The sequence below is a fragment of the Nicotiana sylvestris genome, chromosome 10 (genome assembly GCF_000393655.2).
Source record: "Nicotiana sylvestris chromosome 10, ASM39365v2, whole genome shotgun sequence".
NCBI lineage: Eukaryota > Viridiplantae > Streptophyta > Magnoliopsida > Solanales > Solanaceae > Nicotiana > Nicotiana sylvestris.
This window is the reverse complement of record NC_091066.1, coordinates 154,293,515-154,365,603: the sequence shown is the minus strand read 5'-3', so window position 1 is coordinate 154,365,603 and position 72,089 is coordinate 154,293,515. Positions and strand designations below refer to the sequence as shown.

At 39.8% G+C, this 72,089-nt stretch overlaps 2 protein-coding genes across 7 annotated transcripts in view; both read left to right on the top strand.

The window, feature by feature from the left end:
- Positions 1 to 1,269, top strand: part of LOC104245491 (putative late blight resistance protein homolog R1B-16) — a 12,030-nt gene extending 10,761 nt beyond the window's left edge. The window contains exons 5-6 of one of the 4 annotated variants that reach the window (XR_715747.2): positions 201 to 450; positions 546 to 1,269. Coding sequence is in view for 2 of the 4 variants with exons in the window: in XM_009801106.2 (XP_009799408.1) it covers positions 201 to 318 (118 nt within the window). In the remaining 2 variants the exon portion in view is untranslated. Of the gene's footprint in view, positions 1 to 94 lie in introns of all 4 variants that reach the window. The other 3 variants (XR_011403088.1, XM_009801106.2, XM_009801109.2) reach the window with 3 other exon arrangements.
- Positions 1,270 to 54,801: 53,532 nt separating this feature from the next.
- LOC104224618 (ubiquinone biosynthesis protein COQ4 homolog, mitochondrial-like) lies at positions 54,802 to 63,790 on the top strand. 3 transcript variants are annotated; one of them, XM_070160320.1, is made up of 3 exons: positions 54,802 to 55,004; positions 55,415 to 55,609; positions 55,813 to 56,218. In XM_070160320.1, exons 1-3 carry the CDS (start codon positions 54,894 to 54,896, stop codon positions 55,837 to 55,839), a joined length of 333 nt encoding a protein of 110 aa, XP_070016421.1. In that variant the 5' UTR covers positions 54,802 to 54,893; the 3' UTR covers positions 55,840 to 56,218. The 3 variants fall into 3 exon arrangements, with proteins under 3 accessions (XP_070016421.1, XP_009774603.1, XP_070016420.1); XM_009776301.2 differs by having other exon boundaries at positions 54,803 to 55,004; positions 55,722 to 56,218; XM_070160319.1 differs by lacking the exon at positions 55,813 to 56,218 and adding an exon at positions 63,333 to 63,790 and having other exon boundaries at positions 54,812 to 55,004.
- The last annotated feature ends 8,299 nt before the right edge of the window (positions 63,791 to 72,089 follow it).

Genomic DNA, 72,089 nt, shown 5'->3' with positions numbered 1-72,089 from the left:
AACTGGTTTCGTGTCTTCATTGTGTGATAACTTGTTTGCACCCTTCTGATGACGTAATCTCTGTTTCAAATTGAGCACCACGCTATTGCATCAGGTACATTCCCTGATGCAATATCTTTTGAAGATGATGTAATTAATTTGAGATTGGGTATGGTAAGCTTAAAATATCTGCAAGTGACTGGTAAACCAGCTATCATCAGGTGCCATGTCCCAGAATTCAAAATGTTCAGTCGTTTAACGAAATTACAATGGCTTTCCTTTGTTCACTTACCTGGAGGTGAAGAGTTCCAGACGCTTGTGTCAAAGTATCCAATTTAGTAAAGCCGAGGTGCTTGGTTGATGAACCACAAGGTGATCAAGACGCATTATATTTGGCTTCCAGGTTTAGACTCTCTGCATCAACTCGAATCACTCGAGCTCTGCTGAGGTGCTTGGTTGATGAACCACAAGGTGATCAGAGATGCATTTGGCTTCCAGGTTTAAGACTCTCTACATCGACTTAAATCAAATCGTCTACCATGGAATGATGTTTCAGTTATTGGTAGGTTAATCAAACTTGGAAGTGCTCAAGTTGAAGTCCCATGCATTTGAGGAAGAACAATGGGGTGTTGGAGATGGAGAGTTCCAAAAATTGAAAGTCTTGGAATTTGAGGATATGGACATTCCACAATGGAACGCTTCTGATGTGTCATTTCCCAACCTCCAAAGATTGGTTTTCGATATACAGTCAGAACCTTTCTACAACAACATCCTCATATGACGGCCATTCACCATAAAAGTCATATTTTTCTTGGAACCAATTTTTATATTATGTTATAATATATGTTTCCTATAACAACAATTTACTATAGCAGCCAAAAAATATCGGAACAAACGAGGTTGTTATAGGGAAGATTGATTGTAGTATAAAGAGGGACATTCCCTCCAATCTTGGTTACCATTATTGTGTTGGTGCAATGGCAGCCACTCTGTGATGGACTCATTAGAAGACACCAAGGAAATTCAAGTTCAGGCGATGGGAAATCTTGAATTTAAGCTTATTATCAAAGTCTATAGACGAGGAGCCAATGTGTCATAGTGAAGGAGAACTCGGGCAGATTCAGCATGTTGATTCTGTATTCTTCATGTTCTTTTCTTGATCATATCCACGTTTTCTCATTTGAAATTGTTGTACTATATATTTACCAAATGTTAGGGAATAATTATGGGTTTTTCTCAAATTTGTTATGACATAGAGGCAATGAATCAATTACTTCTTCAAACTCAAAACCCCTTTAACCTCTCTGTTTTCATAATACAAACATCTTTAAGGCAATAAGAACAGAACTAGGCATAATTTTAATGCATTTGCTTAGTGCTCAATTATGGACCTATAGATGTTGATTCTTTAATTTGGGATTATTAAAGCATTTTCCATAATTTTTGAAAGATCATCTGCCAAGATGAAGGTGAACGAGTTATCAAATATAAAGGAATTGATACACAGTAGTTGTCCCAATTCTTAAAGTCAACTGCCAACTTTCGTTGTTTTTACATACTTTTAATTGATGAAATAACGGTTAATAAACGCTTCTGATCTTTGATCATGTTATGTTACGAAACAATAAAAGAATGAAGAAGAGTATTGCAGAGAAAAGTAGAGAGAATTCTTATTGATTAGGATCAATTATAATGGAATAGAAGAAGAAGAGTATTGCAGAGAAAAGTAGAGAATTCTTATTGATTAGGGTTCAATTATAGTGGAATAGAATCCCTCTACTTATAGGGGAAAAGTAATTTAGCCACCAAGTAACAAACCTTAAAATATCTCTAAAATATAGACATTCACCTTAAATAGAATTCTATTTATAACATCCCCCATTGAATGTCTATTCAACAGATAATGTGTCTCGTTAAAATCTTAACTAAAATAAAATCCAGTGGAAAAAAATTCTAGTTAAGGAAAAAGAGTACATATATCTAACAAATACTCCTTTTGGTTGCCTCCTTACAAATTTTGCAAGGAAAACCCAGTGGGACAAAACCTTGTAAGGGAAAAAGAGTACAATGCGTATTAACTCCCCCTGATGAGACAATCTGTTAGCGAAAACGTAAAAGAAAGAACACAAGATTTAACGTGGTTCAGATCAAAATAATCCTACGTCCACCAGAGAATAGTTGTCTTTTTAATATTAACAAAGGAAGGGGAGAGTTCCCAATTACACTTAAGAGAATTTCTCTCTTAACTCTCTACTCACTACAATGTGTTGTATTGTTTTTGGGATGATTTCTACAAGTGAAGGAGTGCATCTATTTATAGAGGTAAAGACCTCCTCTTGATGTCATGGGTGACATCAAAGGAGGAAGCTTCCTCCTAGCATCCACACCAACACTTTCCACCAACTCTTCCAATTGGCATGCCATTGTTGACTAAACATAAACCAACATTTTCAGCATGCCATTGTTGACTAAACATAAACCAACATTTTCAATCTCCACCTTGGTTTGCGTTTCGAGCGTGTGAACAACTCTGGCCAAAACTTCTAAGCTTACTGGGCAACCCCGTTGTAAGAAACAAGAAGAATCAAACCATTGTTGAACATACCACCTCCACCTAGCAACTGTTCTCTTCGGAGTTGCATCAGTTGATGCACACCCCCGCCAAGTCCTTGCAGTGTGCAAACTTAGCGAGCGGGACTATCTTGGTCAACATGTCTGCAGCATTATCGTCTGTGATAACCTTCACGACCTTGATAGTTCCCTCATCAATAACATCTCGAATAAAATGAAATCTGACATCAATGTGTTTAGTGCGCTCATGAAATCTCTGATTTTTCATTAGATGAATAGCACTCTGACTATCACATCTAAGAGTTGATTCCAGCTGAACCAAACTCAATTCCGCTACTAAACTTTTCAACCAGATAGCTTCCTTTACCGCCTCCGCTGCTGCCATGTATTCTGCTTCTGTCGTAGACAAAGCGACAATCGACTGCAAAGTCGACTTCCAACTGACGGCACTGCCAACGAGGGTAAAGATGTATCCAGTTGTGGACCTTCTTCTGTCAAGATCTCCTGCATAGTCAGAATCCACATAACCGAGAATTGAAATACCTGTACCACTTTTTCGAAAGGTAAGACCAACACCAGAAGCTCCTTTGAGATATCTCAATATCCACTTGACAGCTTCCCAATGCCTCTTTCCTGGGTTGGACATGTATCTACTTACCACACTTACAGATTGAGCAATATCTGGACGTGTGCATACCATAGCATACATAATACTACCAACTGCACTGGCATAAGGAATCTTTGACATATGCTCCACCTCATCCTCGGACTGAGGCATTTGTGACTCTGAAAGTTTAAAATGAGGAGCTAATGGTGTACTTACAGGCTTGCACGTTTGCATATTGAATCTCTCGAGAACCCTTTCAATATACCTCTTCTGAGAAAGATGTACAACATCGTCTTCTCTTGAAATCTCCATACCAAGGATTTTCTTTGCAGCTCCTAAATCCTTCATGTCAAATTCCTTACTCAACAGTTTCTTCAAAGCATTTATCTCTGTAATGTTGTTAGCAGCAATAAGCATATCATCAACATACAACAGTAAATAAATCATTGAGTTACCAGACATCTTCTTGTGATACACACAACTATCAAATGCACTCCTTGAGAATTCATGTGTAGTCATGAATGCATCAAACCTCTTGTACCACTGTCTAGGGGATTGCTTCAAACCATACAAAGACTTCTTTAGTTGGCATACGTGATCTTCTTTTCCCTCAGCTAGGAAACCTTCAGGTTGATCCATATAGATTGTCTCTTCTAGATCACCGTGTAAGAAAGCAGTTTTGACATCAAGCTGTTGAAGCTCCAAGTCAAATTGTGCAACCAATGCTAGTAGCACGCGAATTGAGCTATGCTTCACGACCGGAGAGAAAATCTCATTGTAGTCAATTCCCTCCTTTTGGCTGAAACCTTTTGCAACCAATCTCGCCTTGAACCTAGCATCTTCCACTTCAGGAATTCCCTCTTTCTTTCGGTAGACCCACTTGCATCCAACTGTCCTCTTCCCCTTTTGTCTTTTCACTAAGACCCATGTCTGATTCTTGTGAAGAGACTCCATCTCTTCAGTCATGGCTAACCGCCATTGTGCGGCATCCTTGCAAGAAGTTGCTTCAATATACGAGGAGGGCTCCAGATCTTTAATCTCTTCTTGTGCAGCTACGAACGCATATGCAATCAAGTTTGCTTGATTTATAAGGCGTTCCGGTTCTCGTGTCTGCCTCTTCTCCCTCCCCTTCGCAATTGTGTATGGTTCATTGACAGCAAGTTCTTCAAGGCCTACATCTTCTGACTCATCTTTAACCTGAGTCTCTTGATCCTTTTCCTTGGCAAGCTCCACCGGAAGCTCCACCTGCTCGTTGTTCTTGTTTCCTGAAAACTCCACGGAAACTTTACGGGGATCAAGTATAGAGGATTCATCGAAGGTGACATCTCTACTAACTATAAATTTGAGTAAAGACAAACACCAAAGTTTGTACCCTTTTACTCCATCCACATACCCTACGAATATGGCCTTCTTAGCCCTTGGTTCAAGCTTTCCTTCATTAACGTGATAATAAGCTGGACACCCAAATACTCGTAAGTATGAATAGTTAGAGGGTTCACCTGACCATACCTCATTCGGAGTCTTAAAGTCAATTGCCGATGCTGGAGATCGATTGACAATATGAGCAGCAGTGTGAACTGCTTCAGCCCAAAATACTTTGGACATTTTGGCTTGTAGGAGCATACAACGAGCCTTTTCAAGAAGAGTTCTGTTCATTCTCTCGGCAACTCCATTCTGCTGTGGGGTATGCCTGACAGTCCTATGTCTTGAGATCCCATGAACCTTGCAGAATTCATTAAACTCTTCATTGCAAAACTCCAAGCCATTGTCTGTGCGAAGATACTTGATTTTCCGCTCCATTTGATTTTCAACCAAAATCTTCCACTCTTTAAATGCTTCAAAAGCATCACTTTTTGCCTTCAAAAAATACACCCAAACCTTTCGTGAGAAATCATCAATAAAAATGAGAAGATACCTCTTTCCGCCCTTCGATGGAAGTTTAGAAGGACCCCATAAATCTGAATGGATGTAGTCTAGCACTCCTCTTGTCTTGTGTTTGCCAGTGCTGAAGCTGACCTTCTTCTGCTTCCCTAGAACGCAGTGCTCACAGAAGTCAAGCGTGCTGATCTTCTCACCTTCCAAAAGTTTACGATTGCTCAACATCTCCAGTCCACGTGCGCTCATATGACCCAGTCTCATGTGCCATAGTCTTGCCTTGTCATCATTAGATAACTGCACTGTAGATGCATTTGCAGAGCCAACAATGGTGCTTCCGGCCAATGTGTAAAGGCCGTTCTCCAGCTTGCCTTTCAGCATGACTAAAGAACCTTTAGTCACCTTCATAGTTCCTGCTTCGCTCATGTACCTGTAGCCTTGTTCATCCAGAGTACCCAAGGAGATCAAATTCTTCTTCAGATCAGGAACATGACGGACTTGTGTAATAGTCCTCACGATTCCATCATGGCAGCGAACCCGAACTGAGCCAATGCCAACTATTGCACAAGTTGCATTATTGCCCATTACTACGGTTCCTCCACTTTTCTCGTAGCTGCTAAACCAGTCTTTTCGGAACGTCATATGCAGAGTACAAGCAGAGTCTAACACCCATTTGTTTTCATAACTACTATTATTATTACACGATGTTGTTAGTACATAATCATTATCAAAATTATGTACCTGTTCAACTGTAGATGCACTCGCCTTTTCCTTGGACTTTGACATTGGGCAATCTCGTTCAAAGTGCCCCTTCTTGCCACAACCCCAACACTCTGTATTCTTCTTGTTCACACGAGACTTTGATCTGTGCTTTGATTTGGTCTTTCCCTGTTGGCTAGTCCGGCCTCTTACAAAGAGGCCACTTGCCTGGTCATCTCTATCTCCTTCAATGTGCCTCCGCACATCACTAGAGTTAAGTGCCTGCCGCACTTGCTCAAGCTTGATAGGCTCCTTGCTATACATCATTGAATTCTCAATATCACGATATCCTGAAGTCAATGAAAATAGCAAAGCACATGCAAGCGTCTCCTCCTCCCTTTTAATTCCTGCAATCTGTAAGTCCATGACAAGTTTATTAAACGCATCTAAATGATCTTGTAACGAAGTACCTGACCCCATCTTAAATGTGTGAAGACGCCGTTGTAACAACATTCTTGTTGTCACTGATCGGTCTTGGTATAGCCCTTCTAGCTTTTCCCACAACTGTTTGGCCGTCTCTTCGGTACCCGTACTCACTTCACAAAGCACGTTAGGTGCAAGGGATAGTTGGATTGCACTCAATGCATCCCCTTCAATCTTCTCCTTGTCGGGAGCTGATATATCCGTAGGATACTTTCCGTCAATAGCATGGATTGAACCTTCCCTCCGCAGTAACGCCATCATCTGGATCTTCCAGATATTGAAGTTGTTGCGTCCATTGAATCTATCAATTTCAAACTTCATGGAACTCATATTTGCTTGTTCTTTCTCCTTGGATCGTTAAAGAATCCTGTCGCTCTGATACCAATTGTTAGCGGAAACGTAAAAGAAAGAACACAAGATTTAACGTGGTTCGGATCAAAATAATCCTACGTCCACCAGAGAACAATTGCCCTTTTAATATTAACAAAGGAAGGGGAGATTTCCCAATTACACTTAAGAGAATTTCTCTCTTAACTCTCTACTCACTACAATGTATTGTATTATTTTGGGATGATTTCTACAAGTGAAGGAGTGCATCTATTTATAGAGGTAAAGACCTCCTCTTGATGTCATTGGTGACATCAAACTACCTCCTCTTGATGTCATGGGTGACATCAAAGGAGGAAGCTTCCTCCTAGCATCCACACCAACTCTTTCCACCAACTCTTCCAATTGGCATGCCATTGTTGACTAAACATAAACCAACATTTTCAGCATGCCATTGTTAACTAAACATAAACCAACATTTTCAATCTCCACCTTGGTTTGCGTTTCGAGCGTGTGAACAACTCTGGCCAAAACTTCTAAGCTTACTGGGCAACCCCGTTGTAAGAAACAAGAAGAATCAAACCATTGTTGAACATACCACCTCCACCTAGCAACTGTTCTCTTCGGAGTTGCATCAGTTGATGCACACCCCCGCCAAGTCCTTGCAGTGTGCAAACTTAGCGAGCGGGACTATCTTGGTCAACATGTCTGCAGCATTATCGTCTGTGATAACCTTCACGACCTTGATAGTTCCCTCATCAATAACATCTCGAATAAAATGAAATCTGACATCAATGTGTTTAGTGCGCTCATGAAATCTCTGATTTTTCATTAGATGAATAGCACTCTGACTATCACATCTAAGAGTTGATTCCAGCTGAACCAAACTCAATTCCGCTACTAAACTTTTCAACCAGATAGCTTCCTTTACCGCCTCCGCTGCTGCCATGTATTCTGCTTCTGTCGTAGACAAAGCGACAATCGACTGCAAAGTCGACTTCCAACTGACGGCACTGCCAACGAGGGTAAAGATGTATCCAGTTGTGGACCTTCTTCTGTCAAGATCTCCTGCATAGTCAGAATCCACATAACCGAGAATTGAAATACCCCTAATTTTTAAGATTTTAAAATTAGTTTATTGTCTATTTCAGCAGTACAAAATCCAGTAATTGCTCTCAAAATTATCATTTTTTGTGAATAATTTATTTCCATTCTCATATTTACACCAAAATATAATTAAGGGGATTTTTGAATATTTTTACAAATTTATTGAGTATTTTTAAGGCTAAACTGCATATAATTGCAATTATAACCTATTTTGCGATTAACAATATTTTATAATTATAAATCATTTTCAGTATTTTTATATTAATATTTATATATTATTAATTAGTTCAGTGCTTTTAATTTGTTTTTAAAGTTATGTTAACTATTTTATATAAAATAAAAGGGGAAAATTGGCTATTTAACACATAGTCCATTATTATTTCAATTTTAGCCCCAATTTAACCCCACCCCCATCAGATTTAATGTAACGACCCGACCGGTCGTTTTAAGCTCTAGCGCATCGTTCAGCAGTTGGAAGTCATGAACAACTTCATTTTAGGTATATTGACTTGTACGTATGGTCAAAATTGAATTTCAAGAAATTCGAGTCAAATTGGAAAGAAACTTTTCATTGCGTCAACCTTAAATTGAAGAAAATGGCTAAGATTAGAATTTTGTGTAAACGACCACGCAATTGGGATCTGAAAGTTTCAGCATGTTCGAATGATGATTTCGGACTTGGGCGTATGTCCGGATTTGGTTTTGGATAACCCGTGAGCATTTCGGCGTGTATTGTGGAAGTTAGTATTTTAGAAGAATTTCATAAACTTGGGTTGGAAGGCATTTCAGAGTTATAGATGTCCGTTTGGGATTCCGAGTCTGGGAATAGCTCTGTATGGTGATTCTGGAGTTGGGAGCGCAATCAGAAGTGAATTCGGATGTCCGGAGGTCATTTTGAAGTCATTTGGCTAAATATAGGAATTTGAAGGTTTTTGAGAAAATTCGATCGGAAGTGAAAATTTTGATATCGGGGTCGGAATGCGATTCTGAAAGTTGTTGCAAGTCCGTAATATCATATGTGACTTGTGTGCAAAATTTGAAGTCATTCGGACTAGTTTTGGTAAGGTTTGAGATACTTAGTCTCTCTTAAGGAAGCATATATTGGAAAAGTCAACCGGATATTGACTTATGTGTTAGAGGGCTCGAAATACAAATTTTATGGTTCGGATAGCTTCGTTAGGTGATTTGGGACTTAGGAGTGTGTCACACCTCCTTTTTCCGCGCCCGCGGGGGCGCAGGGGGAGTTTTTTCCAATTAAAGGACAATCGAAACGGGATTGGTTTAATTATTTCAGAGTCGCCACTTGGGAGATTTAGGGTGTCCCAAGTCACCAATTTTAATCCCGAATCGAGGAAAATAATGACTCTATATTACAGTCTGCGTACCAGAAATCCGGATAAGGAATTCTGTTAACCCGGGAGAAGGTGTTAGGCATTCCCGAGTTCCGTGGTTCTAGCACGGTCGCTTAACTATCATATTCGGCTTGATTATCTGATTTTATACAAGTGTGAACTTATGTGCAAAATTTAACTTTTAACCGCTTTTATCATTTTACTGTTTTTATCAGGAATTGCAACGTTGTGAAAATGTATCTCGAACCGCGTTACAATCAATGTACCCGTGGTCGTCGACACACTTTGACTCCGTTGAGATTTGGATTTGGGTCACATCAATGCGCACCCGAGTTTAAGGAAATTAAATTATTAAAGACGCGCCTAAAGCGACTAGCGTATTTATTTTGGGTAAGACCGTGGAATTTTACTAAACGGTCCATCCCGAAGTCCAAATAATTTTTAAAGCAAATATTTACTGAGGGCCCCGTAATTTGTATTTTTATTCGGCGAGGCTCATCTCGTTCTTTATTTTTAATGAATTTGCAACGTCATGGACATGCATCTCGAACCACGTCACAGTCAATGTACCCGTGATTAGAAACACATTTCGACTCCGTTGAGAATTGGATTTGGGTCGCATAAATGCGCACCCGAGTTTAAGAAGGTAAGGTTTATTAAGGCGCGTCCTAAAGAGTCTATCGTATTGTTATTTTAGGAGGGTTGTGAGATTTGCTAAACAACCCGTCCTGGAACCTAAATGCTTCGATAATATACATTTAAACAAGGGCCCCGCATTTGCACGTTTTGTTTATTTTCATCGAGGCTCATCTCGTTCTTATTTTAAAAGGATATCCTATAGCAACTACGTTTCTTATCGCGTTTGTCCTTATCAATTGAAAACAGTAGATAGTCCTAATTAATTACATGCTTGCAAGTTGTTTGTAACAACATTCAGAAATGCCTAAAATCAGAAATGAGGCTGTCCGAACAAGTAATCACAGGCAATAGGCAATACAATTCAGTTCCTAATGGGACTCAAATACGATCACAGCAGAAATAAGCAATACGAATCAAGTTGTTACCATTAACGATTGAAACTAATTGACGACATATATCGACTCGACTATATTAATCGTAACACATAACAATCAATCGTTCATACAAACAACACGTATAGAGTCCCGAATGACTTCAGACAAATTTGTTCAAACACTGGGAACTTATATGAATTAAACTCGTTTGACGACTAATCTAATTGATGAGCATGTATATCACAGGGTATATTCAGAACACAAACAGAAGACAATTGACCAAATAAAAAGGCCTTTGACATAGATGGAAGAAATCCGAATGGAAAATAACAAAAGAAAATAACCAAACATACACAACGAAACATGCTGACAACTTAACTAGCAGTTGAATAAAACAAAAAGGAAAAGAAAACTTACCAAAAAATGTCCAAACAAAACTGAACCAAATCTGACTCAACATTGACCCTTTGAGGCCGAACAAACTTTAATCAGGGTGTTCTCACATGAGAACACCTTGATTAAGGTCTATTAGACCTCAAACCCCCGTTAAGGCTAGCCGGATTCCCCATGTGCATGTGTTCTAAAGTCTGGATTTTCAGATCTGGATTTTTGGGAGTTGTGGGTAGATTCGGACCAAACCAAGCTTGGTTTGGTCACGAGGAAGGTCAGGGGGGTGTCTGGTATGAAGATGGGGTGGTTTGGCATAGATCCGGGTTCGACTCAAATCTTCAAATGAAGATTCGAGACGAACGAAAGTGATTCGAGGCTAGGGAGTAACAGATCCATGTTCAGGAGAGTGAGGGGGTCTTAGGGTGTTCGGGAGGTGGCCACCGGCGTTCATGCCGCCGGGTTTTGGTGGAAGGGGAACTAAGACGGCTTGCTAGGGTTTGGGGGTTTCAGGCTGGGGAAGGAGACGAGTGAGGGGTGGGGTTCGGATAGGGGGTGCGGGGTAAAGGGCTGAGTTTATATATGGGGAGGTTGATCGGATCTGAGCCGTTAGATCAGATGATCTCAACGACTTGGATCTGATGGTGAAAAATGAGTCGGGGTCGTTTGGTAGTTAAACGGGGTCGTTTGGTTTAAGTGAGGGGTTGGATCGGATTGGTTCCTGGGTCGGGTTTTGAAACGGGTTACTGAAAGGGGTCCTGAGCCGTTAGATCGTCCTGGACAGACGGCTCAGATCAAACGCCTTTATACGGCGTCGTTTGGGAGGTTTGCCTGAGGCCTGGTTCGGACTGGGTCTGAATGCTGGTTTTGGGCCCCTTTTTTTTGTTTCAATTTCTGGGCCCAAACCGATTTTAATCCCTTTTTTTTTGTTTTCTAATTTCATTTTCTTTTAAAAAAAAAAAATAACAAATAATAAAAATAATGAAATTAAAACTAAATAACAAGGCAACAAAATATTTAAGTAAATAGACCTAGAACGAACGATGCACATATATATGTTTTGAATTTTCTTTTAATGACACACATTTTTGTATTTTGTTTGATAATGATTAAATGCAAAATGGACAGACCCTCAAAAGACTAACAATACATGTCATGAAAAATTTGTACCGCGGGGTCACTTGTCACTATTTTTTATATTTTGTTTTCCTTTTGGAGTGATTGCTCGTGAAGCAAAAATCACGTGCTTACAGCTGCCCCTCTTTGCACGAAGACACGAAGGGTTTTCGCGCAAAGATAAGCGAGCGATTTTTGCCCGTCCGAATACTCCGTGTGAAGCATTTTTGAAAAAGATTTGACCGAACCTTTGCTTCAGAGGTTTCCTACATATCCTGGGCTGAAACAGGAATCAGGTCAATGTAGTTCGGGAAATTTTGGTAGCTGGGACTACCGTGTGACTGTATTGCTTGCTGCTGTTGTGCGCTGTTGCATGCTGCTGTAGGATGCTACCGCTCAATCGATCTCCCTGTTACATTGCTTTAAAAAGGAAAAACAAGAAGCTAAGCTAGACTGAGGATCATGAAATCTTGTCCATCTTCAACTTGTTCTTGCTGCCTTGCTTTCTTGTCGGCTAACGCTTTCCTCTGATGCCTTTATCTTGTGACTTTGGTAGAGGACGTCGGTCCTTCGCTGACGTTTGAATGCCAGTTTTCATCACTTTGCTTGATCCGCTGGGAACAATGCCCTCTTCTTCAAACCTTTCAATTGTTTCTTTGGTGGTATGGCTTTTCATCAAAATTGTTATGTTGGGCATGCTATAACGTTCCCAAACTGTTTCTTTTGAGACGCGTTCCTTCTTCCTTTTGAATTGCGCGCTTGCCTCCGCAGTTGTCTGCTTCTTGGTGCTGGGGATTTTATTGTTTCCTATTCGGGGATCTCTGTTGTACCCTTCCGTCTTCAGGTGGGGTGACTGATTCCAAAATCTAGAACTTAAATGTATTCCCGCATTATACTGGTGGGCGACCTAGAACTTAAAAGTATTCCCGCATTATACTGGTGGGCGACCTAGAACTTAAATGTATTCCCGCATTATACTGGTGGGCGACCTAGAACTTAAATGTATTCCCGCATTATACTGGTGGGCGACCTAGAACTTAAATGTATTCCCGCATTATACTGGTGGGCGACCTAGAACTTAAATGTATTCCCGCATTATACTGGTGGGCGACCTAGAACTTAAAAGTATTCCCGCATTATACTGGTGGGCGACCTAGAACTTAAAAGTATTCCCGCATTATACTGGTGGGCGACCTAGAACTTAAATGTATTCCCGCATTATACTGGTGGGCGACCTAGAACTTAAATGTATTCCCGCATTATACTGGTGGGCGACCTAGAACTTAAATGTATTCCCGCATTATACTGGTGGGCGACCTAGAACTTAAAAGTATTCCCGCATTATACTGGTGGGCGACCTAGAACTTAAATGTATTCCCGCATTATACTGGTGGGCGACCTAGAACTTAAATGTATTCCCGCATTATACTGGTGGGCGACCTAGAACTTAAAAGTATTCCCGCATTATACTGGTGGGCGACCTAGAACTTAAATGTATTCCCGCATTATACTGGTGGGCGACCTAGAACTTAAAAGTATTCCCGCATTATACTGGTGGGCGACCTAGAACTTAAATGTATTCCCGCATTATACTGGTGGGCGACCTAGAACTTAAATGTATTCCCGCATTATACTGGTGGGCGACCTAGAACTTAAATGTATTCCCGCATTATACTGGTGGGCGACCTAGAACTTAAATGTATTCCCGCATTATACTGGTGGGCGACCTAGAACTTAAATGTATTCCCGCATTATACTGGTGGGCGACCTAGAACTTAAATGTATTCCCGCATTATACTGGTGGGCGACCTAGAACTTAAAAGTATTCCCGCATTATACTGGTGGGCGACCTAGAACTTAAAAGTATTCCCGCATTATACTGGTGGGCGACCTAGAACTTAAAAGTATTCCCGCATTATACTGGTGGGCGACCTAGAACTTAAATGTATTCCCGCATTATACTGGTGGGCGACCTAGAACTTAAATGTATTCCCGCATTATACTGGTGGGCGACCTAGAACTTAAATGCATTCCCGCATTATACTGGTGGGCGACCTAGAACTTAAAAGTATTCCCGCATTATACTGGTGCCCTGGCGTTGCATCCCGCTGCCATCATCAATCCTTTGTTTTCCTGCAGCAGACAAAGGGATTTAATTAGTTTTTATCGTGGTGGTAGAGGGTGCCTTTCTGGCGGATGATTTTTCCTTTCTTCTCTTTTCTTGCTCTATGTCCCATAATTGATTAGTGGGCAGAGTTGCCTGCTGGGGGTCTCTAGCCTGCTGGGGATTGGCTCTCAATTAATCCCCTTTTCTGCTTTCTCTTTAAACACGTGCTGTGGGAGTCTGCTTTTAACTCCCGACACCACTCCCTTTAGGAGCTTACTTCCTCCAAAATTGTCCGAGCACGAATCCCTGCATTGCCTGGGACCGGCCTTTAAGACTGTTTGTATTATCCTGCATTGGATGAATTCCCCTTCGGTTCCTGGTAGTAAGCTTTGAAAAATCCTTTCAAGACACATTTTAGGAAAAGAAATAAAAGATATGGAAAGGAGAAAATCTTTCTGAACCAATATTTTTTGTGGGAGGAGACAATCAAAAGAACTTATCTGGAGGACACAACTGGTCCCTGTGATCATGGCGTGCACCATAGATTCCCGACCCAGTCTATTTGTATCAATCGATTTGCCGGATGGTCTGACTTGCTGGGGATGATAAATGACTGTCCATGCTGTTGCAAATGTGGTAGCTTTTGTTGACTCGTCTTGTCGCCTCATAGTGCCCTTCGAGGGGTTTTCACTAATGAGACTCTCTCTTTTCTCTCATCTCCCGGCGCCTTATGGTGCCTGTGAAGGTTTTCACCGATAAGACTCTCTCATTTCATATCCCTCATCTTACATCGCCTCTCGGTGCCTGTGAAGGTTTTCACCGATAAGACTCTCTCATTTTATTTCTTTCGAGGATTCGGGGTGTTGTAGATACGACCCTCTCTTCTGGGGATTCTTTTGACTATCAACTCATTCCCAGTCTTACGATCCTCTTCTTTGCTGGGGATTGGTGTATTATTCTCGGTCTTATTCGCCTGACTCGACATCTCTTGAACATTGATCGGGAGGTCTTTTGGACGTTGATGTTGGTTTTGGTGCGGAGTTAAAGAAAGGTTATGAAAAATGAAAATAATTTGATGGGTGGTGCGCTACAACTTTTGGAATCAAATCTTTGTTGGAACTTAAAACATAACCTCTGCCCCAGTTTTCTTGCTTGGGGAATTTATTTTTTTACACTTATGTTGCGTTATGTGCGTTACGCACGCTGTGCCTATTATGCACACTATTATGCATCCTACATTTACTATGATGCATACTATGACCGAGCCGTGAGGCGCCTACGTATCCTCTTTGAGGAATCAGGTCAAACGTAGTTCCCACGATTTTGTATTTCTTTATGATTTTATCTTCTTTTTTTTTTCTTTTTTTTTCTTTTTTTTTCATTTTCTTTCTCTTTTCTTTTTCTTTTTCTTTTCTTTTCTCTTTTTTTCATATCTTTCCCATTAGTGATTCCAAAAGAGGGGTATGAAAGAATAACTTAAGGCTCAAAGGGGGAAGCAAGGGTTAAACAGTGTTTGGATAGAAGAAAGAATTGCCTCCGTCATCTCATTATCCAACAAATGCCAAATACAAACAAATAAACCAAAAATTGCCATAATTAAAGAAATTACGCATAATATCTCTTGACTGCATCTGAATTGATAGCCATGTCGACACATCTACCCTCGACATCTGTCAAACACAGAGCGCCGTTGGACAATACTCTGGTCACGATATAAGGCCCTTGCCAATTTGGGGCGAATTTGCCTTTTGCCTCGACCTGATGTGGGAGGATCTTCTTCAATACCAGCTGCCCTACTTCAAACTTCCTGGGGCGCACCTTCTTATTATACGCTCTTGCCATTCTTCTCTGGTACAGCTGACCATGGCACACTGCTGCCAATCTTTTCTCATCTATCAGGCTCAACTGTTCCAATCGAGCTTTGACCCATTCATCATCATTAATCCCGGCTTCAGCGACAATTCGGAGGGACGGAATTTCGACCTCCGCTGGTATCACGGCCTCAGTTCCATACACCAACAAATAAGGAGTTGTGCCTATGGAAGTCCGGACGGTAGTGCGGTACCCCAACAAGGCAAAGGGTAATTTCTCGTGCCATTGTCTGGACCCTTCCACCATTTTTCGCAGTATCTTCTTGATATTCTTATTGGCCGCTTCGACTGCTCCATTCGCCTTGGGACGATATGGGGTGGAATTGCGGTGTGTAATCTTGAATTGTTGGCATACCTCTCTCATCAAGCTGCTATTAAGATTCGCACCGTTATCCGTGATGATCACTTTTGGGATCCCAAATCTGCAGATGATATGGGAGTGAACAAAGTCCACCACTGCCTTCTTGGTTACTGATTTGAAGGTTTTAGCCTCAACCCATTTGGTGAAGTAATCAATGGTCACTAGAATGAACCTGTGACCGTTGGACGCTGCTGGCTCGATGGGCCCAATGACATCCATGCCCCATGCCACAAACGGCCAGGGTGCTGACATCGCATGTAACTCTGTTGGTGGAGAATGAATCAAATCTCCATGTATCTGGCACTGATGGCATTTCCTTACAAAAGTGATACAGTCGCGTTCCATGGTGAGCCAATAACACCCTGTTCGAAGGATCTTTCTTGCCAATACATATCCGCTCATGTGCGGTCCGCAGACTCCCGCATGTACCTCTGCCATAACCGTCGTTGCTTGACTGGCATCTATGCATCTCAACAATCCCAAATCCGGGGTTCTTTTGTACAATACTCCTCCACTGAGGAAACAACCATTTGACAAACGCCGAAGGGCTCTTTTTTGGTCTCCAGAGGCATGTTCTGGATATATCCCCATTCTGAGGTATTCCTGGATATCATGAAACCAGGGTTCGCCATCTGCTTCTTCTTCTACGGCATTGCAGTAGGCGTGCTGATCACGGACCTGGATGTGTAGAGGATCAACATACATTTTGTCATGGTGGTGCAGCATTGATGCTAAGGTGGCCAAGGCATCTGCAACCTCATTGTGAACTCTCGGGATGTGTTTGAACTTCACCGATCGAAATTGCTTGCTCAGATCATGCAAGCATTGTCGGTATGGTATGAGCTTTAGATCTCGTGTTTCCCATTCACCCTGAATTTGATGTACCAAGAGGTCCGAGTCTCCCAAGACCAAGACGTCTTGGACATCCATGTCAGCAGCCAAGCGCAGACCCAGAATGCAAGCCTCATACTCGGCCATATTGTTGGTGCAATAGAAGCGTAGTTGAGCTGTAACAGGATAATGCCGTCCTGTTTCAGAAATGAGTACTGCTCCTATCCCAACCCCTTTTGCGTTTGCAGCTCCATCGAAGAAAAGCTTCCAACCCGGTTCCTCAGGTAATTCCAAATCATTCGTATGCATCACCTCTTCGTCAGGAAAATACGTTCTTAAGGGCTCGTATTTTTCATCAACGGGATTCTCTGCCAAATGGTCTGCCAGTGCCTGGGCTTTCATGGCCATCCTCGTTACGTAGATGATATCAAATTCTGTGAGCAGAATTTGCCATTTTGCCAACCTTCCCGTGGGCATAGGTTTCTGAAAGATATACTTCAATGGGTCCAAACGGGATATGAGATAAGTAGTATACGAAGACAGGTAGTGCTTCAATTTCTGAGCTACCCAAGTTAGGGCGCAACACGTTTTCTCGAGTTGAGTGTACTTGACCTCATGCACTGTGAATTTCTTGCTAAGATAGTAGATGGCCTGCTCCTTCCTTCCTGTGTCGTCATGTTGCCCCAATACACAACCAAATGAATTTTCCAAGACCGTCAGGTAAAGAATTAGGGGCTTCCCGGGCTTAGGCGGGACCAATACGGGTGGATTAGACAGATACCCTTTGATTTGGTCGAAAGCCTCCTGACACTCTTGCCGTCCAACCTACTGCAGCATCCTTTCTCAGCAGCCGAAATATGGGCTCACAAGTTGCTGTGAGTTGAGCGATGAACCGGCTGATGTAATTGAGTCTACCCAGCAAACTCATTACCTCTGTTTTGTTCCTTGGCGGTGGCAAATCTCGGATGGATTCAATTTTGGATGGGTCTAACTCAATCCCCCGTCGACTGACGATGAATCCCAGCAACTTTCCTGATGGGACCCCGAATGCGCATTTGGCCGGGTTAAGCTTGATATCATACCTCCGGAGTCTTTGGAAAAATCTCCTTAGGTCTGCTACATGGTCCTCCTGACGCCAAGATTTGATGATCACGTCATCGACGTACACCTCTATTTCTTTGTGTATCATGTCATGAAACACAGCAGTCATTGCTCGCATGTACGTTGCCCCGGCGTTCTTTAACCCGAACGGCATTACCCGATAGCAGTAGGTTCCCCATGGCATAATAAACGCTGTCTTCTCAGCATCCTCTTCGTCCATTAGGATCTGATGATAACCCGCATAACAATCCACAAAGGATCCGATCTCGCGCCCAGCGCAATTGTCGATCAGGATATGAATGTTAGGTAGCGGAAAATTGTCCTTGGGACTTGCTTTGTTGAGGTTGCGGTAGTCGACGCACACCCTGATTTTTCCATCCTTCTTTGGGACAGGTACCACATTGGCCAACCACTCGGGATACCGAGTGACCCGAATGACCTTCGATTGCAACTGCTTGATCACTTCTTCTTTAATCTTTACACTCATTTCTGTTTTAAATTTTCTTAGTTTTTGCTTGACCGAAGGGTATGCCGGGTCAGTGGGTAATTTGTGAACCACTAGATTGGTGCTTAATCCAGGCATATCATCATATGACCATGCAAAAACATCTTTAAATTCCATGAGGGTTTTGATCAATTCTTCTCTGACATTCGGCTCAATGTGGATGCTAATTTTGGTCTCTTGGACGTTGTCAGCGTCTCATAGATTCACAGCCTCAGTGTCATTTAGGTTAGGCTTGGGTTTCTCTTCAAATTGGCATAGTTCCCGGTTTATCTCTTCGAAGGCTTCACCTTCATCACATTCGGATTCATCATCGCAAACGACCTCTTGCATCATTGAGTCAGATTCAGATTGATTTATTAGACTAGGTCGAAGATCCGTTGTGCATGCCATGTCATTAGAACCAGTAAAAAGAGAACTGTTCAGAAAGAAAAGAACAAAACAAGAAATTAAAATAGGACAAAAGAAAAGAACTTTATTAAATTTGCGGGATAAAAAGGGTTCACACTTTTACAAAACGAAAGTAAAATTGGGATTACACCCTTGAATAATCCGATCAAACAAACAAACAAACAAAACATTAATCAAAGCCTACTACCAAGACTCCCCTCGGACAGGAAGAGGAGTAACCGTCCAATTGTTGGTCTTGGCCTCAGGCCCCACAAATTGTATCTCTGCTCTGCTGGAACCTTCTCCAGCTTCCACCATACTGACATCCGCGAATAGCCTCTCAAAACTCTGATTCAGGTCTTCATTTATACCGATCAAAGGTCCTCGAATCTTTGGGATCGCTGACCCCTTGGCACTTGCTTTAACAAAAGACCTTGAGAGGCGTGGCACTGGTTTAGGCAGAAACCAGACCCTCTTCTTCATTTTTCGCGCTTGCTTCCTGTCTGCTGCGGTTGGTTTGAACCCCAACCCGAAAGTTTCCAGATTCTTAGGAAGGGAGACAGGTTGGACTATCCCTTGAAGTTCAACTCCCAGGCCTTTTCCCGGCACAAATCCATTACCCAGCATTTCTGATATCATCATGACTGTTGCGGCAGCTACCCTAGGGTGCGGGATGATTTCTCCTTCAGAAATTTTGTTGGCCGACCCTGTATCGAGAATCTGGTAGACCCAAGGACCTTTGTCATCAGTGGTCTCTATGAAAGGCACAATGGTTCCGCCCATGGTGCATGTCGTATCCTCGCCGTGCAACACGACCTCTTGTCTTTCCCACTCGAACTTCACTGTCTGATGTAGGGTGGAAGGCACCGCTTTAGCTGCATGAATCCAAGGTCGTCCTAACAGCAAGTTGTAAGATACCGTGGCGTCCAATACCTGGAATTCCATGGTAAACAGGACCGGACCAATGGTCAGTTCAAGTACAACATCCCCCACAGTGGCTGTTCCGTTTCCGTCAAACCCCCGGACACAGATGCTATTCTCCCGGATTCTTCCACGGTCAATCTTTAACTGGTCCAGGGTGGATAATGGACAAATATTGGCGCTTGAGCCGTTATCCACCAATACTCGGGTTACCACCGAGTCTTCACATTTGACAGCTAGGTATAGAGCTTTATTGTGCTCCGTTCCTTCCACCGGCAGGTCATCATCTGAGAATGTTACCCTGTTCACCTCGAAAATCTTGCTGGCAATGGTTTCCAGGTGGTTTACAGAAATCTCACTGGGTACATGAGCCTCGTTCAATATCTTCAACAGGGCCCGACGATGCTCCTCAGAATGGATCAGCAACGACAACAGTGAGATCTGGGCCGGTGTTTTTCTCAGCTGTTCGACCACAGAATAGTCGTGTACTTTCATCTTCCTCAGAAATTCTTCAGCCTCTTCTTCGGATACTGGCTTCTTGGTTGCCACTGGGTTGGTTTTTCTTAGCTCCACCGGAGAAAAATATCGACCTGATCGAGTCAGCCCTTGCGCTTCACAACTGACTTCTTCCACCTGTTTTCCTTGGTACGTCACCACTGCCTTTTCATATTTCCAAGGCACCGCCCTGCTGTCAATCATTGGCAGTTGGACCACAGGCTTTATGGTCACCCGTTCTCTACATACCCCTTTCAACACGACTACCGGTGTGGGCAGGATCCCTGGTATTACCAACTTGCTTGGCTCGGGTTTGCTTGCTATGATGGACGGGCTCTTCCCCAATATCACTACCGGCTTGACGCCTTCTCCCTGCGACTGTACACTTGTTCCTCCACTGGTTAAGACTTCTTTCGGGGCGGCTTGGATCATCATCACTGTTTGTGAGGGTTTTCTTAATTCTCCTCCCTCACACACCAACTCAATCATGTGAGTTTCGTGGTGCGCTGGTAGTGGGTTTTGGTTGATGTTAGGAGCCTCCGGTGTCTGGACCTCGATCTTATTGGTGTCAATAAGATCCTGTATGGCATGCCTTAACTTCCAGCACTTCTCGGTATCGTGCCCGAGCATCCCTGAACAGTATTCACAACTGATTGATCGATCCACATTCTGAGGTGGGGGATTTGGTTCCCGAGTCTGGACAGGACTAACCAAACCCAATTGTCGCAGCTTGTGGAACAAAGCGGTGTAGGTTTCTCCCAGCTCCGTGAAGGTTCTTTGCTTCCGCAACCTGTCATTCCTAGCATCTGGATTTCCCCGGAAGCCTGCCCCTGAAGGGTTTCTATATGCCCTTGGTGGAGGGTAGGTGTTTTGTGGTGGTGCATATATGTTCTGGGGAGCCGGTGCGCGCCATTGTGGGCGAACCGGAGGCTGAGTGTATACCTGGGCTTGGTGTACGGAACAATGTGGTTCTCGAGGTGGATAGAAATTTTGTGGTGGGTTGTATGGGTAGTTTGACCTGTGAGGCCTGGGTTGGTTGTAGTGCGGCCTGCCAGCCCTGGACCAACTGCCTGCCTCGATCGTGGCAACCTCTTCTTTCTTTCTTCTCAGCGCACCTCCCGTGCCGCTTTGAATAGCCTGGGTTGTGGCCTTGAGTGCCGAATAGTTCAAGATCTTGTCCGACCTCAAACCTTCTTCTATCATGACCCCTATTTTGACCACCTCGTTGAAAGATTTTCCAACCGTTGTCACCAAGTGACCAAAGTAGGTTGGATCCAATGTCTGTAAAAAATAGTCCACCATCTCTCCCTCTCTCATGGGAGGATCGACTCTGGCTGCTTGTTCTCTCCAGCGGAACCCGAACTCGCGAAAACTTTCCCCGGGTTTCTTCCCAGTTCTCAATAACGTGAGACGGTCAGGGACTATCTCCAGATTGTACTGGAAATGACCTGCAAAAGCCTGCGCCAGGTCATCCCACGTGTACCACCTGCTGAAATCCTGCCTGGTATACCATTCCAGTGCAGATCCGCTCAGACTTTGGCCGAAATAAGCTATCAAAAGCTCATCCTTGCCTCCTGCCCCTCTCATTTTGCTACAGAATCCCCGCAAATGTGCCATGGGATCACCGTGCCCTTCATATAAATCAAACTTGGGCATCTTGAACCCAGCCGGGAGTTGGACATCTGGGAAAGGGCACAGATCTTTGTATGCCACGCTGACTTGATTGCCCAGCCCGTGCAAGTTCCTGAAGGATTGCTCCAGGCTTTTGAACTTTCTCAACACTTCATCCTGTTCAGGGGCCTTAACCAACTTCTCAACCTCTGCCGGTACTTCCAACTGTGGATTGTAAGCCTGTGGTTCGGGTGCATGGAATGTAGGCTCGGGGGGATAGTATTGGGTATCGTGAGCCTGAAACAATGGCTCACTGGTCGTTCTCTGCAAAGGGGCTGATGTAGGTCCCACAAAAATGGGAATATTGGGTGTTGGGAGAGGTTGATGGGGTGGTGGAGCTTGGGAATCATGAGGGCTTCTTTCTTGATGATAGAGGGGATTTGGGCGGCTTGTGGAAGGGCCAGAGTGAGGGTACTCCGGCATGTGTCCCAGTGTTTCAGGACTCTTTTGTGTTTTGGCTAGGGCTAGTTGCATTGCATTCATTTCTAGTCCCATCCTTTCAATCTTTTCCATCGCTTCTTTTAACAACTGGCTCATCGGCCTTTCTTCCTCATTGCTATTCTCCGAAGTAGTCATGCTTGTTGCTACCGGTCCTTTGGATCTGGTTTGGTATGAATGTGTTGCCAGAATTCTTTAACAACTAACTGTCTGATGTCAGACAACAACAAACTTTGTTAGTGTTAGAGTTTAACAGATTTGATCATAACACATAGAGGATGCAATGCACCTAGGCAGTTAACCGTTTCTACATGCTTTGCTTCAAACAACATGCGTCATCCCGGTTTGCTCATTCGTCTCTTTAAAGTATTTTGCGAAACCCTGCGTTTTATTTTATTTACATTTTCTTTTCTTTATTTATTAAAAGCGGTCGAATCTTATGGGGATTGCCTACGTATCACGTCCCCGCGTGAATCAGACCAGGCGTAGTTCTGCCTCAAAGTAAAGACACGTAGAAATTCTTCCGGAGTCACTTAATTTCATTATCAAAATTTGCTATTACACATTGCTTCAAACAAAATAGCAACAGTACAGACTCCACGGTTCTCTGACCCTATTTGATTGAAAGAAAAATAGAAAACAACATGTGGGAAAGCATCAAAGCTCAACTAAAACAAGACTCGACCACAGGTTAATTTTCCAACTTAGGTACCCGCGCGGCATCATTCGGCCTTTTCGCGGTTCTAGGTGCGAGATCCCTTTCGAGCTGCTCCAACTCGTGCATGGTCTGTTTGACATAACCCATCACTGCTGGGAGAACGGTAACGCAGGTCATGTTTTCGCACCGCCGACACCGTCTGATGATGGCATGGGCAATGGCCCTGATCTTATCTCTGGCTTGTTTCTTCTCTATGAGTAGGTGTCTTATCTGATCACTGCACGTCTTGAACACCTGTGAGTCTTGTATATGTTGATTCTTCAGCTGCCGTACTTCTGTCTTCATTTGGGCCAACAGGTCGTAACAATATCTACTCTCCAATTGGAAATCCCTGGCACGCTTAACTGCTTTAAACTTAAGTGTAGCCATCTCTCTCTTTATTTTGGCAACAGTCTTCTCGTGGTCATGTTTCACTTGGTTCAAGCATCGCCGATGCTTATTTACTCGTGTATCCCACTGTGCCCTGAGCTCTGCTATGACGCTTTCGGATTTCTCCAAACCGTCTTGCCATTCCCTGATTTCACCTATTAGCCTTTTTATCAGCTGCTCGTCTGATCGACGCCTTGGCTGTTCATCCGCATTCATCCTTATCTGTTGGATCTGGGATCTGAGCATTTTGTTTTCCTGAATTAACCTGTTCCGCTCTCCCAGATTGGCAGCAGCCTGCACATTGTGCTCATATTTCAAGCTTTTCACTTGTTGTTTCAACCTGCTGATTTCGGCGCAATAGCTTCTTTCTTTTGCTAGCCAATCCCATTGTTTTTGCGATGTTTCAACGAAATTCAGGATGTGGGGTCTCTTAGCTGGCCTTTCATGCTCAAGTTCCCTTCTATACCACGCGAGGTAACCTGGTGCCGTCTCACCTTTGGCTCGATCCCGTACGCAAGTGTCTGATTTCAAATATTGACACTCACTCCAGACTTGGCGAATTTTCGCTTCTGGAAACTGTCCGTCAGGACTTATCTCAAGTGCTTGAGTGCTAAGATCTTCCTCATGAGGTACTGTCTGGCATCTTCCAAACTGTCTCAAAACTCGGCAGGGTGCGTAAGGTTGAATGCTCTTAAGCCCCATTAGTAAGAAATGAGTTTTACCTGCAGACATATACAGGATCTCATCAACAGGAAACCATCCCAACGTCCATTGTATTTGGCTGGCAGTAAGAGCTTGAAAGATCGAGGTCCATGCCAGGACTCCTTTGGGCAAGCTGATCTCTTTGGTTCTTGTGTAAGATTCTTCTATGCGGGTCTTTTCCGGGGAACCATGGCTCAAAATCTCGGAATGATGGCAGAGGTGCTCGGACATCCATATCTGTAGGAGCAAGTTACAACCTTCGAAGAAATCTCCCCCAGCTTTACAAGCTGTAAGAGCTCGAAAGATGTCGGACACCACCATAGGTGCGAGAGTACTGTCCCTTTGCGTGAGTAAAGTGCTGACGACCCCGGATATCTTCAAATCAATGTTTCCGTCTTTCCTGGGAAATACCAGAAGGCCCAGGAACATCATCATGAACGCTACCCGTCTGTGCTTGTCCCACTTCTGACGAACTCCTTTGTTGCACAGTTTGTTGACTGGATTATTGAATCCCCCTCATGACCGTACCTATCATATATGAAGCATGGAGTACAAAATCCGGCTGCCAGATCCGGGTTGTGGACCGTTCTGGGTATCTTCAATGAATCTAGGAACCGATGTACCGTGACAACTCTTGGGGCGACCAAGTATTTTTGCCTCAACGGAAGTTCAGCATTCCCGATGTACCCGGCCATTTCTTCCAAAGTCGGGGTGAGTTCAAAATCAGAGAAATGGAAAACATTGTGCGCCGGGTCCCAGTAGGTAACCAAAGCTCTTATGATATCTCCCCGAGGCTGGATTTCCAACAAACCCACGAGACCTTTCAGATATTTCTTGACCTCATTTTGTCCTTCAACACCTAGATCATTCCACCATAGCCGTAGCTTGACAGGGATTTTGGTCATTATTGAAAAATGTTCATTTTGCATTGTGCTCATCCTGCACATTTATTAAGGTGATTTTAACAAAATGACTTGATTCAAAAATATTTTACAAAGGGGATCAAGTTTTGAACACGGCCTTTAAACACTTCGGGGACGAAGATTTTAAGGCTGTGTGGGTCAACTGCTAAACAAGACCGAAAGGTGGCTGTTTATGCAAAGTCAGCCTTCCGGCGTCCCTTTTCGGGAACATTCGGCTATTTATGACACAACAGCATCACCTAACTTATTTATGACTTTTAAAATTCGACGCATCTTTTTTTTTTTATTTAATTATTTTTGGCAATATTTGGATTATTAGTCTGAATTTATGAAAGAAACAACATTTTTGAATTTATGAAAGAAACAACATTTAAAATAAATACCCTTTCTCTTTTTTTTTTCACTTTCAATAAAAGGACAATTCCAAAATAAAATAAAAAAAAAAATTTCCTTTTCTAGGAACCGGTCAGCATGCAGAACCGAAGCAAATAAATGCGCAAAACAAATGGGATGCAGCAGGGGGGTCTTTTCTTTTCAGGTTGCCTGTCCTAGACGGACCCAACCCCTGTGTTGAGTCCCCTAAGTCAAATGCAACATGATGCAAATAAGCGTTCCTACTAGGGATCCGGCATGAAGTCAAGTTATTTTAGGTTCGTAACCTGGGTATTTGTTCTAGACTGTGTACCCGAGCGGACAACTCGAGTCGAGGAGGGGGCTACGTACCGGGGACCCGCGAGATCGTCCGGCTTTGTAACTTGTCCGACCTCTTTCTTATTTTAGGTATTGACACTAACAGAATAGGGAGTCTCGACCAGCGAGCTTCTCCCCGGAGGTAAGAAGAGAAAGGTTTCGGCACAGTTTATATACAGTTCAGATAATATCAAAGCGGTAAAAACAACATTTGGCACATTATGCAAAAAATATGTAATAAAGATCAGATAATAAAGCCAAATATAACAATCATTCTAAGCTCGAATTCTTGAACCCTGAACCAGTGGTTCTGGGTTCGGAGAATCCCCAGCAGAGTCGCCAGAGCTGTCACACCTCCTTTTTCCGCGCCCGCGGGGGCGCACGGGGAGTTTTTCCAATTAAAGGACAATCGAAACGGGATTGGTTTATTTATTTCAGAGTCGCCACTTGGGAGATTTAGGGTGTCCCAAGTCACCAATTTTAATCCCGAATCGAGGAAAAGAATGACTCTATATTATGGTCTGCGTACCAGAAATCCGGATAAGGAATTCTGTTAACCCGGGAGAAGGTGTTAGGCATTCCCGAGTTCCGTGGTTCTAGCACGGTCGCTCAACTGTTATATTCGGCTTGATTATCTGATTTTATACAAGTGTGAACTTATGTGCAAAATTTAACTTTTAACCGCTTTTATCATTTACTGTTTTTATCAAGAATTGCAACGTTGTGAAAATGTATCTCGAACCGCGTTACAATCAATGTACCCGTGGTCGTCGACACACTTTGACTCCGTTGAGATTTGGATTTGGGTCACATCAATGTGCACCCGAGTTTAAGGAAATTAAATTATTAAAGGCGCGCCTAAAGCGACTAGCGTATTTATTTTGGGTAAGACCGTGGAATTTTACTAAACGGTCCACCCCGAAGTCCAAATAATTTTTAAAGCAAATATTTACTGAAGGCCCCGTAATTTGTATTTTTATTCGGCGAGGCTCATCTCGTTCTTTATTTTTAATGAATTTGCAACGTCATGGACATGCATCTCAAACCACGTCACAGTCAATGTACCCGTGATTAGAAACACATTTCGACTCCGTTGAGAATTGGATTTGGGTCGCATAAATGCGCACCCGAGTTTAAGAAGGTAAGGTTTGTTAAGGCGCGTCCTAAAGAGTCTATCGTATTGTTATTTTAGGAGGGTTGTGAGATTTGCTAAACAACCCGTCCTGGAACCTAAATGCTTCGATAATATACATTTAAACAAGGGCCCCGCATTTGCACGTTTTGTTTATTTTCATCGAGGCTCATCTCGTTCTTATTTTAAAAGGATATCCTATAGCAACTACGTTTCTTATCGCGTTTGTCCTTATCAATTGAAAAACAGTAGATAGTCCTAATTAATTACATGCTTACAAGTTGTTTGTAACAACATTCAGAAATGCCTAAATCAGAAACGAGGCTGTCCGAACAAATAATATCGGGCCCAAATCCAGCCCAAGCGTGATTGGCCAGACCTGGGCCACTGCTTGTTCGAAGCAGGCTGGCTTGGCCTGTTTTGGCCTGAACTCGACCTTTGTGAGGTTGAGGCCCTGAATTTGTGTTCCTGATCTTAAAACATGGTTTTAAGAGTTATATATAGCAATTTATTGGAAAGGAAAGAACTTATTTAGTGTACGAATTTCATGCTTGGCATACATTACATGCTTATACTACACTATTGCACTAAATCTGAGATACAACCTGTTGCCTTAGGCATACTCTTATCACCATCCTATATACACAATCTAACATTCAACTACCATTCATTGACAGTTATCAGGCCTGAAGGCTATCTCCAGCATCCAAAACAAGCATAAAATTTCCTACATTACATGATATTTAAAGGGGCAAACTACGTATATAAACAAAATTCTTCAGGTCTTTCATTTACATTCATGCTCAAATTTCCAGTTACATCTGACAGTGTATTGGGTGTGTACCTGGTATAGAAAGGAAAGGAAGAAAGGGAATAATCAGTCGAGTAGTGTGCCACAATCAACAGCAGCAACAGACATAGCAACAACACAGCAACAAACAACCAGCCGATAATGGTGAAGCTCAGCAAGGAGTCGAGCAACAAATGAACAATCCCAGAAAAAGAACAGAGTAGGAAACAACAGCCCAGAATGTTGAATGTAACAGCAACAGAAATCCAATGACCACAAGAAAGCTTGGCAGACAACAGGAAAAGCAAAACCCCACAGAAAACCTGATCAAACTGGACTCTTGCACCGTTTCTTCTAGACAATACTCATTCACAATGTTCTGAAATTTATTTCTATTTTTCCTTTTTAATTTTTCTTACTCCCAGGATCTCTCCAGACTCAAAAAATTTCTCCTTCTAATGGAAGGTCTGCCTCTTTTATAGCCTAACCTTAACACTTTACAGTCTGTTTTACCACTCAAAATTGCCCCCCCCCCCGTTGTTTTTCCACTCACTTCTTTTAAATAAACAAAACTCCCATCAAATCCCTGACAGACCCTCTCTCTTTTGTTGTTAAAATGTACTAATCACTTGTTTATTTAACCAAAGTATGGGCAGTAGGAATATAATCTGACAGCACATGCTGTCCAATTATTTTAATTCCTTAAAGCTAACCATACACATGCTGCCCACGGTCTAAACCAAATGGCATCGTGTTTTAAAATCAAAGTCTGAATCTGCCATTATAACCTTTCCCCTAGATGTTTTTTAATTCGATTTGAACAAAATCAATAGGCAATACAATTCAGTTCCTAATGGGACTCAAATACGATCACAGCAGAAATAAGCAATACGAATCAAGTTGTTACCATTAACGATTGAAACTAATTGACGACATATATCGACTCGACTATATTAATCGTAACACATAACAATCAATCGTTCATACAAACAACACGTATAGAGTCCCGAATGACTTCAGACAAATTTGTTCAAACACTGGGAACTTATATGAATTAAACTCGTTTGACGACTAATCTAATTGATGAGCATGTATATCACAGGGTATATTCAGAACACACAGAAAATCAACTGACCCAATAAAAGGTCTTTGACATAGATGGAAGAAATCCGAATGGAAAATAACAAAAGAAAATAACCAAACATACACAACGAAACATGCTGACAACTTAACTAGCAGTTGAATAAAACAAAAAGGAAAAGAAAACTTACCAAAAAATGTCCAAACAAAACTGAACCAAATCTGACTCAACATTAACCCTTTGAGGCCGAACAAACTTTAATCAGGGTGTTCTCATATGAGAACACCTTGATTAAGGTCTATTAGACCTCAAACCCTTGTCAAGGCCGGCCAGATTCCCCAGGTGCATGTGTTCTAAGGTCTGGATTTCCAGATCTGATTTTTAGGGAGTTGTGGGTAGATTCGGACCAAACCAAGCTTGGTTTGGTCACGAGGAAGGTCAGGGGAGTGTCTGGTATGAAGATGGGGTGGTTTGGCATAGATCCGGGTTCGACTCAAATCTTCAAATGAAGATTCGAGACGAACGAAAGTGATTCGAGGCTCGTGGTTAGTGATCCATGTTTAGGAGAGTGAGGGGGTCTTAGGGTGTTCGGGAGGTGGCCACCGGCGTTCATGCCGCCGGGTTTTGGTGGAAGGGGAACTAAGGCGGCTTGCTAGGGTTTGGGGGTTTCAGGCTGGGGAAGGAGACGAGTGAGGGGTGGGGTTCGGATAGGGGGTGCGGGGTGAAGGGTCAAGTTTATATATGGAAGGGTGATCGGATCTGAGCCGTTAGATCAGATGATCTCAACGGCTTGGATCTGATGGTGAAAAATGAGACGGGGTCGTTTGGTAGTTAAACGGGGTCGTTTGGTTTAAGTGAGGGGTTGGATCGGATTGGTTCCTGGGTCGGGTTTTGAAACGGGTTACTGATAGAGGTCCTGAGCCGTTGGATCGAGAGTTTGAACGGCCCAGATCAGACGCATGATGCGGCGTCGTTTCGGGAGGTGGTCAGGGCAGGCCTGGTTTGGACTGGGTCTGAATGCTGGTTTTGGGCCCCTTTTTTTTGTTTCAATTTCTGGGCCCAAACCGATTTTAATCCCTTTTTTTTGTTTTCTAATTTCATTTTCTTTAAAAAAAAAAAAAAACAAATAATAAAAATAATGAAATTAAAACTAAATAACAAGGCAACAAAATATTTAAGTAAATAGACCTAGAACGAACGATGCCGTAATATCGAATGTGACTTGTGTGCAAAATTTGAAGTCATTCGGACTAGTTTTGGTAAGGTTTGAGACACTTAGTCTCTCTTAAGGAAGCATAAGTTGGAAAAGTCAACCGGATATTGACTTATGTGTTAGAGGGCTCGAAATGCAAATTTTATGGTTCGGATAGCTTCGTTAGGTGATTTGGGACTTAGGAGTGTGTCCGGAATATTTTTGTGATGACCGGGGTAGAATTAAGCTTGAATTGGCAAAGTTAGTATTTTGGCGAATTCGGGTTGATAGGTGAGATTTTGATCCGGGAGTCCGAATGGAATTACGAGAGTTTCTGTAGCTTTGTTATGTCATTTGTGATGTGTGTACAAAATTTTAGGTTATTCGGACATCGTTTGGTCGGGTTTTTGATCGAAAGTGTATGTTCGGAAATTTTTGGAAACTTAGGCTTGAATTCGATGAGTTTTGGATAATTTAATATTGTTTGAGGTGTTTTGATGATTGGAGCAGGTATTAATGATGTTATGAATTATGTGGGCATGATTGGTTGAGGTCCCACATGCCTCGGATGTGTTTCGGATGCCCAACGAGTCATTTTTGGAAGATTTTTGCCGTTTTGAGCATAAATGTAAATCTAAAGATTCATTTTTAGTTCTAGAGCTTCAAATTTGATTTCGAGACTTCCATAATTTAAATCATGAATTATAGGACTGATCTGGAAATTTTGGTTTAATTTCATCAAGTCGCGATTGGGTTTTGACGTGAAATGTGAGTTAATTATTTAACGAGCGAAATGAGTATTGAACTAGGCAAACGAGCTCCGAATTGAGTTTCGATTGAAGGGTTGTGTTCGTATTATTATTTGTGACTCATAGGAACAAGAATTGTCTAATTCTGAGTTTGTATGATGGAGTTAGAGCCATTTAAGTGAAAAATGGCTGTGCTGCAAATTTCATAAAAAGCTGCTGTATTTTCTGCAGCAGTGAACAGTAACCGCGCGTGAACAGTAACCACGCGGGTGACCAGTGACCAGTGAACAATGTCATGAATAGTGACCCATGAACAGTGTCGTGAATAGTGACCCCGTGAACAGTACTTCCGAAATATTAACATTTCATCCGCGAACCCAACCCATTTTTCCACCATTTTTGAGCAACCTTGAGAGCTTTTGGACGGGAATTGAAGGGGTTTTGATGGGAAGTGATTGGAGGTAAGTCCTATGAACTAAATACATGATTATATTGTGCAATCATCCTTGAAATTCATGAAAATATAGCCAAATTGTAAGAAAATAGGGTTTGAAATTGAAATTCTAAATTTGGGATTTGAGGGGTCAAATGGACTCCGATTCTTGTAAATTTGGTATGTATAGACTCGTGGCTCTATAAGGAACATTTTGATGTAAAAATTTATGGATTTTGAGAAGTGGGCCCGGGGCTCGGGTTTTGTAAATTTCGTGAATTTCGATATTTTTCGATTGCTTTCGATTGGGTATTGTCCCTTTAGCATAATGCGACATATTCGTTGCGATTTTGGGCAGATTTGATGCACGTGGAGGCCAATTCAAGGGGCAAAGGCGTCGCGAGCTAAAGAAGTAGCCGGTTCGAGGTGAGTAATTGATGCAACTGTTGTTCTGAGGGTTTGAAAGCCCGGACTTTCACATAGTAATACTATATTGAGGTGTGACACGCATCCCATGGCAGGTGCGGGGTCGTATATGATTGGGGATTGTGACTTGGTCCATCCCGAGTGATAATTATAGTATATTGGCGACTGATTCGCACATTGTATTGATACTTATAATATGTTGGCGACTGATACGCACATGTATTGATGATATTTGGGCTTAATGCCACGTTTGGGGGCCTTGTGTTGACTTGTAGAATCCTTCGGGGATTAATATCATTTAATTTCAGTCTAAGGTTTTAATTACTATTTTGCAAACTTAACCGTAATTCTAAGTGTTGAAAACTCAAATGACATTTTAAATGTATTTCGGGCTGGAAACTTCTATTTTGTAAATGCCCAAGGGGCTTATTATATTATTTTCTGGACTGATTATAAAGTGACTTGAAACAGTGGTAACAATGACACTGTATGATATACTTGAAACAGTGGTAACAATGGCACTGTATGATATACTTGAAACAGTGGTAACAATGGCACTGTATGATATAAATTGGTCAGGTAACAATGGCTGACCGGTCAGGTAACAATGACTGACCAAGATATTGCGCTTGGGCTGTAGGAGCCCCTCCGGAGTCTGTACACACCCCCAGTGAGCGCCGTCGACGATAAATAAATATGGATGGCTCGGGCTGCACGCCGCAGTGGGTACTGGAATGTACCATCATATGCATTGCATTGCATTCATGTATTTGTATTTATACTGTTGTTTAGCTGCTCAGTTCCATATGTTGCTGTATATTTGGATTTTAGCTTACTTTGTGTATTTACTGGATTTTCTTATCTTCGGACTGTAGTTACTTTTATTACTCACTGGGTCGGAGTACTCACTTTACTCCCTGCACCTCGCGTGTAGCTGCAGGTATTGATCACCCGATAGCGGGATATTATCTCATTGAAGGTATTACTATTGTAGCTGAGCAAGGTTACCGCCAGCGTTCGCGGCACCAGACATTGTCTTTAGAATTTCAGAATTTAATTTTGTATATTATTGGCCCTGTAGTTGTGTTCAGGATTTCTTTAGATGCTCGTGACTTGTGACACCCCGGTCGGGTTATGTTGGGCTTTAAACACTGGTTATTATTGTCGTTAAGTTGTATTTATTTATTCATTTATGTTTAATAATTGTTAAAGATACGATTTGGGTTAGTTGGCTAGCCTTGTCTTCACGAGAGGCGCCATCACGACCAGGTTAGAAAATTGGGTCGTGACATTTAATTTAACCCAAGACCCAACCAAATTCGCCCCAGCCTAACTCTAAACTAACCCAGCCCAACTCCGAACTAATCTGAGCCATTGATCAAATAAGATCAACGACCCAGATCCCTTTTCCTTAATTAAACTCTCACCTACCCCCTGACCCCTCACTTTTCGAGACCGGTCTCTCTATCTATCCGTCTCTTCCACTCCTCCTTTTCTCTAGAACCTTCTGGTTCTTCTTCTCCGATGGCCTTCACCATCTCTCCGGCCACCTCCAGCCTCGCCTCTTTCAACCACCAGCCGCCTTGAAGCCTTACCTCATTGGTTCCTTTCATTCATGAGACTCCGTGGGTCTTCACCATGCAAGACGGTCACTAAAGCCTTGCCTGCATTTTTTTCTAGCCTTTCTCCGATGGGTTTTTGTTCGATGGTGTTGTAAACACCATTGTTCCTAAGTTTCACAGCCAGGTTTCTCTCACTTCCCCCTCTGGTTTCTTATAAAACCCTAATCTCGAACCTCTTAAATCTCTATATCTTTAACGATTTTCAACTCATACCTTTATGTTTTGCACTATTCTCTACTCGATCTTTACGATTATTCAAGTTTTAAACGTTTTTGTTCCCTTTGGAAACTAGGATTTCTTAACCCCTTTTCGAAAATACTTTATCTTTCGATTTTGAGTACTAAGTCATGATTCTCAGCACTATTTCTAAACATTTTGCTTAAGTCTGATGAAACCCTAGCTTTAGGGTTTATATTTGTATTATTGTCGTGTTTGCTTGTTTGTGTGTTCTTCTGGATTCTTCTCTGAGTTCCATGCTCTTTGCTTTAATTTTGCCGCTAGTGTTTCATTCTCCCACCCTTCTTTGTTCTTTGCTTAAGATTTCTCTGATTGTTTACGTGGTGATTTTATACTGATTCTTACAAGCTCCCTTTAAGACTGTGATACTTGCCTTAAAAATTGTGATTTTGCGTATTTTCCTTATAGTTTGATACTGATTTCGAATTGCTTCCTTAATTTATGGGATACCTTCCTCAATTAATACTGATCTCCTAGGTTTTCAATTTCGTTCATTATTTTTGAGACTATTTTCCAGAATTAAGGTAGTATTCGACCCTATATGTGTGCACAAATATGTTGATTGATTTGTCTGACATATTTCCCTAATTAAGTATCATGTACCTAGTCTTTATTGTATACGTTATGCTATTCTGTTTCCTTATGTGATCATACAATGCTTTATGATTTCTTTCCTTTTAAACAACTGCTTATTACCGTTTGACTTTGATTCCTTAATTAAAGGGGAGTCCTTATACTGATTTGATTATGATTGATACCCAGTTCCTTAAATATGGATTTCTACCTTGTTTGTTTGCTCGTCTTCAGTACTATAAGTACCCCCCATTCTCTTTTGCATGTGACTCACTAACACATTGCATATCACAAACTCACACAGCAATACACATTGCTCTCTTTCTCTCTCTCTTGTGCTACTTCTCTCTCTTGCTCTGTTGTTGTCCCCTACTCCTGACTATTATTAGCTGGCTGCAAAGCCAAGGTTAACATTGTGCTCATATTTGGCTCTTGCATTCTGCTGTGCTCTCTTATTACTGGTATGTCCTGATTAGTTTCAAAGTTCCAAACCAATGTGGTTATTACTACTTTAGTGTGTTATATTCCTAATTGTTTTCTATCTATGCTCCTGCTGTGCAACATGTAATTGACCCCTTGATTGCCTGTTGATACTTGCATGCTCATGACCACTGTTTGCTCCTAATCTTTCCTGTTATGACTATATTTTGTTACTACTTACTATTATGCCTAAATTCGACCATTTCTAGGTCCTTTAAAACTCTTTGATTTTGTGTACTCATGCTACTGAATTTGCAAAAGTCTCTGCATCTCTTGGTGACATTATGTGATCTATTTGTCCCCTTTGCCCATTATCCTTGTGTGCAACTCTCCAATTTTTGGAAAAACTCTTTGAACTACGAATTTTCCTCTTCTTCCTGCACTTCACACTACTCCTAGAAATTAGGTCCTACCCTCTTCGTGTGAGTATTGCTTTGAGTATCCCTGAGTACTCACTGAACTTTGACACACAAGGATGGTAATTCCACACTGCACCTGTCCAACATTCTGGTAAGTGTTTAGGTGCTGGTATTGGCCAGGGACCCAATGGGGGCCCTCGGGAGCTTTGCTGTACCCTGACCATGTCAAAGCTGTGAAACTTGAAAGGAGTGAAGTTGGAAGAATGGGCCTGATTGAAGGATCCCTATAGAATAACTTCTTATTTTATTCTTTATTACTGTAATTCGGCTATCATTGGTTTGTAATAATTTGTAAACGAATGATTGGGGTTGAATAGTGAATATGGGGGGGGGGGGTTATGCATGCTTAGTTTAAGTAATGGGTAGAAAACATGCTTATAGGACTCTATTTAATTATCTGCGCAATAGATAACCTGTATAAGACATGCATCTCACACATTAGAAATCCTGTTCTAGGTTCTTTACTTTCAGCCTGTTGTTATATTCATTTCGTAACTATGATCAGTTAATAATAGGCAAACAGCTGTTATAATGGCTACTGCTGCATTCTCATAATCATTAGCATTTAAAAATCATGTTTTAGGAACTCCTATGTGCATTAGACATCCTGTTGTTTAGGGTTTTATACTTGTCTGAGTTGCAATTGTTAAACTCCTCATTAGTACGCTTAATCTAATAATACAAGTATGGTTAACTGTTTGTTTATCCCTCTTACGACTAAAAAAATCGATATGCATGTTCACCCTTTAAGATAATTAGGCAAAGCATACGGCGCCTAGACAAACTTTAGGCCTAATAAGAATCGATTAATCATGTTTTACCGGTTTAAGACCAATCAGCCGCTTATAATTTTGAACTCTGTTGCTCCCACTCTTGCTGAAGTTCACTCTATTTTTTTTAAAAAAACTCCCGCTCTATCTGGAAACAAATTCTTGAAATTGTGCATCTATTTACTCTCACTGATTTTCTGATTTTTGTTCTATTATGTTTTCAAACTACTGGGTTACCATTTTCTGCCCAGAATCGTGCTATTTTGAATTCTTGTCCCGCACCTCGTTAAGCTACTGTCATTACTTGATTTTCAAAAAAACATGCTTTAACGATTTTTTTATTTGTCGCTAAACTCAAATGTTGTTATCTATTCCTGTTTTTTGAAAACTCCCATATTTGAGACCTTAAATGCGTTTGAGACGTGTTGATTACATGTTCACTTGTGGAGGGATCTGTGAGCCTTTATTTGTCTTTGTATGCTCCCTTATGTGCGGTCCTACTTGTTATGTATGCCGCTTAGCATTTTATCCTTTAAACCTGAGGGTTCAGCCTACTCCTTAACCTGTAGGATTAGTAGTCTCAATGCCTCTGAGACTGATAGGATTGGGGCGGGTAATAGCATGTAATAAGTAACGATACCATCCCGCGCTTTAACACATTAACGGGGTGGGAAGGGTAGAATATGGATATGATGACCGATGCGCTAATATCACGTGCGACCCCTCTTTTGAGGAGTGATTGCTGGATATTGCATTGAAGTGATCCATATTAATCATAAACCTAGGGCCCCTTCCTTTTATTTGCTTTCATCTCTTCTTGTAAAACTATTCAAATCCTTTTTCATAAATTTCTGCCCTCTCTACTTGCCTTCAAAAGTTTTCAACCTAATTGCAATGTTATATGCGGGTCCTTATTTGAGCCTTGATTGTTTACTTGTAAAGTCATAATTGTAACATGGACGGGACCACACTAGTGGATCTTGAGGGATGCCTAACACCTTCCTCTCGAGATAATTTCTAGCCCTTACCCGAACTCTGATTTTTCAACTCAAACCTTTCTTAAAAGTGTCCTAATGCACTATAATCATGAGGTGGCGACTCTTCAAAATTCTAAAACCCAATTCTCGAAAGGGAATAGAGTTGTTCTCCCAATGTCGTATACCCGATTTCGACCCGTAGAAAAAGGGGGCGTTGACAGCATGGGGACTCTGCTGGGGATTCTTTAGGCTTTTACCACTGCATGCTGCTTGTGACTCTATTATCTCATTAATTGCTTTATTTACTGTCTTTTATTCTATCACTACGAAACTGACTTGGCGCTTCATGTCTTTTCTTTCCTTTAACTGCTTTCCTTTACTGTTTTATTTCACTACTGTTGTAATTACTGCAATTATTGTAATCATTTATCTTATGAACGTGGAAATACATGTCAATTTGTTTCATTCTTGTAAACTGCATCTTCAACATCATATTCCACTTGTGCCAAACAAATACCATAGCAACGCTTATAATGAGTGGTTGCGCTCTTCCAATATTATCACCCTTTAAATTCGGCAAAGGCGTATTTGTGGTAAAACCAGTCAATCAGCGGTGCAGTCGACCGTTCCGTGCCTTTCTCTCTTGAGTTGTCCGCTCAAGGGTACCTGTCTAATACCCTAATAGAAACATTACTCTGTTCAATTGTACATGCATCATGGTCAAACCTAGCCGAGTCAATTATGTTGTCTGCATAATGACTCATTAAGATAGCCTTGTCCAAAGTCCATCGGGTTTCCCTGAAACCCAAACGGACACCTACATGTTCTGTGCATTTATTTGGAGAACTAAATGCTTTTTATGCTGATTATTGGTATTAAATAGTCGAGTCTGGTGGGGGTGAGGTCTTAACCCTTTTGTTTTGCAGAAAATGAATGACAAAGTTCCTGACTTCGGTATGGTAAACATACCTTCACTCTTGCAGACTTGGTGGAGAAACCTCCCATCGAGCAACCAAATCAACGAATGGAAAGAGAGAGTCACCAAGGCTAGTGAGAAGCTAGAATACCTGGAGTACAACTTGCTGGAATTGGAAGGGAAAGTGAGGAAAAGAGTCATCGACTGTCAAAATGCTGAGGAAGGCAAAAGAGAACGTCTGGCGATAGCATTTTTACTGGAAAATCTGCACGAGCTGGAGGACTTGATCAACGAGAACATTCAACCTGAAGAAGGTCCTTCTGGGACCAAGTAGTTAGGAGTCTTTCTTTTCGCTTTTAATGTAATAATGCCAATGGCCATTAGTGACATTTTTACTTTCCGCTATTTTAGTGTCATTTTGGGATTCGTCTTATTTTTGTCAATAAAATGAGGCATTTAGCATTATAAGTTCTCCAAATTAACTTGTCGCTAGGACTACCTTGGGCACAACGAGGCACCCAAATTAGGACACGATTTATATTCTTGCACAATACGTTTAAATATTGCAACACTTTTCCTCATAATACGCACTAACTTGTTACCTTTTTTGTTTTTCTTTTCTTTTATTATTCCCCTCCCCAAAGGTTAGTTCGTGCATTCTGGCACCATCATCATACAGTACGAGATCCAAGGGCCCTCCTCCTCATCCGAGTCCTATCCGGAACAAGAACAAAAGTAGAAGCACCAGAAAGGAAAGAACTGAGATCGCCTGGAGCAGACTTTCCAGCCGGCAGACATCATCTATGGATCAGAGGAAGATGAAGCATTGGCAGCCATGAAGAATCTGTTTCTGGAAGACGATGATATGGACTGCTGTGTTATTTTCGAGGAGGAAGACCCTTCTATACAAGCTGTGAACCGAGGAGAACACCTAAGTAATTGGTCAATCAGAACCACCAAGGCTAAACAAAATCACCATGCATCATATTTTTACAAGCTGATTTTATTTCCGCATTGTCTTTAATTTTGAAAAGAGCTATGATATTCAAAACAATTATGAATTCAGTCGAAGCATTTCAGTTTATTATATATCTCGCTCTTATTATTTTTTCTATCATTCACTTTATTTTACACAACATTACTATTACTTGCCTTGACGATGAACCAACGATTGTGACTTGCAATGAGACAACACAACAAACGGATATGGATTCGGAAGAGGATGATATACCAGAAGAGGTCGCAGAGAGGTTGAGAATTTTGAGAATAGGCCTAAGTCTAACTTGTACGAAACTGAGGTCGTTAATCTGGGAGATACAAAGAATGTCAAAGAAACGCGCATCAGTGTTCACCTGTCACCATCAGAAAAGAAAGAGTACACAGAATTCCTAAAGGAATATGAAGACATATTCGCCTGGTCGTATGATGATATGACTGGTCTCAGTACATCCATTGTAGCTCACAAACTGCCAACAGATCCAACATGTCTGCCGATAAAACAGAAGCTCAGGAAATTCAAACCCGACATGAGTTTGAAAATCAAAAAAGAGGTTACCAAGCAAGTCAAAACCAAGGTTCTCAGGGTAGTAGAGTATCCGACATGGTTAGCCAACATCATGCCAGTGCCAAAAAAGGATGGGAAAGTTAGAGTTTGTGTTGACTACCGGAATCTTAATCGGGCCAGTCCCAAAGACGACTTCCCCTTGCCTAACATACACATTCTTATTGAAAACTGCGCCAAGCATGAGTTGCAGTCTTTTGTTGATTGTTTCGCTGGGTATCATCAGATATGAATGGATGAGGAAGATGCAGAGAAAATGACTTTCATCACGCCATGGGGAATATACTGTTACAAAATGATGTCATTCAGTTTGAAGAATGCTGGTGCCACCTACATGAGAGCCATGACTACCATCTTTCATGACATGATACACAAGGAGATCGAGGTATATGTGGATGACATCGTTATCAAATCCAAGAAAGCCAGGGATCACATGGAAGACCTAAGAAAGTTCTTCAACAGACTGAGGAGGTACAATCTGAAACTGAATCCCGCCAAGTATGCATTCGGGGTTCCTGCTGGTAAATTATTGGGTTTCATCGTAAGTCGTCGAGGAATAGAATTGGATCCGTCAAAGGTCAAAGCTATCCAATAATTGCCGCCGCCAAAGAACAAGAATGACGTGATGAGTCTCCTGGGGAGACTCAACTATATGAGCCGGTTCATAGCTCAGTCCACGGTCATTTGTGAACCTATCTTTAAAATGTTGAAAAAGGACACTGCCACTAAGTGGACTGATGATTGTCAGAAAGCTTTTGACAGAATTAAGGAATACCTGTCAACGCCGCCGGTCTTGGTTCCGCCTGAGCCATGAAGACCCCTATTGCTTTACCTTACGGTATTGGATGGAACATTCGGTTGTGTTCTGGGACAACATGATGAAACATGGAGAAAGAAGCAAACCATATACTATCTCAGTAAGAAGTTCACACCGTACGAGGCCCAATATTCTCTTTTAGAACGCACTTGTTGTGCTCTGACTTGGGTCGTGCAGAAGTTGAGGCATTACTTCTGTGCTTACACTACTTATCTCATATCCAGAATGGACCCTTTGAAGTATATCTTCCAGAAACCCATGCCCACTGGCAAGCTCGCCAAGTGGCAAATCCTGCTAAGTGAATTCAACATTGTTTATGTGATCCAGAAAGCAATAAAAGGGCAAGCCTTGGCGGATCATCTCGCCAAGAATCCCGTGGACAGAGAATACGAGCCCCTAAAAACGTATTTTCCCGATGAAGAGGTATCTTTCATAGGAGAAGATATTGCAGAATCCTATGATAGTTGGAGGTTGTTTTTCGACGGAGCTGCAAATTTCAAAGGAGTTGGCATAGGAGCAATCCTAGTATCAGAAACTGGCCAGCACTACCCGGTATCCGCCAAGCTCAGGTTCCCTTGCACCAATAATATGGCCGAATATGAAGCCTGCATCTTGGGGCTCAAAATGGCCATTGACATGAACGTTCAGGAGTTGCTAGTGATCGGGGATTCAGACTTGCTCATACATCAGGTTCGAGAAGAGTGGAAAACCAAGAACTCTAAGATACTTCCCTACTTGCATCACATACATGAGTTGAGGAAAAGGTTCACAAACACAGAATTTCAGCACGTCCCTAGAGTCCAGAACGAGTTTGCTGATGCATTAGCTACTTTATCATCCATGATCCAACATCCAGATACAAATTTCATTGATCCCATCCCAGTAAAGATTCATGATCAGCCAGCTTATTGCGCCCACGTTGAGGAAGAAGCGGATGAAAAGACATGGTTCCATGACATCAAGGAGTACTTGACAACATGGGAATATCCAGAACTTGCCAACGCTACTCAGAAGCGCACACTTCGTAGGTTATCCAACAACTTCTTTCACAGTGGAGGAATCCTGTACAGGAGGACTCCCGATTTGGGTTTACTAAGGTGTGTCGAAGCAAAAGAAGCATCCAGGCTATTAGACGAAGTGCATGCAGGGACCTGCGGGCCGCACATGAATGGTTTTGTCTTAGAAAAGAAGATACTCCGAGCATGGTATTTTTGGATGACTCTGGAAACAGACTGTATCCAGTATGTTCGCAAATGCCATCGCTGTCAGATACATGCAGATATGATAAAGGTGCCTCCAAACGAGCTTACTACAACAAGCTCACCATGGCCATTCATCGCTTGGGGAATGGATGTTATCGGACCTATCGAGCCTGCCACATCAAATGGGCACACGTTCATCTTAATGGCAATTGATTATTTTACCAAATGGGTCGAAGCAGCATCATATAAGGCGGTCACTAAGAAGGTTGTGGCAGATTTCGTCCGCGACCGCATTGTTTGTCGGTTTGAAATTCCGGAATCAATCATCACCGATAATGGTTCCAATCTCAACAGCGACTTGACGAAAGCAATGTGTGAAACATTCAAGATCAAACACAAGAACTATACAACCTACAGGCCTCAGATGAATGGAGCTGTGGAGGCAGCCAACAAGAATATCAAGAAGATACTAAGGAAGATGGTCAAAAGGCACAAACAATGGCATGGGAGGTTATCATTTGCCTTATTGGGATACCGCACCACAGTCCGTACATCGACCGGAGCAACTCCCTACATGCTGGTTTATGGTATAGAGGCGGTCATCCCCGCCGAGGTAGAAATTCCCTCCTTAAGGATCATACAAGAAGTAGAGTTGGATGATACAGAATGAGTAAAAGGTCGCTACGAGCAGTTAGCCCTTATAGATGGGAGAAGGATGAATGCAGTTCGCCACGGTCAGTTGTATCAGAACAGAATATCCAGAGCCTTCAACAAAAGAGTTAAGCCAAGGAAGTTTACACCGGGGCAGTTGATGTTGAAGAAAATATTCCCACATCAAGATGAAGCCAAGGGGAAGTTCTCTCCCAATTGGCAAGGTCCGTACATGGTTCACCGGGTTCTAACTGGAGGAGCTCTTATTCTTGCAGAAATGGATGGAGAAGTCTGGCCGAAGCCAATCAATTCAGATGCAGTGAAATGATACTATGTGTAACCACTTATGATTCCCTTTATGATGTAATTTGAACTACGCCTGACCTGATTCCCGTTTAAGAGGGGATACGTAGGCAGCCCTATGGTTTCGGTCACAATTTAATAAAAATTCCATCCCCCCCCACTATTGGAACTGGGGCAGAATTTTGAGGAGGACCCTCAAAATTCCTAAGTTGATTTTTTTAGTCATTCAGCACAGCCGTCAGAAATGTTCACTTAGCAAACTGGGGCAGAATTTTGAGGAGGACCCTCAAAATTCTGGAGCGAAAGAGGTTGCAATGTCTGGAACCACGTCGCACTCGTTGGTTCATCTAAAGAAAACTATTTTCGATTATATACTTACGTTATATTTACTAAATCATGCATAACTATTATCCGGATTGCTGTTGTTTAGCGACGCTACCCCAATGACACACAATGTCAAGAGCCTGGGGAAGACGAACTAACCTTTTCCCCCTTACAGAACTCACGATTTTTCTTTGGATGCAGGCACTCAATTCGCAATATCATTAGATATATTTATGCACTCACACTTTCCTAAGAATGCAACTTCTTAGAACCATCACGTGCTAGCAATTTCTATCCGTACACAATCTCCCCAGCAGTCATATTGTCATAATCGGCTATCAGCTAAGAGATCTTACTACTAATCGTCCTTTTACATTCTTGCACTGCATAAGGCTACTTTTCTGCCTTCCGAGGTTAAGCTCTACCTCCATCTGCATATCTTTGCATTGCATAAGGCTACCTTTCTGCCTTCCGAGACTAAGCATTGTCTCCATCCTGCATTTCTCATCATTTGCATAAGGCTACCTTTATGCCTTCTGAGATTAAGCATTGTCTCCATCCTTCATTTCTCTGCATTGCATAAGGCTACCTTTCTGCCTTCCGAGACTAAGCATTGTCTCCATCCTGCATTTTTCTGCATTGCATAAGGCTACCTTTCTGCCTTCCGAGACTAAGCATTGTCTCCATCCTGCATATCTCTGCATTGCATAAGGCTACCTTTCTGCCTTCCGAGACTAAGCATTGTCTCCATCTTGCATTTCCTTGCATTGCATAAGGCTACCTTATCTGCCTTTCGAGACTAAACCCTGTCTCCATCTGCATTTTGCATAAGGCTATTTTTTTGCCTTTCAAGGTTAAGCTCTACCTCCATCATCATCTACATAAGGCTACTTTTCTGCCTTTCGAGACTAAGCTCTGTCTCCATCTACATTTTGCATAAGGCTACCTTTATGCCTTCCGAGGTTAAGCTCTACCTCCATCCGCATTTCCTGCATTGCATAAGGATACCTTTCTGCCTTCCGAGACTAAGCTCTGTCTCCATCCTGCATGGCTGAAAGATCGCCACTTTATTTTCTTGCATCGGCTGAAAGATCGCCACCTTATCTCTCTCGCATGGCTGAAATATCACCACCTTTTATTTACGTCTTGCATCGGCTGAAATATCGCCAAATCCTACATTTCATGGGCTGAAAGATCGCCACCTTCTGCATTTCATGGGCTGAAAGATCGCCAAATTGTCCAAAGGTGTCATTGTTCGGAGGCACCATTTGCATAGACCGAGAACGCCATGCCATGGCCTGAGGACCCCATTTTATCTTTTGCATATCATTATTCAAAGGCATCATAGTTCGGATGTATCATCTACATGGCCCGAGAACATCATTTCATGGACTGCGAATTTTTATTTACGCTCTTCATATCCCGGGACGTCATGGTCCAAGGACGTCATCCTAACCGTCCAAAGACAACATTCATGGTCCAATGAGAATTTGTCATGTTTAAATTTATGCACAATATATGTTCGTATTGCTCATTTGCAGGTAAATGGGCTAGCAACGACCGTCTCAGCAGGAGCGATCCCGCTCCAGTTCCCGCAGCCTATCAGACTTCAACCACTTTTCTCAACCAAACATCGTGTCCGTTCTTTTCAAAATCTCCATCGGCATATCCCGTCAATGGATCCTGAACTACACATGGCCTGATTTCTGTAAGACCAGGGATATGTAGGCAGCTCAGGAATCAGATCTCGGTCAAAACTTTTCAAATCGTTTCTTTCGGTCAAAATTGCCCATCATATCTTTACCCGACAACTCTTTCATCCTTCTCGGGTAAAGAGGGGCAGCTGTTGATACCCAATTTTTTCCTAGATATTTTTTATATACTCAAATACTTTCAAAATGGCATGTATATGCATATATGAGCATGCCCAAGAGTTTTGGTATTTTTTCCTAATTTTTAAGATTTTAAAATTAGTTTATTGTCTATTTCAGCAGTACAAAATCCAGTAATTGCTCTCAAAATTATCATTTTTTGTGAATAATTTATTTCCATTCTCATATTTACACCAAAATATAATTAAGTTTATTTTTGCATATTTTTACAAATTTATTGGATATTTTTAAGGCTAAACTGCATATAATTGCAATTATAACCTATTTTACGATTAACAATATTTTATAAGTATAAAATCATTTTCAGTATTTTTATATTAATATTTATAGATTATTAATTAGTTCAATTCTTTTAATTTGTTTTTAAAATTATTTTAACTATTTTATATAAAATAAAACGGGGAAATTGGCTATTTAACACATAGCCCATTATTATTTCAATTTTAGCCCCAATTTAACCCCACCCCATCAGATTTAATTTAACCCAAGACCCAACCAAATTTGCCCCAGCCCAACTCTAAACTAACCCAGCCCAACTCCAAAACTAATCTGAGCCGTTGATCAAATAAGATCAACGACCCAAATCCCTTTTCCTTAATTAAAATCTCACCTACCCCCTGACCCCTCACTTTTTGAGACCGGTCTCTCTATCTATCCGTGTCTTCCTCTCCTTCTTTTCTCTAGAACCTTCTGGTTCTTCTTCTCTGATGGCCTTCACCATCTCTCCGGCCACCTCCAGCCTCGCCTCTTTCAACCACCAACCGCCTTGAAGCCTTACCCCATTGGTTCTTTCCATTCATGAGACTCTGTGGGTCTTCACCATGAAAGACGGTCACTGAAGCCTTGCCTGGGTTTGTTTCCAGCCTTTCTCCGATGGTTTTTTGTTCGATGGTATTGTAAACACCATTGTTCCTAAGTTTCACAGCCAGGTTTCTCTCACTTCTCCCTCTGGTTTCTTATGAAACCCTAATCTCGTCCCAAACCTCTTAAATCTCTGTATTTTTAACGATTTTCAACTCATACCTTTATGTTTTGCACTATTCTCTACTCGATCTTTACGATTATTCAAGTTTTAAACGTTTTTGTTCCCTTTGGAAACTAGGGTTTCTTAACCCCTTTTCGAAAATACTTTATCTTCCGATTTTGAGTACTAAGTCATGATTCTCAGCACTATTTCTAAATATTTTGCTTAAGTCTGATGAAACCCTAGCTTTAGGGTTTATATTTGTATTATTGCCGTGTTTGCTTGTTTGTGTGTTCTTCTAGATTCTTCTCTGAGTTCCGTGCTCTTTGCTTTAATTTTGCCGCTAGTGTTTCATTCCCCTACCCTTCTGTGTTCTTTTCTTAAGATTTCTCTGATTGTTTACGTGGTGATTTTATACTGATTCTTACAAGCTCCCTTTAAGACTGTGATACTTGCCTTAAAAATTGTGATTTTGCGTATTTTCCTTATAGTTTCATACTGATTTCGAATTGCTTCCTTAATTTATGGGATACCTTCCTCAATTAATACTGATCTCCTAGGTTTTCAATCTTTTTCATTATTTTTGAGACTATTTTCCAGAATTAATGTAGTATTCGGCCCTATATGTGTGCACAAATATGTTGATTGATTTGTCTGAAATATTTCCCTAATTAAGTATCATGTACCTAGCCTTTACTGTATACCTTATGCTATTCTGTTTCCTTATGTGATCATACTATGCTTTATGATTTCTTTCCTTTTAAACAACTGCTTATTACCGTTTGACTTTGATTCCTTAATTAAAGGGGAGTCCTTATACTGATTTGATTATGATTGATACCCAGTTCCTTAAATATCGATTTCTACCTTGTTTGTTTGCTCGTCTTTGGTACTATAAGTACCCCCATTCTCTTTTGCATGGGACTCACTAACACATTGCATATCACAAACTCACACAGCAATACACATTGCTCTCTCTCTCTCTCTTGTGCTACTTCTCTCTCTTGCTCTGTTGTTGTTCCCTACTCCTGACTATTATTAGCCGGCTGTAAAGCCAAGGCTAACATTGTGCTCATATTTGGCTCTCGCATTCTGCTGTGCTCTCTTATTACTGGTATGTCCTGATTAGTTTCAAAGTTCCAAACCAATGTGGTTATTACTACTTTAGTGTGTTATATTCCTAATTGTTTTCTATCTATGCTCCTGCTGTGCAACATGTAATTGACCCCTTGATTGCCTGTTGATACTTGCATGCTCATTACCACTGTTTGCTCCTAATCTTGCCTGTTATGACTATATTCTGTTACTACTTACTATTATGCCTAAATTCGACCATTTCTAGGTCCTTTAAAACTCTTTGATTTTGTGTACTCATGCTACTAAATTTGCACAAGTCTCTGAATCTCTTGGTGATATTATGTGATCTATTTGTCCCCTTTGCCCATTATCCTTGTGTGCAACTCTCTAATTTTTGGAAAAAATCTTTGAACTATGAATTTTCCTCTCCTTCCTGCACTTCACACTACTCCTAGAAATTAGGTCCTACCCCCTTCGTGTGAGTATTGCTTTGAGTACCCCTGAGTACTCACTGAACTTTGACACACAAGGATGGTAATTCCATACTGCACCTGTCCAACATTTTGGTAAGTGTCTGGGTGCTGGTATTGGCCAGGGACCCAATGGGGGACCTAGGGAGCTTTGCCACACCCTGACCATGTCAAGGCTGTGAAACTTGAAAGGAGTGAAGTTGGAAGAATGGGCCTGATTGAAGGCTCCCTATAGAATTGCTTCTTATTTTATTCTTTATTACTGTAATTCGACTATCATTGGTTTGTAATAATTTGTAAATGAATGATTGGGGTTGAATAGTGAATATGGGGGGGTGGTTATGCATGCTTAGTTTAAGTAATGGGTAAAAAACATGCTTATAGGACTTTATTTATTTATCTGCGCAATAGATAACCTGTATAGGACATGCATCTCACACATTAGAAATCCTGTTCTAGGTTCTTTACTTTCAGCCTGTTGTTATATTCATTTCGTAACTATGATCAGTTAATAATAGGCAAACAACTGTTATAATGGCTGCTGTTGCATTCTCATAATCATTAGCATTTAGAAATCATGTTTTAGGAACTCTTATGTGCATTAGACATCCTGTTGTTTAGGGTTTTATACTTGTCTGAGTTGCAATTGTTAAACTCCTCATTAGTACGCTTAATATAATAATACAAGTATGGTTAACTGTTTGTTTATCCCTCTTACGACTAAAAAAATTGATATGCATGTTCACCCTTTAAGATAATTAGGCAACGCATACGGCGCCTAGACAAACTTTAGGCCTAATAAGAATCGATTAATCATGTTTTACCGGTTTAAGACCAATCAACCTCTTATAATTTTGAACTCTGTTGCTCCCACTCTTGCTGAAGTTCACTCTGTTTTTTTAAAAAAAACTCCCACTCTATCTGGAAACAAAATCTTGAAATTGTGCATCTATTTACTCTCACTGATTTTCTGATTCTTGTTCTATTATGTTTTCAAACTACTGGGTTACCATTCTCTACCCAGAATCGTGTTATTTTGAATACTTGTCCTGCACCTCGTTAAGCTACTGTCACTACTTGATTTTCAAAAACCATGCTTTAACGATTTTTTTAACTCAACTGCTGTTATCTATTCCTGTTTTCTGAAAACTCCCATCTTTGAAACCTTAAATGCGTTTGAGATGTGCTGATTACATGTTCACTTGTGGAGGGATCTGTGAGCCTTTATTTGTCTTTGTATGCTCCCTTATGTGCGGTCCTATTTGTTATGTATGTCACTTAGCATTTTATCCTTTAAACGTGAGGGTTCAGCCTACTCCTTACCCTGTAGGATTAGTAGTCTCAATACCTCCGAGACTAATAGGATTGGGGTGGGTAATAGCATGCAATAAGTAACGATACCATCCCGCGCTTTAACACCTTAACAGGGTGGGAAGGGTAGAATATGGCTATGGTGACCGGTGTGCTAATATCACGTGCGACCCCTCTTTTGAGGAGTGATTGTTGGATATTGCATTGAAGTGATCCATATTAATCATAAACCTAGGGCCCCCTTCCCTTTATTTGCTTTCATCTCTTCTTGTAAAACTATTCAAATCTTTTTTCATAAATTTCTGCCCTCTCTACTTGCCTTCAAAAGTTTTCAACCTAATTGCAATGTTATATGCGATTCCTTATTTGAGCCTTGATTGTTTACTTGTAAAGTCACAATTATAACATGGCCGTGACCACACTAGTGGATCTTGAGGGATGCCTAACACCTGCCCCTCGAGATAATTTCTAGCCCTTACCCGAACTCTGGTTTTCCAACTCAAACCTTTCTTAAAAGTGTCCTAATGCACTATAATCATTAGGTGGCGAAACTTCAAAATTCCAAAACCCAATTCTCGAAAGGGAATAGAGTTGTCCTCCCAATATCGTATACCCGATTTCGACCCGTAGAAAAAGGGGGCGTCGACAGACATAACATAGAGATCTCTTCATTCATTTTTTCAAGTATCTAAATCTCTCGTGAGATTTTATGAAGTGTTATGTCATGTGATCTTCTAGATCACTTGCCTCCTTTATTATGTTCATTTGCTCATCTTCTTTATCAAGAAGTTTATTTGAAACCGATTTGTCTATACGCTTTAAGAGTACCATAGACTTTGTCCTTCTAGGACTTAATAGGAGCATTTGCAATAAGAATATAGTTACTTTCTTTGGGTCAGCAAATGCGTCTGGCTTGCTTTGCAATATATTGCAAATGAATTATCTTTTTATGAATTTCAAGTTCATATTGTTTTATTCGAGGATCTTGATGTACAAATGATAATTCATTCCACGTAACTTTTTCTCAACTATTTATCATGTCTCCCTCTCATGTTAGAAAAACTAACTTGCTTCCTCAACTTTGAAATTCACCTTTGTGTGTTATGGTGTTGATCAGAATATACACCGCACATCAATAATAATAAGATAAAATTATTTGGTTCCTGAACCTGAACCATTTGTGAGGGGAGAATGTAATATACTTTCATATATAACTTATATCAAACTGATATAGATAATTTTGTTCTCATAAGCAACAACGTAACTATTAAGTGGAGGCACTCAAGAAACTATTTTGCTAAACCAACTGTGACGTAAACTCTTGAATAGAAAATATAGAAATTATGCTCTAAGTTAAAAATTGAGCAAGTTACCTCGCAAACATTAGGTTGTGGGTTAATAATAATCGCACATGTAACCATCTCATAGATGCATCTTATGTGGTATACATGGCAGGTGAATGCACCCATATTCACCTTTGATATTTTCAGTATTCATGGGATTCAATCCCAATTTTAGTTGGTCTATTAATTAACTAATGAGAACAATCAATGTAAGAGAATTCGTAAAGAACTTTCTAGTTCTTTAATATTTAAATTCTCTTTTATTTTTGCACATCATACTTAAATTAATATGGATAAATCAATTATGCCAACTAGATAAATTATCAATATTGATAAACTTCAAGTTTACACCATGGCGTGTGCAATTATCAATAACCTCCAAGTTTATTATGATATGAGTTTTTATATCAATAAACTTCTACTTTATTGTGGCAATCTTTTATTTGTGTAGTACAAATTGGAAAATAAAGAGGGTAACTTTTCACATACATATTATCCCGCTATAAGTTGTAGTAATAGAAGATATTAAATCGTTCCTTTATTTATAGTCTCAATATAACCAACCGCCTTTGCGAATACTTTAGAAACTCAATTAAGTTTCTTTGAGACTTACTACGTCACAATATCTTATCGATAATTTTAATTTTATTTCTCCAAGATGGTATAATTGGCTCTTCCAAAGCTTTCAATTAATTTTGTACTACCACATATTCATCAACATCCATATAGTGAATATCTCTTTCAACGAGAAAGTTAGACCATTATGGTCATAGTCAAAATTATTTTAGGCAAGATATGTTATTTCTATTACTTTTACCCTGTAATAATAATAATATTGCCATAATATTTTGGGCATAATTACAATAGGTATGTTATCAATGTTCATTCATGCCATAATAATAAAATTATTTTCTTATTTCATCTCAAACCTCCTCTTAGAGGTGAGTGTGGTATATTCACTACCACTAGCACATTCATATTCTTCCAATAATGAATATGTATTCGTAAATCAGATGTTCTCACATTCACATCATGAATGGACCATAGTCATCTGTATGTGCTTTAAGAAATCTCATGTCAAATCGATGACAAACATTAATTTCACAGAGTAAAGGCTTATTTTGAGAATTCTTATTATTCTCATTGTAAGCACATGATTTTTGCCCTATGAAAGAATTACTCCCAAAAAAATTCAAAATAAAATGATTTTCCTTGGTGTGCAATTTTGAAGAATTTTTGTGACATTTTTGGATAATTATTTGTATTTGTCTGTGCATGTTTATTTGTTAAATTAATAAAAAATACAAAAATATGTCGTATTTTGCATGTAGGATTTAATTCTACAATTGTTAGTAATTAAGTTTGTTTTACAAAAATTGAAAATTACAAAAATAGGCATCTTTTGCATTTTTAGCATTTAATGTCCAAATGTACAATTTTATGCTTAATTATTACTTAATTGTGCGTTAATTGTTATTGGGAGTTAATTTGCGCTTTTATAACTTAATAATAATTTAAGGATTTTTAGAATTTAGTTTTAGAAAAATAAAAGAAGAAAAGAGAGCAAAAATATAAAGAAAATCGGAATTGGGCTCTTCTTCAAATTCAAGCCACAAGCCCAAAAAATACCCAACCTTCCCTACGACCCGGTCCATTTCAAACCGGGTTGACCCAGTCCATAACCCAAATACCCAACACTCATCCTAATCTTCATTTCCTAAACCTAAAACTAAATGATCCGCCCCTCTCTCTCTTCTTTTCTTCTTCTCCAAAAAAACTCCCAAAAACCCATCCATGGCTGCCCCTTCACAACAACCCCATGACCACCTGCTTCACTCCTTCTTCTTCTGCTGAAACACCAGCAGCTCCCCGTCGACCTCCCTCCAGATCCATACTAACCAGCGACCTCATTTCCTCTTGAGTCCAAACAGACCTTGTCACTGCTGTTTCGTCTTCTTCGTCTCCATCAAGGTCCCATGGCTGTTGCGTTGCTGTGTCTTCTGCTACGTCCAAACGGAACCCATTTTGCTACTTCTTCGACGAACAACGACCAGCCACAAACGACCACTGCCACTGCTTCGTCCGCCATGAACGTCGTAAGCTCCAAGCTCGATTGTGTGTCGTCCAAACATCTACTTCTGCTTCTGCTTCCTGCTGCTTCTGCTACGTCCAAGCAGACCACGCTTCTGCTTCATCTTCTTCGTCTCCGTCGAACTCGAGCCCGAGCTCCCATGGCTGCCCTAGCTGCTCCCTCATCTCCATCACTGCCCAAACGACCTCCAGGCGACACAGCAGCAACAAATGTTGTTGCTCCGGAGTTCTATCGCCTGCTGCTTCGTCCAGCGAACAACAGTCCATACACAGTTCGAGTTCGTCGTTGGTCAGTCGTTGTTCGTGGCTCCGATCCGGTTAGTGGGTTTGAGTTTCACTTTTGTCCGTATTTTGTTTTTGATATTCTCGAATCTAAAATCGGTAAATTTTTGATTTTTGTTTTGTTCGTGTTCATTGTTTTGTTAATTTTTCAGTTTGTTCATGTGAAATTGTTAGTTTAATGTCGTTAGATTCAAATTGAAGTTTAATTAATTATTTCTTCAGTTTGTTTCATGTGTTGTTATGTATTTTTTCAGAAATTATTAATGTTAGTTAAATCATTTGAATCCGTCATGTTTGTTGTTTAAAATAGATTTAATTCATGTTCATTTTTGTTTGAAGTTCGTTTGTAACCCCAGTGATTTAATGTGAGTTTAGGTTTTGGTTTTTGACTTGTTGATTTAGCTTGAATCATGTATTTTGTTGTTGATATTGTTGTCTCTTTGCTCATTCATTTTTGGTCTAAGTTAACCAGGATTAGTTCCCAATATGGTTAACTTATTCCCATTAATTTGAAGCTGTATGATTCAATATGTGTTCATTAGATTTGTTGTTGAAATTGGTCATATTTGCTGTATTTTGGTTGAGATTGATTAGGTGATTGGTTATAGCTGATGGGGTAGTTTGGTAAATTGCAGTACGTTCAGGGGTAAAATGGTAATTGCAGTAAGGTCGGAGGGGTGTTTTTGGAATTAAACATTTGAACAATTTTTTAATATAATGGGGGACAAGACACAAATTAGTGGGGTAATAATGTAATTCTTTATGTTAAGCATGAGGGACAAGATGTAATGGGGTGGGGTTGATATAATTGTTTAATATAATGGGGGACAAGACATAATGTAGTGAGTGGGAATAATGTAATTATTTATGTTAAGCATGAGGGACAAGGGTTTAAAATAAAGAAAACATTAAGTAGTGGGGACAAAGCATGCAATTGGGGGAATATTTCGGGTTGGGGATTCAAGACAAGAGTCTTGTTATATATAGAGTCATTTGACACATTTTAAGGAAGGCTTTAAGACTTGAGAGAAAAGACTTGAACTAAAAAGACTTACTTAGAAAGAGAGGAAGACATTCTGAAAATCCTAAGAGAGTGTTGGAGAGTTTAAAAAGAGAAAACAAAAACAAAGTGAGAAACGTGTTTAGTTTTCAAGTTTTAATACACGCGTGGGTTGTTGATGTTTAGTTTGTTTACGTACTTTTGGGTTTGTTCTATTGAGTTGTTCGATTTTCTTCAAAGTTTTCTGGGCCTTGAATTTGGGTCGAATTGCTGCTGGGTTGTTGTTGTTGCTGTGTATTTACACTACTGCTGCTTCTACTGATCTTCATCTTCTTTCCTTGCTTTCCAAATACCAGGTACACAAACTGATACACTGGTTCATCTTGTAAGCCACTCGAAGCATGAATGCAAAAATGAGAAAGATTTGAAGTTGTAGTTTAATGTAGTCTTTTCTTTCTTTTACTGTCTGTATATAGAACATTATATCCGTTGTCCATGTAAACTCTTTAAACGACTCATTTTCGAAACTTGACTATAATAACTCGAAAGTATGTAAATAAAGTAGGACCTTTTCTTCATTTATTTTAGAAAACGAACTTAATAGAAAAAATGTAGTCACTATAGGTTTATCCTTTTAAATAAAATGAGACGAGCCTAGCCAAATAAAACGCACAGATTGCGGGGCCCTCACAAAATTTATGTGTTAATTACTTAGAACTCGGGATCGGCCGTTTAGCAAAATTCCACGGCCTTACCCAGAAATAATAATACGCTAATCGCTTTAGGCGCGTATTTTAATAATCTTACCTTCTTAAACTCGGGTGTGCATTTCATGCGACCCAAATCCAAATCCCAAAATATTGAATAAAAATATGTTCCGGATTGTGGGTGAATTTCATGTGACGCAATCCAAAGACATGTTTTAAACGATGTTCACATTCCTTTAAAAATATAATAAAAGCGGTAAAGAGTTAAAATTTGCACATGAGCTCATAATTGTATAAAATCAGATAAACAAGCCGAATATGACAGTTGAGCGACCGTGCTAGAACCACGGAACTCGGGAATGCCTAACACCTTCTCCCGGGTTAACAGAATTCCTTATCCGGATTTCTGGTTTGCGGACTGTAATACAGAGTCATTCTTTTCCTCTATTCGGGATTAAATTGGTGACTTGGGACACCCTAAATCTCCCAAGTGGCGACTCTGAAATAAATAAATAAATCCCGTTTTGATTGTCCTTTAACTGGAAAAAACTCCTTCACCCCTCGCGGGGGCGGAAAAAGGAGGTGTGACACTCATTACCACAGTGATGGCGATTATAATTTCGTCTTTTGCCACGTCCATATCCATTCATACTTTCACGATAATAATTTTGTCTTCTTTTAGACTTATTACATATTGCTACCACATTCTCTTAAGGGAATGTGAATGAAGCAAATTCAATGGGACGTATTTTCACTTCTTTGCCCACAATCATACATGAATTTGATCATGACAATGCCTATAAATTTTACCACTTCAGGTGGTTATAATTTCTAATAAGCTCCATTAGACTTATAATCAAAATTTATTATCTTTGCTTGTATTTAAAATCAAATTATAAAATTTCAAGAGTTTAGAAGAGAAAAATAAGGTAAAATACATACCTTCAATCCAGAATTTATTCATGAAGTAAGTTCATGGAACAATTGATAATCATTATATTCAATATTATACACATGTTGAGAACCATGCACATATTCAAAAGCCCGGTGACTAAAGCAGATGCCTCAACTCAATTAGTTAGAGTCTCGTGTTGATAACGTGTTATGAAACAATAAAAGAAGAAGAAGAGTATTGCAGAGAAAAGTAAAGAGAATTCTTATTGATTAGGGATCAATAGCAGTGAAATAGAATCCGTCTATTTATAGGGAAAAATTGACTTAGCCACCAAGTAACAAACCATAAAATATCTCTAAATATAGATATTCACCTTAAATAAAATTCTATTTATAACAGATCATGCTTATTGTATTTTATAAATAAAAACCATCACATCCACACACCTCATTAATGTGATTAGCATGCACTTCAGCTACATCAGTCTTACCGTCGTCACATAAGCATGATCAACGGTCAAATATCTTTGTTAATAGTCATTCCGTTAAATAGAGGTGTTAAAATGTAAAAAATGGGAGTTAGGGGACCGACTTTTAAAAAATGGACAAGTATCAACAGTCAAAAGAATTTCCTATTGGGGTAAAAAACGAAACAAAAAAGCCAAACAAAAGCGCTTCGGAGCTCGGTGGTGCTCTTCCTCTCCGATTTTCGGTATGAACTATTAAATTCGGCTGATTTTCGAATTCTTTTAACAATCCCTTTAATGTGTAAACAACCAATTAGTTCATTATAATCAAGTTCTTGTAAAATTTACAATCTCATGCTTGTTCACAAATCGTTTGTGAAAATGTCTCAACCATATTTTATTTTACCATTTGGTGAATCATGCTTTTAAATAGATATATATTGCTGGGCACCTCCTCTTTTCTACGTTGCTACCTCCCTCCAGCATAGAAACCGCGTAACTCTGCCACCAAGTCCTGGACAGATGGGTTAAATCACCTAGTATTTTTTTGCCTCCATTGAGATTTGAACCTGAGAATTCACGGTTTTCGTTCCACTCATTGACCACTAGCCCATAATCTTAGGTGCGTTTCAGAATTCAGTTTTTTATTTTTCAGAATTGGGGTGCAATGATAGCGGGGATTCGTATTCGGTTGAAGGGGTGGCAGCAGGCTGCAGTTGCAGTTGGTTCTGCAGTTGGGGCGTTGTTAGATCCTCGAAGAGCAGATCTCATTGCTGCTTTGGGAGAGACAACGGGGAAACCAGCTTTTGATAGGGTTCTTGAAAGGATGAAAAAGAGCCCTGAAGGCAGAGTAAGACCTTTTTTACTTTATTTATTTCAATTCATCTTTCAGTTGAATGCAATGGCTTGCTCGTCATTTATATATTTGGCTTGTAATAATTGCAAATTATATTTCTTTTAAGGGTGATTTTGGGGAAGGGAGATTTGGTGCCTGTTGCCACACTAGGCTGAGTTAGCCACTGATAGGCATTGATCTTACGTTGCTTACATCAGGTTACTCTAGAACTAAATCAGAATTGATATCTGGCCTATATGAAATTTGGTTTACTATGCGTTGCTGCTCACTTGTGAACCTTGGTGACAACTGAAGTCATCATGAACTCACGAAGAGCACCAGCTTTGAGCATCTTCCACTCCCTTCTTACTTTGTACTGATAGTTAATGAGGAAATGAATCCCCAACTCAATGAAATGGTCCAACTGGTTATAAATGATGGCAGTTCCATCTTACTCCTACCATTTACAAGCAGCCCATTGAAGCCAAATTCTCAGTATTATGAGAAGACTGATCACCTAGTTCTTCAAGTGCCAGTTAAGGATGTCTACTTGCTTCAATAGACTGAGAAATACTGCAGTTTGTACCCCTTACTATTTGCTGCAATTTATTGAGCTATTCTGTAGCGGGTTTAGGTTGCCTCATGCATCACTCATTTCAATGACCTCCAATTTGATTGTGCATTTGTTAACCATACTCATCATGACTAGTGCTTAATCTCCCTTGATGCTACACTAAAAAACAATCTCTCGAGTTTTCTATGATAATATGACTCTGATTTGCCCAGTTCATGCTTCTCGTTTCTTTCATGTTAACCAAGTACAATGATTTCAGCATCTTTTTGAGAAAGAAGAGATAAATTCTATTGAAGATTAGGTTTCCACACAGGCAGATAAAGATGTCTGAATTCTGAAGGCACCACGTCAATTATTTTACATGCGTAAAAACCTTTTTTTTTACCAACATGCTGCATACAACCTTCTTGAGGCGTATAAAATAATTGAGGTCCCAGAGCATCTGTTGTGCTCTGTCATATGCCTTGAGATGGGAATCTAGATCCCTGGGGCCATCTGCCACTGCTGATTTAACTCTCCGAAGTGTCTCTTTTGCCTCACCAACTCTCCCCTGTTTCATCAAGCAAATACCCAAATTGCTATGTGTTGTTTTCTAGTGCAATCAAATATAGAATTTCTTGATTATCAGTAGCCCGGGTACTTCTAAAATAAGCTTTGACCGAAGTACACAATTTTTGGTTAAACAGATAAAGAAAGGAACGAGAATTGGCGGAATAAAGGAACAAAGATAATTAGAATTGGAGTTAAAAATCAAATTAGGAGAAAAACCGAAACAAAAGAAGGCAAAACACCTTTGACGTTGAAGTTGAAAGCGACAAAAGTTTTGAAAAAAAAAAGGGATGAAGACGAAGTAGGTTATAAGTTGGAAATTTGGAGTTAAAATATATATATAAAGAAAAAAGGTAAAGGGTAAAATAGAATTATGGAGTAATAAGTTAGTGCATAATTAGAAAGAAAAATAGGAAACAATCCCACCACATCAAATCGGTTGTTTAAAAAAATGGGATTTTTCATTATTCCGGAACAATGGATTTAACAATACAATACAACCAATTTTAACGAAACAATCAAAACAAATATTGTTTTGGAATAACAATACAATACGATACAATGGGTAACAATCATCCAAACAAGCTGTTATATAACAACAACAACAACAACAACAACAACCCAGTATAATCCCAATTAGTGGGGTCTGGGGAGGGTAGTGTGTACGCAGACCTTACCCCTGTCCTGGGGTAGAGAGGTTGTTTCCAAATAGAAACCCGACATCCTTCCCTCCAAGAACTTCCCACCTTGCTCTTGGGGAGACTCGAACTCACAATCTCTTGGTTGGAAGTGGAGGTTGCTTACCATCAGAGCAACCCCTCTTGTCCCAAACAAGCGGTTATAGTTGTGTATATATATCCGATACCTGATAGAAGGATGGCTATACTTCTGGGAACGAACCATGGGCGAATATGAAGTTTGTAGATATTAGTTATGCAATGGAATGAAAGACAATTCCGAATCCGCATCTTCTATGAACAAGGAAGCCGTAAATAATACAACTATGAATCTCACGAACAGTTCGATCCCGGCTCAGGATGAATGCTGGAGAGTGGGACGGGAAGTGGTGTTTTCCCTGGCGGATGAGTGAGTAACCCATAAGAACCTGTATTTGAGAGTTGAACAATAACTGGAAACAGCTGCTAATACGTTGAAGGCTTGAGAGCAAAATTACAAATGAAATACTATATGATTTTGGTTGAATTCTTTTCAAAAAATAGTAAACGCTACTCTATACTTCAAATCTCTAAAATGGAAAAAGCTAGAAAGTGATAATATTGTCACCTCCCAACTAATAGCCTGGGCTCACTCTGATTAGCGATACCCACATTATTTTATTTATTGATACTTTTAGTGGTTGTTTGGTTCACGGACAAAGTTATGCAGGATAGATAATATTGGCATTAATAATCCATGGTTATGTACTAGTGCTTTATTTGGTTCATTGAATTAAAAATAGGATATACGACTTATAATCCAGAATATTTGTTTGGTATGAAGTTGGATAAATTTGGATACGTTTCTGTTTCCAATTTTAACATTAAATATTTCAGTTATGACAAGTGAATGGGGCTCTTGAGGGGGTAACATTGTCATGTTGATAACTATATCTAGGTTAATTGATCCTGCTATTATTAATAAATAACACCAAGATGTTGGTATAAAATTTGTACTGGTATTAGCTAATACCGGTAAACAAATATTGTCAGTGTTTCATACCGGAATTAGAATTCTAATCCAGTTAACCAGATGGCCCGTTAGAAAACGCATTTGTTTTCTTAGCAGAATACTTTCATGTTATGGCAAAAAAAAATGCTTTGTACTCGTAAAACATTTTTTTAAATATTTACATTTCAATTTAAATGGTAAGAATAAAAGCAGTATTGACTTCAAATAGTTAATATGTTATAATAGGTTTAAACTTGTGTAGTCTAGTGGTCAACAAAGTGGATTGAAAACCATGATGTCTTAGGCTCAAATATCAGCGGAGACAGAAATACTAAGTGATTTCTTCCCATCTGTCCAAATCTTGATGGACAAAAAGCTATCTGGTACCTGTTGACGGTTCCAAGCTAAATATTCTTATATATTTAATGAATTTTTCAATACAAATACCGGATCTAGACAAAAGTTATTGGGTTCACGGGAACCCGTGTCTAACCCACTGGATCCGCCCCTGTTGCTGGTGGGAGGTAGCAGTATCTCGTGGAATTAGTCGAGGTGCGCGCAAGCTGGTCCGGACACCACAAGTATACAACAACAACGACAACCCAGTAGAATCCCACAAGTGGGGTCTGGGGAGGGTAGTGTGTACGCAGACCTTACCCCTTCCCCGAAGGGATAGAGAGACTCTTTCCGAAAGACCCTCGACTCAAGATAATAAAAAGACAAAAGGAGGGAATATTAGATTTATCACGAAGATCATAGGAAAAATAGGAACATAAAATGCAGAAGAAAAATGCAAAGCAAAAACGATGGCTAGTAAGTGGAACCTGCGTCGAAAATAGAAAATAGTAAGAAACGGCATTACCCCTAGCTATCTTAGACAAAACTCTACCGGACTAGGCTTACAAAGACACAAAGTAACGCAAGACTTAACTACCTCCTAGCCTACAACCGTAATACTCGACCTCCACAACTTCCTATCAGATATCATGTCCTTGGAAACCTGAAGCCTCGCCATATCCTGCCTGATCACCTCTCCCCAATACTTCTTAGGCCGCCCTCTACCTCTTCTTGTGCCGTCCACAACCAGCCGCTCACACCTCCTTACTGGAGCATCTGGGCTTCTCCTCTGTACATGCCCAAACCATCTGAGCCTTGTTTCCCGCATCTTCTCATCAATGGGAGCCACTTGCACCTTCTCCCGAATATTATCATTCCTAATCTTATCCATCCTAGTGTGCCCGCACATCCACCTCAACATCCTCATTTCTGCTACTTTCATCTTTTGGATATGTGAGTTCTTAACAGGCCAACACTCAGCCCCATACATCATGGCTGGTCTAACACCGCTTTATAGCGCTTACCTTTGAGTATCGTTGGCACTCTCTTGTCGCACAAGACTCCAGATGCTAACCTTCACTTCATCCATCCTACCCCAATACGGTGTGTGACATCCTCATCGATCTCCCCTCCCCTGTGGATAACCGAACCAAGGTACTTGAAGCTGCCTCTACTTGGGATAACTTGTGACTCAAGCCTCACATCAACGTTTACTTCCCCCGGCTCAACACTAAACTTACACTCGAGGTATTCCGTCTTCGTTCTGCTTAGCTTGAAACCCTTAGACTCAAGCGTCTGTCTCCAAACTTCTAATTTCTCATTAACACCGGCTCGTAACTCATCAATTAGAACTATGTCATCGGCGAATAGCATGCACCATGACACCTCCCATTGCATATGGTTTGTTATCGCATCCATCACCAGGGCGAATAAGAATGGACTGAGCGCAGAGCTTTGGTGTAACCCCATCTCAACCGGAAAATGCTCAGAGTCGCCTCCTACTGTCCTAACCCGAGTCTTAGCCCCATCACACATGTCCTTAATTGCCATAATATAAGGAACCGACACGCCTTCTGCCTCCAAGCATCCCAGAGAACTTCTCTTGGAACCTTGTCATACACTTTCTCCAGGTCAAGGACACCACAAGTATAAAAAAAAACATATCTATATTATATTAAAAGGAGAGTAGTATGCATTGTGGTTAAGCCAAATGACAAGCTAAAATGAAGCCACTTGGCAATTGTAGGACAACATTGATTATTAGAAATTATAAATGGAAACATAATTAAAGGAAGTAGTTTAATGAATCTTATACATAATCTAAATATATCTTAGACAAATCTAATCTCTCTCTCTTATATATATATATATATATATATATATATATATATATATATATATATATATATATATATATATATATATATATTGCTCCACTCATAGATTTTCTTCTAAATTAGCTAGAAATATGGAGGTTTATATTTTAAAGTTATTTATACATAATTCAAATAATCTAAATCACAATCCGACATGATTTATGTCCGCGCATCGCACGGATATTAATACTAGTATTATATTAAAAGGAATGTAGTGAGGCATGACATTAAGCTAAGTGGCATATTAAGAAAATGTCACTTAGAAATAGTACATGGAGAAATAATCTAAATAGAAATATTTGTACTTAGTATTTTTAAGACATAATCTAAATAGATTTTTAGACAAATTTAATAAGGATTAAACAACTTAGATTTGATCAAATTTAATTTATGGTAGAAATCAATTAAAATTGACTCACATTCTTATACTAAATAAATTTTGATAGCTTTCCAAATATAATTATTAACTACCACTTGATCTACTTTCTTTCATTTCATAATTTTATTATTTTTAGAAATAGTACATGGAGAAATAAAATGATAGTGAAAATATTATCATTAGATATAATGTGTTCAAACAAATAAGAAATTAACTTTTATGATTAATAATAAAATGAGTGTGGTAGAAATAGATATTAAATTAAACAAGCTAATGAAAGCCACATAACAATGTAATAATATTATGTATTGAATAATAGAATAGCAAAAATAAGGAATAAATAGAGAGAAATTAATCAAAACTTTGATCATAAAGAAAAATGATAAAACTTATTTAAATTTGAGATGAGAAAGTTGTTATTTATCTATTATGATAAGAAAGATGATATTGTGGATAATACCACACAACTTATGTCTAACAGATAAAATAAGAACTTAAAAATATTAAAAATAGCGTGGGAATATTTATGCTAAGAATTAGTTTAGAGAATAAAATAAAGTGAAATAAAATACTTAAAAATACTATTGATAAATTTTAAAAACTTAAGAATTCAAGCAATATTTTAAAATAAAATAGATATTTATTTTAAGATTAAAAAATTTCTAAATTTACCTATATTATATTAAAGGATAGTAATGGATAATAATACTAAATAAAGTTGCAAATTAATTAAAAGCCATATGAAACTGTGATAATACCATATATTTGACAACATAATAGCAAAAGTAAAACAAATAATTAAAAATTAAATATTAGAAATGAAAGGAAAAGACTATTTTGCTTAATATTAGAAAGTTCTTAAATTTATGATGAGAATGCTCAAACTATGGATATGACCACCAGAAATTAAAGTCTTACTAGATAAGAATTAAAATTTAAAAAATATAAAATAAATATCTAATATAAGTAATTTTATTAACTAAAATTAAAAGTTAAATTTTGTATCTTAAAACTTGTCACACCTCCTTTTTGCGCGCCCGCCCCGAAGGATAAATGCGCGAGGGGAGTTTTTTCCAATTTAAGTGACAATATTCGAAATGGGATTATTTATTTAATTCAGAGTCGCCACTTGGGAAAGGTTTGGCTTTTGGTGTCCCAAGTCACCGGTTTATCTTGAATCCCAAATCGAGGAAATTTTCGACTTTTCCAAATGAAGTTTGCGAACCAGAAATTCTAAGTAAGGAATTCTGTTGACCCGAGGGAAGGTGTTAGGCACCCTCGAATCCCGTGGTTCTAGCACGGTCGCTTAAATTGTTATAATGGCTAAATATCAGATTTAAATACATGTTGTGACTTATGTGCTTTTATTAAGTTTAAAACCGCTTTTATTATTATCAATTTATTTTTATAGAATTGCAACGTCGTGAAAATGCATCTCGAACCACGTCACAATCAATGCACCCGTGGTCGTCAACACATTTTGACTCCGTTGAGACTTGGATTTGGGTCACATCAATGTGCACCCGTGTTTAAGAAGGTTAAATTATTAAAGGTGCTCCTAAAGCAACTAGTGTATTGTTACTTTTGGGAAAGGCCATGAAGTTTACTAAACGGCCTGTCCTGAATTCTAAATATTTATTATGTTTAGTTGTTGAGGGCCCCGCAATTTCGCATTTTTTATTTGGCGAGGCTCGTCTCTATTTTAGAAAGGATATCCTACGATGGCTACATTTCTAATGCATTTGTCTTTAAAACGAGAAGGAAAAAAGATACATGCTAATTTAATTATATGCTTTGGCCTAAAACGGATTCTTATTAATTTCTGTTTAATTGTTTACAAAGTGAAGAGGCGTCGTACCTTGTGAAACGTGCGAGATTGACAGAATGCTATACTTGTATCCAAACATTTCTCGAATCGAACTTAACTAGACTTATTTAGGCTAGATTAAGGAAATTGAACGCTAGGCATTATTACTAATGGGGATTCGAACGTGCTCCTATATATTGCCTAGCGGTCCTGATAAAAGAACTAAAATAACACAGAACATTATTGTGTAAGGTGGAAATATTCTATCCTATGCATGTCATTATAGTTAAACGGGAATCCAGTCGAAAATTCTATACCAATTATCCATACATTCTACGTATTGTACCATTACATCTTGTACTAACAAACAACTATAAACTAAGATGCAAGAGGCTAAAACTTGATTAAGTATTAACTAACTAATCTTTCGCTACTGAATTACGCACTAATCAATTTATACAAAAGAAGTCAATATACCATGAGCATTACAAAACAGACATCTAAATTTCTTCAAACTCCTTTCATTTCATGCTTTCGAACTGTTACAGTTAACACCAAAAATGGGACTCGAAATGTGTACCTGAATGCTGAAATGCAAAGAAGAAGTGAAGCAGAAGAGTCAGCGGCAGCAGATAGCAGAATAGCAGCAGCAGCAACAAAACAAAATAATTGGAGTAGAACCAAAATCCCAGCTAGACCAAATCCCAGAGTGAACCAACAAACAACCAGCAAACTCAGTTGGATTTAGAAGAAATCATGTATTGGACAAACAGGTCAAGACCATTGAAATCAAGACAGCAAGAAGAATGCAATTTATAGTTTTGTCTGTCTGTGTTATCAAACAGAGTTCTTTCCAGTTTTCTGCTTTTCAGAACTACAACCCTCAATCTCCAAAACTAAATTTTTCTATGTGTATTCTCTCTTTCTCTGTCTGTGTGTGTGTATCTATGTCTATCTTAAAGTCTGTATGCCTGACTTATGTGTGTATGTGTATATATTTTTGCTCTCCTCCTCTTGGGTCTATCTCTCCCTCTCCCTAATCTTTTCTATCCCCTTTTATATGCCTAAAATCAAACCCTTAACAGCCTCTTTGGACAATCAGAACACCCTCCCATGTGCTGCCTTTCTTTTCAGTTTCTACTTAATAAATAAAAACAAACCCCCATGATATTCCCTTGGCAGGCTTACCTTTTTAGTAATGTTTATTATTTCTGAAACTTAAAGCAGAATATGGGCAGCAGAATGTAATCTGACAGCATGTGCTGTCAAATTACTTTAGACTTAATAAAAACCTTTATGCAGGACACAGGTTGTGCACAATGCACATGTGGTGCATAAGTGCACATGTTGTGCACAAGTGCACATGCCCTCCAATTCAGAACTGTAACTAAACAAAACAATCCTTTTACATTTTTGATTCAAAATAACAACTATAAGTAAACAAACTCAGTTCCTAATTGATTCAAGCAAATGTGTCCAGAAGCAAATCGATTGGTTATTGTTTAGACAGTTAAAACTAATTGACGACACATGTCGACTCGACTATATTAATCATAACATGTACAATCGTAGCCAAATCAGACATTTAACAGTATCAAGCATATGATTTGAATTGTACTGACTAAGCAGAATTGTACTCGAGGAATCAGTTAATCAGTTCAAATTTGAAATTCAGCTAATTGCACAACACATACATACATACACATTATCAGAACAAGCAGAAGAAGGACTCAATCAAACACCGAGGTTCAGGCAAGGTGGAAAGGACACAGTCAGCAAAATTCAAAAACACAAATTTCACAAAACTTGAACAGCCTTTTAAACAACACATGGACTAAAAAAAATAAAGAGAAAACAAAACTTACCTTAAAACTTTGAAAGAAGGAACAGAAAATCAGCTTGTGTTTGAACCGACCCTTTTTAAGGTTGAACGGACTTTAATCGAAGGGTTTCTCAGATGAGAAACACTTCGATTAAGGTCCATTAGACCCTAACCTCTTGGCTTAACAGGCACGGACCAAGCTTGGGGTTTTTAGGTTTTGTGGAAGGTAGATTTGGAACTTGGGCTTCCATGGTTAGATTCGGACCAAACCAAGCATGGTTTGGTCACGAGGGGGTCCGGGGATTGTCTGGTATGAATCTAGGGCAGATCGGTGTAGATCGAGTTTTTGCTCGAATCTTCAAATGAAGATTCGAGGACCTGGAGGATGATTCGAACTAAACGGTCTACAGGTCCATGTTCAGGGGGGTGAGATGGTCCTATGGTGTTAAGGTGAAAGCCACCGGCGTTCATGTCGCCGGCTTTCATGGTAAAGAATACAAGGGCGGCTTAGGGTTTGGAGGGGAATGGGATGAGGACGAAGGCGGGGTCTTGGATAGGGGGCAGGGTATGGTAGGGGGCTTATATATGGAATGGGTGGGTTGATCTCAGCCGTCGGATCAATCGAAATCAATGGATTGGATCTGAAGGCTTAGGAGAAACGGTGTCGTTTCATCTAAAGGGGGTTTGGGTTGGTCCGGGTGGAAATGGGTCGGGTTCATCATGGGTTATGAGGAAGTGATCTTGGCCGTTGATCAATCTGAGATCAACGGCCCAGATCAGGCAAGGTTAAAACGGCGTCGTTTGGACGTTTTTGAAGTAGGCTGGTCTGGACCGGGGCAAGCACAGGTTTTGGGTTGGGTTGTGGGGTTTGGGCCTCAGATTTTGCAATGGGAATTGGCCCAAACTTAACTAGAAACAAGTTTCAAACCCCTCTTTTTTATTTCTAATTTTTTTTTAAAACATACAACCTAATTAAACTAAAAACTAAACAACATTAATCAACACTTAATGTATTTATTATACGCATACATAAAAAAAATGTTAAAAATAGGTAAAATTAAACAAGGCAAACAAATCAGGACAAAAAATGTGTATTTTTATGATTTTCTATTTAACAAACCGGATTACGGTTCAAATTACGCATGACATCTATATTTTTTGTATTTTGTTTTGATAAAAAATAAAAATGGGCAAAAATCATAAATAATTAACAAAGTGCCATGTAAAATCCAAAAATTGCACAGCAGGGCCGTTTGTTATTATTTTATTTCTTTTGGAGCGATTGTCTCGTAAAACAAAAATTACGTGCTTACAGCTGCCCCTCTTTGTTCGGAAACACGAAGAGTTTTCGTGCAAAGATAAAGTGAGCGGATATGAGCGATTTTTGCCTATGGACTACTCCGTGTGAAGCATTTTTTTTGAAAGATTTGACCGAATCTTTGCTCCGAAGATTTCCTACATATCCTGGGCTAAACAGGAATCAGGTCAATGTAGTTCGGGAAGCTTCGGTAGCTGGGACTACCATGGGATTGCAATGCTTGCTGTTACTGCTGTTGCTGTTGTCACCTGCTTTATTGACCGCATTATTACAACCAAAGAAAAATTGAAACTGAACTAAATACTTATATGCATGTCAACTGCTAGTTACAAGATCCCTATCTATGATTCTTTTGCGACTTGATCATGGGTCGTAGCTGATTTTGCTTGGAGACTTCGATCCGAATCTTGATGCTTGCGAGTTGTAGGTGCTTGTTTAACCTCTGGGATATTCAGTGAGACGTGACTGGCAGAGTTCTGGACCTTAATCAAATCTTGGAATGATCCGCCTTCCATTTTCTCCGGTATCTCGGGACATCTTCTTTTTGTCCTTTTCTTTTTGGATTCTGAGTTGAGACTCATCTCGTGGGTCATTTCGATTCGTGTGGCTCGAGGTTAGACCTGCGGGAGAAAACAAACAAACGAACGAAATTTTCTGCCCCAGTTTCACTAGGAAAATTTCGTTAATTATTCGCCAGGAAGTTCATAAAATTGAGGAAGGAAGATAAAATGCTCAGTTCAGGGTTGGAGCCCTAATACCGAATAGCTGGGGAGAAGTTCAGTTTTTAGAGTTGAAACTCTAATACTGACCAACTGGGGAAAAGTTCAGTTTAGGGTTTAAAAACCCTAATGCTGACTAAAGAAAAAATTCAGTTTAGGGTTTAAAACCCTAATACTGGTTGCATGGAAAAGCTCAGTTTAGGGTTTAAAACCCTAATGCTGGCTGAATGGGGAAAAAAGTTCAGTTTAGGGTTTAAAACCCTAATGCCGGCTGAATGGAAAGATTCAGTTTAGGGTTTAAAACCCTAATGCTGATTGCATGGAAAAACTCAGTTTAGGGTTTAAAACCCTAATGCTGGCTGAAAGGAAAAAGTTCAGTTTAGGGTTTAAAACCCGAATGCTGACTAAAGGAAAAATTAAGTTTAGGGTTTGAAACCCTAATGCTGATTGCATGGAAAAACTCAGTTTAGGGTTTAAAACCCTAATGCTGATTGCGTGGAAAAACTCAGTTTAGGGTTTAAAACCCTAATGCTGGCTGAAAGGAAGAAAGTTCAGTTTAGGGTTTAAAACCCTAATGCTGACTAAAGGAAAAATTCAGTTTAGGGTTTAAAACCCTAATGCTGATTGCATGGAAAAGCTCAGTTTAGGGTTTAAAACCCTGATGCTGGCTGAATGGAAAAAAGTTCAGTTTAGGGTTTAAAACCCTAATGCTGACTAAAGGAAAAATTCAGTTTAGGGTTTAAAACCCTAATGCTGATTGCATGGAAAAGCTCAGTTTAGGGTTTAAAACCCTAATGCTGGCTGAATGGAAAAAAGTTCAGTTTAGGGTTTAAAACCCTAATGCTGACTAAAGGAAAAATTCAGTTTAGGGTTTAAAACCCTAATGCTGATTGCATGGAAAAGCTCAGTTTAGGGTTTAAAACCCTAATGTTGGCTGAAAGGAAAAAAGTTCAGTTTAGGGTTTAAAACCCTAATGCTGACTAAAGGAAAAATTCAGTTTAGGGTTTAAAACCCTAATGCTGATTGCATGGAAAAGCTCAGTTTAAGGTTTAAAACCCTAATGCTGGTTGAAAGGAAAAAAGTTCAGTTTAGGGTTTAAAACCCTAATGCTGACTAAAGGAAAAATTCAGTTTAAGGTTTAAAACCCTAATGCTGATTGCATGGAAAAGCTCAGTTTAGGGTTTAAAACCCTAATGCTGGCTGAATGGAAAAAATTCAGTTTAGGGTTTAAAACCCTAATGCTGACTAAAGGAAAAATTCAGTTTAGGGTTTAAAACCCTAATGCTGATTGCATGGAAAAGCTCAGTTTAGGGTTTAAAACCCTAATGCTGGCTGAATGGAAAAAAGTTCAGTTTAGGGTTTAAAACCCTAATGCTGACTAAAGGAAAAATTCAGTTTAGGGTTTAAAACCCTAATGCTGATTGCATGGAAAAGCTCAGTTTAGGGTTTAAAACCCTAATGCTGGCTGAATGGAAAAAAGTTCAGTTTTAGGGTTTAAAACCCTAATGCTGACTAAAGGAAAAATTCAGTTTAGGGTTTAAAACCCTAATGCTGGCTGAATGGAAAAAAGTTCAGTTTAGGGTTTAAAACCCTAATGCTGACTAAAGGAAAAATTCAGTTTAGGGTTTAAAACCCTAATGCTGATTGCATGAAAAAGCTCAGTTTAGGGTTTAAAACCCTAATGCTGGCTGAATGGAAAAAAGTTCAGTTTAGGGTTTAAAACCCTAATGCTGACTAAAGGAAAAATTCAGTTTAGGGTTTGAAACCCTAATGCTGATTGCATGAAAAAACTCAGTTTAGGGTTTAAAACCCTAATGTTGGCTGATAGGAAGAAAGTTCAGTTTAGGGTTTAAAACCCTAATGCTGACTAAAGGAAAAACTCAGTTTAGGTTTAAAACCCTAATGCTGATTGCATGGAAAAGCTCAGTTTAAGGTTTAAAACCCTAATGCTGGTTGAAAGGAAAAAAGTTCAGTTTAGGGTTTAAAACCCTAATGCTGACTAAAGGAAAAATTCAGTTTAGGGTTTAAAACTCTAATGCTGATTGCATGGAAAAACTCAGTTTAGGGTTTAAAACCCTAATGCTGGCTGAAAGGAAGAAAATTCAGTTTAGGGTTTAAAACCCTAATGCTGACTAAAGGAAAAATTCAGTTTAGGGTTTAAAAGCCTAATGCTGATTGCATGGAAAAGCTCAGTTTAGGGTTTAAAACCCTAATGCTGGCTGAATGGAAAAAAGTTCAGTTTAGGGTTTAAAACCCTAATGTCGGCTGAATGGAAAAATTCAGTTTAGGGTTTAAAACCCTAATGCTGATTGCATGGAAAAACTCAGTTTAGGGTTTAAAACCCTAATGCTGGCTGAAAGGAAAAAAGTTCAGTTTAGGGTTTAAAACCCTAATGCTGACTAAAGGAAAAATTCAGTTTAGGGTTTAAAACCCTAATGCTGATTGCGTGGAAAAACTCAGTTTAGGGTTTAAAACCCTAATGCTGGCTGAAAGGAAGAAAGTTCAGTTTAGGGTTTAAAACCCTAATGCTGACTAAAGGAAAAATTCAGTTTAGGGTTTAAAACCCTAATGCTGATTGCATGGAAAAGCTCAGTTTAGGGTTTAAAACCCTAATGCTGGCTGAATGGAAAAAAGTTCAGTTTTAGGGTTTAAAACCCTAATGCTGACTAAAGGAAAAATTCAGTTTAGGGTTTAAAACCCTAATGCTGGCTGAATGGAAAAAAGTTCAGTTTAGGGTTTAAAACCCTAATGCTGACTAAAGGAAAAATTCAGTTTAGGGTTTAAAACCCTAATGCTGATTGCATGAAAAAGCTCAGTTTAGGGTTTAAAACCCTAATGCTGGCTGAATGGAAAAAAGTTCAGTTTAGGGTTTAAAACCCTAATGCTGACTAAAGGAAAAATTCAGTTTAGGGTTTAAAACCCTAATGCTGATTGCATGAAAAAACTCAGTTTAGGGTTTAAAACCCTAATGTTGGCTGAAAGGAAGAAAGTTCAGTTTAGGTTTAAAACCCTAATGCTGACTAAAGGAAAAATTCAGTTTAGGGTTTAAAACCCTAATGCTGATTGCATGGAAAAGCTCAGTTTAAGGTTTAAAACCCTAATGCTGGTTGAAAGGAAAAAAGTTCAGTTTAGGGTTTAAAACCCTAATGCTGACTAAAGGAAAAATTCAGTTTAGGGTTTAAAACCCTAATGCTGATTGCATGGAAAAACTCAGTTTAGGGTTTAAAACCCTAATGCTGGCTGAATGGAAGAAAATTCAGTTTAGGGTTTAAAACCCTAATGCTGACTAAAGGAAAAATTCAGTTTAGGGTTTAAAACCCTAATGCTGATTGCATGGAAAAGCTCAGTTTAGGGTTTAAAACCCTAATGCTGGCTGAATGGAAAAAAGTTCAGTTTTAGGGTTTAAAACCCTAATGCTGACTAAAGGAAAAATTCAGTTTAGGGTTTAAAACCCTAATGCTGGCTGAATGGAAAAAAGTTCAGTTTAGGGTTTAAAACCCTAATGCTGACTAAAGGAAAAATTCAGTTTAGGGTTTAAAACCCTAATGCTGATTGCATGGAAAAGCTCAGTTTTGGGTTTAAAACCCTAATGCTGGCTGAATGGAAAAAAGTTCAGTTTAGGGTTTAAAACCCTAATGCTGACTAAAGGAAAAATTCAGTTTAGGGTTTAAAACCCTAATGCTGATTGCATGGAAAAGCTCAGTTTAGGGTTTAAAACCCTAATGTTGGCTGAATGGAAAAAAGTTCAGTTTAGGGTTTAAAACCCTAATGCTGACTAAAGGAAAAATTCAGTTTAGGGTTTAAAACCCTAATGCTGATTGCATGGAAAAGCTCAGTTTAGGGTTTAAAACCCTAATGCTGACTAAAGGAAAAATTCAGTTTAGGGTTTAAAACCCTAATGCTGATTGCATGGAAAAGCTCAGTTTAGGGTTTAAAACCCTAATGCTGGCTGAATGGAAAAAAATTCAGTTTAGGGTTTAAAACCCTAATGCTGACTAAAGGAAAAATTCAGTTTAGGGTTTAAAACCCTAATGCTGATTGCATGGAAAAGCTCAGTTTAGGGTTTAAAACCCTAATGCTGGCTGAATGGAAAAAAGTTCAGTTTAGGGTTTAAAACCCTAATGTTGACTAAAGGAAAAATTCAGTTTAGGGTTTAAAACCCTAATGCTGATTGCATGGAAAAGCTCAGTTTAGGGTTTAAAACCCTAATGCTGGCTGAATAGGAAAAAAGTTCAGTTTAGTGTTTAAAACCCTAATGCTGACTAAAGGAAAAATTCAGTTTAGGGTTTAAACCCTAATGCTGATTGCGTGGAAAAACTCAGTTTAGGGTTTAAAACCCTAATGCTGGCTGAAAGGAAGAAAGTTCAGTTTAGGGTTTAAAACCCTCATGCTGACTAAAGGAAAAATTCAGTTTAGGGTTTAAAACCCTAATGCTGATTGCATGGAAAAGCTCGGTTTAGGGTTTAAAACCCTAATGCTGGCTGAATGGAAAAAGGTTCAGTTTTAGGGTTTAAAACCCTAATGCTGACTAAAGGAAAAATTCAGTTTAGGGTTTAAAACCCTAATGCTGGCTGAAAGGAAAAAAGTTCAGTTTAGGGTTTAAAACCCTAATGCTGACTAAAGGAAAAATTCAGTTTAGGGTTTGAAACCCTAATGCTGATTGCATGGAAAAGCTCAGTTTAGGGTTTAAAACCCTAATGCTGGATGAATGGAAAAAAGTTCAGTTTAGGGTTTAAAACCCTAATGCTGACTAAAGGAAAAATTCAGTTTAGGGTTTAAAACCCTAATGCTGATTGCATGAAAAAGCTCCGTTTAGGGTTTAAAACCCTAATGCTGGCTGAATGGAAAAAAGTTCGGTTTTGGCTTTAAATCCCTAATGCCGACTAAAGGAAAAATTCAGTTTAGGGTTTTAAACCCTAATGCTGATGGCTGGGGACAAAATTCGAGAACAACAACTTACCTCTTTTTTTTTGAATTTTCTTGTTTTAGTAAAAGATAAAAGGGAGTTTCGTGGAACTTACCTTTCGAGTGAATTCCTTATTGCAAAAATTTTCTTGTACCCATGTACCTTCTTCTTCGGGTGACACCTGCTTCTTGCACGATTGTCTTGGATTGTCCCTGTTTCAACTTTTCAGACAAAGAACAATTGTTAGTTCGGAAATGACGGTCGGTTCGGTGACCTTGATCGTTCCCGGTTGCTTTGTTGCGTCTTCATTTCTGATGCGAAGTCCCGCCATTGATTTGATTCAAATGTCAAAACCCTTTAGACTGCTTAGGCTTGTATTTCCAGATTCCGTGATGATTTGCCTCGTAAGGCTCTTTTTGTTTCTCTTATTTTGTCCCGTTTTGCTTGGAGGTTCTCAACGGGGATTTTATTGGAGGTATTCTGTGGGGATTTGTACAAAAGGAAACCCCGTGGGGGAATATTTACAAAGCGGATTCTTTG

Excerpts from the sequence above, each read along its gene's own strand:
- LOC104224618 (XM_009776301.2), top strand. The coding sequence starts at position 54,894 with ATGGACAAGTATCAACAGTCAAAAGAATTTCCTATTGGGGTAAAAAAC. Across the intron at positions 55,005-55,414 it reads CTCTTCCTCTCCGATTTTCG|AATTGGGGTGCAATGATAGC; the intron begins GTATGAACTATT and ends TTTATTTTTCAG. Across the intron at positions 55,610-55,721 it reads AAAAGAGCCCTGAAGGCAGA|GGTGATTTTGGGGAAGGGAG; the intron begins GTAAGACCTTTT and ends ATTTCTTTTAAG.